Source organism: Theropithecus gelada, chromosome 2, assembly GCF_003255815.1.
Source record: "Theropithecus gelada isolate Dixy chromosome 2, Tgel_1.0, whole genome shotgun sequence".
NCBI lineage: Eukaryota > Metazoa > Chordata > Mammalia > Primates > Cercopithecidae > Theropithecus > Theropithecus gelada.
In genome coordinates, this window is record NC_037669.1 from 86903365 (window position 1) to 86973659 (window position 70295).

At 53.9% G+C, this 70295-nt stretch overlaps 1 protein-coding gene across 5 annotated transcripts; it reads right to left on the reverse strand.

Annotated features, from left to right (window-relative positions):
- Nucleotides 1-8935: 8935 nt before the first annotated feature.
- On the reverse strand, nucleotides 8936-40381 carry PRKCD (protein kinase C delta). 5 transcript variants are annotated; one of them, XM_025377099.1, is made up of 19 exons: nucleotides 40152-40381; nucleotides 36453-36564; nucleotides 23130-23263; nucleotides 21866-22065; nucleotides 20363-20423; nucleotides 20023-20185; nucleotides 19897-19928; nucleotides 18422-18507; nucleotides 18052-18181; nucleotides 16702-16802; nucleotides 15976-16072; nucleotides 15633-15733; nucleotides 15322-15495; nucleotides 14968-15059; nucleotides 14283-14345; nucleotides 12828-12966; nucleotides 12448-12636; nucleotides 11707-11835; nucleotides 8936-9553 (listed from the first exon to the last, which is right to left on the reverse strand). In XM_025377099.1, the coding sequence occupies exons 3-19, from the start codon at nucleotides 23242-23244 to the stop codon at nucleotides 9395-9397; spliced, it is 2031 nt and encodes a 676-aa protein (XP_025232884.1). In that variant the 5' UTR covers nucleotides 23245-23263; nucleotides 36453-36564; nucleotides 40152-40381; the 3' UTR covers nucleotides 8936-9394. The 5 variants fall into 5 exon arrangements, with proteins under 5 accessions (XP_025232884.1, XP_025232886.1, XP_025232885.1 ...); XM_025377101.1 differs by lacking the exon at nucleotides 40152-40381 and adding an exon at nucleotides 40006-40060; XM_025377100.1 differs by lacking the exon at nucleotides 36453-36564 and having other exon boundaries at nucleotides 40152-40367.
- Nucleotides 40382-70295: the final 29914 nt, after the last annotated feature.

Consider the following 70295-nt stretch of genomic DNA (forward strand, 5'->3'; position numbering starts at 1 on the left):
TTACAAAAGTAGAGATGGGGTTTCACCATGTTGGCAGGCTGGTCTTGAACTCCTGAGCTCAGGTGATCCACCTGCCTCTGCCTCCCAAAGTGCTGGGATTACAGGTGTGAGCCACCGTGCCCAGCAGACAGCTATTTTTATGGAAGCAGCAGTGTACAGCAGCAGCAGAGGCACTGCTCCTTGCAGGGCAGGGCTACCCCACAGGCAGTGTGCCCTGAGTAGTCACTCAGAGGTAGTTCTGCAGGCATATTTATACCCACTTTTAATTACATGCAAATTAAGGAGTGGATTATGCAGAAAGTTTTAGGAAACGAGTGGTAACTTCTAGGTCATTGGGTTGTTGCCATGGAAAAGGGTAACGGCTGGGTGTTGCCATGGCAACAGTAAACTGACATGGCACACCAGTGGTTGCATCTTACAGAAAACTGCTTGTCCCCTCCCTGTTTTAGCTAGTCCTCAATTGGGTCCATTGTCTGAGCCCCATCTCCAGAGTTCAGTCCCACCTCCTACTTCACCCACTTCCAGGAGACCTTCCCTGGTTGCCACGGCCCACCCAGGAAGAACCAGCACCTCCTCTGTATGCCCACAGCCTGGGTGGGCACCCCTAGTCACCACATCACCACGTACTGTGATTGTCTTTACACATCTGCCTCCCCACTGAGGCCATGAGTTCTGTTCCTTGATTGCATCAGCTTCCCACCACCCTGCAGAGCCCCCAGCATGCCATCACAGAGTGAATTAATGAGTCCAGCCTTCATTTCAAGGTCAAGACCACTAATGCACTAAAGCCCCCAGTACCAGATCTGCCCTTAGCAGCTGCTCAAGAAACATCAGCTCAACCTGCATATTCATGCCTCAGATGCTACCAGTAGGGGGTACATTTGGGGGTCTCCAGGTTGCTCTGCAGCTGAACCTCTGGAATAGGCTGGGGAAGATCATGAGAGTGGAGGCAGGGAGCTCAGTATGGGCTGTAAGACCAAACGGGCAGAGAAGGGGCATGTCACAGGTGTCAGCTGCTCTTTCTACTGCTGCTGTAGCTTTCCATGGAATTTTGTGACAGTGGTAATTACCGCCTTTCCTAGGGTTTGATTTTAATTTGTGCTAAGAACTGGGGTATTTGACATTCAAATTTTCTTTCTCACAATTTAAACTCACATGAGACCCACTTGCTATTCCTATCAATCTTAGACACATTTTCTGCTGTGGAGCTGGCTGCTGGCCCAAAGCTCATGGTGAGAGGAGAAGTGAAGGTCCCTGTTTCAGGGACTGGAGCCTACTGCTGATTCATGACTCAGGGCTCTGTACCCCACTCCCAAGCTAGGAAAAGTGTGTCCCCTTCCTACAGAATTCCTTACACTTATAGCATTGTTATGAAGAAATCATGTATGACGACATGCGAAATGTTCATGGAGTTAAGAATCACATTCTTACATTTCTGGGTGCTTGGTTGCAGTATGAGTTTTCCATGCATTGACCTCTTAACAATCATATAAAGCAGGTACTATTATGCACACGCTGCAGATAAGGAAACTGAGGCTAAGAGAGGCTGAACAGCCTGCTCAGGGCCGCACAACTGGGATGGGGCAGGCAGGTGTAGACCCAGATCTGACTCTGAGCCCTTGTCCTATGGTTTGGCCATCAGCACTGCCACTTCCTGGCACATGCCCGGCAGAGTATGCATATGGGTCCATTATAAACAGGGGCATTTGATATCAAGCAATTGACAAACCTGAGCTAGGGTTTAAAGACTTTTTTTTTCAAAACATACCTTTTTTCCAGACAGGGCATTCGGGAACAATTAAGGTAACAAAATCCATTTTTGATTCAATGCAAATATTTTGTGAAGCACATTATTTTTAACTTATTACTCATGCAAAGTGTGTCTAATTGGCTTAACTGTTTCTCAACTCATGATTTACAACCCAGAAAGTGGCTTGGAGAGGCCTTGCCAATGCTACTGATGGCAATGGGCTGCCTAATGGGCTGGGGCCTGCTGCCACTGCCCTTTATGAGACAGAGTCTCGCTCTGTCGCCCAGGCTGGAGTGCAATGGCACAATCTCGGCTCACTGCAATCTCCGCCTCCTGGGTTCAAGAGATTCTCCTGCCTCAGCCTCCCAAGGAGCTGGGATTACAAGCGCCTGCCACCATGCCCAGCTAATTTTGTTGTATTTTTAGTGGACATGGGGTTTCACCATATTGGCCAGGCTGGTCTAGAACTCCTGACCTCAAGTGATCCGCCTGCCTCTGCCTCCCACAGTGCGGGGATTATAGGCGTGAGCCGCCGCGTCTGGCTGCTGCCCTGCTCTTGAGCCGGGTCCCCACCCTCGGCTGGGCCAGCTGGCCTCCACCACCCACCTGCTGGAGGACATGAGCTCTAAGGCCCTGGGTTTTGGTCACCTGCCACCGTTAATACCACAGGCAGCACTAGAGGCCACTCCTAACTTTACCTACTTCTTATCCTTGTCGCTCCCCATACCAGAGCAGGGGAGGGGAAGAGAGAGAGAGAGGCAGGCTGTGCTGGGGTGGAGCGAGCGCTCAGTGGACACTCAGTATTCACTTACCTGTGCTCATTCCTCAGCCTTGACTGGTCACACACCACGTGCTGGGCTCACTGTGGGCTTGCAATGGGTGGAAAGGACACTGAGCCAGGATTCTGCCCTCTAGGGGGCGGCGTGTTGGGGAGGCAGCTGGCTGTCCTCTTTGAGGGTCTCCCTTCATCCCTGCCACTACTTTCCTGTGCAACCCTGGCCCAGCCCCTTCTCCTCTCTGGCCTCAGCTTCCCCACTGTGAATCCATGGAAATTCCCACTAGAGATCCATAATCTCCCAGGGTCCTTCCAGCTCCAAGTCAGCCTGCCTGTGCCCATCATTGGTGCCCTCTGCTGTCCCTGCCTGCCACTGGCTTACTTCTCTCTTATTGGATCCTCTGACGACAGGACCAGGGTAGGGGCCCTCGTGTTCTCTGACAGTCCCTAAGCAAGACCAGGAAAAGATGGGAGAATGTCCTGTTGTCTCTACAAGACACATGACAAGGGAACCAACTCACAGATGGAAGGAGCTCCCATTCCAGAGCTGTAGGCCACATCCTTCAACCTCTCAGAGCCTGGGTTTGCTCACCGGTAAAAGGGGAGAGTCCCAGCTGTTTCCTCACGGGGCTGTTGTGAGGGTGAACTGCAGGCAACCATGCAGGAAAAGCATCAAGCACAGTGCTTGTCCCAGGGTGTTCTGACATGGGCTCTCAGGTCACACGCCATGAGTGCCAGGCACAGTCATGCCCGTTGAGTGATGCTCGTCAAGGTCCTGGCACACAGCAGTCACCTGTTCCATGAAGGAATACACAAATTTGGGAACAGAGCACAGCACTGCCCACCCCACTCACAGCTCCTGCGTCCACCATGCCAGGTGAAATTGATAGAAAGCTAAACTCCCCTCTCCTAAGAAGAAAAAGGAAAAATACCTTCTCCAAAGCTCTGAGCTTTGTCCAGTGCCTAATGTGGGCTGAGCAGCAAATGTCAGGGCCTTCAGAGTTACGTATTTCAGGATAGGGACAGAGAAGAAATTAGGGGTCTTTGTATTAGTCTGTTCTCACACTGCTAATAAAGACGTATTGGCCAGGTGCAGTGGCTCATGCCTGTAATCCCAGCACTTTGGAAGGCCGAGGTGGGCAGATCACCTGAGGTCAGGAATTCGAGACCAGCCTGGCCAACATAGTGAAACCCCATCTCTACTAAAAATACAAAAATTAGCTGGATGTGCTGGCAGGTGCCTGTAATCCCAGCTGCTTGGGAGGCTGAGGCAGGATAATCACTTGAACCTGGGAGGCAGAGGTTGCAGTGAGCCAAGATTGCATCACTGCACTCCAGCCTGGGCGACAGAGCAAGACTCTGTTTCTAAATAAATAAATAAGGCCAGGCACAGTGGCTCATGCCTGTAATCCCAGCACTTTGGGAGGCCAAGGCAGGAGATCACCTGAGATCAGGAGTTCAAGACCAGCCTGGCCACATGGTGAAACACCATCTCTACAAAAATATAAAAATTAGCCGGGCGTGGTGGCAGATGCCTGTAATCCCAGCTACTCAGGAGGCTGAGGCAGGAGAATCACTTGAACCTGGGAGGTGGAGGTTGCAGTGAGCTGAGATTGTCCCATTGCACTCCAGCCTGGGTGAGAGTGAGACTCAGTCTCAAAACAATAAATAAAATAAAGACATACCTGAGACTGGATAATTTATACAGGAAAGAGTTTTAATTGACTCACAGTTCTGCATGGCTGGGGAGGCCGCAGGAAACTTACAGTCATGGCAGAAGGTGAGGCAAACACGTCCTTCACGTGGCAGCAGCAAGGAGAAGTGCAGAGTGAAGTGGGGCGGGGCGGGGGGGGGAAATGAGGTGGGGGAAGCCCCTTATAAAACCATCCAATCTCGTGAGAACTCACTGACTATCATGAGGACAGCCTGGAGGTAACCACCCCCATGATTCAATTACCTCCCACTGGGTCCCTCCCACGATTACCTGGGGATTATGGGAACTACAGTTCAGGATGAGATTTAGGTGAGGACACAGCAAAACCATATCAAACTTCTAAGGCCCACTTAAGAAGCCTGATTTCAGAGCTGGCATTCAAGTTCTGAAGACTTAAATCACTGAGGTTATGTGAAGGGCTGATTCAATCTGACAACTATACCCAAGGAGTGCCCCAAACCTCACACGTCTGGCCTGGTCTGAGTTGTGCTGCCTCAGACCTGGCTCTTACCTTTGGGGGCCTTTCTTTGTCCCCATTCCCTTTCTTTGCTGCCGGGTCTTACATTTTCAGCTGCATGTATCTCCCCCCCTGCCCCAACCTAAGGAGATAAAGTGCCTGGGAGGATGGTCAGGACTCAGGAAACCACAACCAGCTCCCCAGCCTCTGGCATCACACAGGGTAGTTGTCCGGGGTCACATGCTGGGCACAGTCAGGGTGCAGGAGGAAGCTGAAGACCCCATCCAGCTTGGAGGGAGGCCAAGGAAGAAGCACCTGCACAGTGAGCTCATGGGCATGGTGGCTCACGCCCGTAATCCCACCACTTTGGGAGGTCGAGATGGGAGGATTGCTTGAGCTCAGGAATTTGAGACCTGTCTGGGTAACTTGGTGAAACCCCATCTCTACCAAAAATACAAAATTAGCCAGGCAGGGTGGCACATGCCTGTGGTCCTAGCTACTCGGGAGGCTGAGGGTGGGAGGATTGCTTGAGAAGCCCACGAGGTCGAGGCTGCAGTGAGCTGTGATGGCACCACTGCACCCCAGCCTGGGTGACAGGTCAAGACCCTATCTCTAAATAAATTAATAAATAAATAATAAATGGGTGAATGTGGCTGTGACGTTGGAATGGTTGAATTTAGGGCCGTCTAGAGATTCTAAAAATACCAGGGAGCTGTCTAGCTGTAACCTCCACATCTCTGAACCTCTCCAAAATGGTCCCCCAGTATCTCTTTGTTGAAATATTTCCCCAGGGAGTAGTGACATGAAGTGGGAAAGCCAGCGCTCCCTTCCACGGAGGTCCTCCCCTGCTGGGGTCTGCGACCTCCGCGGCGCCCGCGAGCCTTCTGGCCGCCAGAGGGCGCTGTAGCCCAGCTGGGGCCGCATGCTTTCCGCACTGTCCCTTCCTGGCCACCAATCCTCCGCCCGTGGTCTTCCGCGCAGGCGGCGCGCAGGTTGCGGAGCGGGTGCTCGGGCCTCTGCGGGCCGCGGCTGGGCTGTACAGGCGGTTGACTTCGCCTTCCAGGGTGTGGCCTGTTCAGAGTAGCATTTTCTGGCTTCACCAGGGTGACTGGGCAAAATGCAGATTCCCCAACTAGCTCTGGATTTTGGAGCAGGTGGGACCGCAGGGGGCAGCTTTCAAAGTACAGATGCCCGGGCCCTCCGCAGATCACCGTAGACCAGGGCAGCCTGGCATCGGCTTCCAGTGACAGCCAGGACTGAGATCCGCTGGTTAGAACTTGACACAGGACCAGCACATGCTGAATTTGAGAGCCACTGCCTTAAAGGGACCTGGGGTCTGGACAGTCCATTCATTCATTCATTAATTCATTCACCCATCCATCCATCCATCTGTCCGTCCGTCCGTCCTTCATCTCTGCAGCCCTTCCCTGTGCCTGAGACTTTGGGTGCCTTCATGAGCTGGCCCATGGAACCACAGGGTAGAATCTGGCTGCATCTTTGATTCTCTCAGTGGCTCTTTTTGCCGATCACTTGGCCCTGCACCACTTTCCACGCCAGGAGAGTATTTAACCAGTTCCCTGGCTGCTGGGCCTTCTGCTTGCTTCCCGTTTTTCCCAATTAATCCATGCAGTGGTGGGCTTCCTGGCAAGCCTCCTGGGGCCCTTGGGTGAAGTTCCCAGGTAGCTCTGCCTGAAAGGCACCACTGGGTCATGGGTGGGTGCATTTAACTGCCCACCTAGAGTCCAGTTAGAGGGCTTGCACTCAAAGTGCAGTGTGCAGTGGACAGGTCTGCTCTCCTGAGCATGTTTCATCCCACCGGAGCATGGGGTCACAGTGGCTGCTGTTTCCTATGCACCTAGTGCATGCTGAGCTCATGCCCTGCACTTAGAGACATCGTCACAGTCCACAGCAGCCATCATAGCAATCCCCATTTTACAGTAGAGGAAGTTAGGGTGCTGGAAGGTTAAGTCATTTACTGAGGTCACACAACCAGGGACATGGACAGTTCGAACCCAGGGCTGTCTAGTAGCCAAGCCCGTGCTCCTGCCTTCAGGGCCTCCTGCACCCATGTCGCTCCGCCCAGCACTGATGGGGGACCCAGCTCTGTTTGGTCCTTGCACAGGGGGACCAGGCTGGCTGCTGCTCGAATACCTACTTGGCAGGTGGGAGGCAGAGGGCAGTCTGCCTGCTTCAGGGTCCCCAGGTCCCAGCGAAAGTGTGGTTCAGGGCCCAGCCATAAGAGGCATTTCCTGAGGCTGCTGGATCAGGCCTGGCACCCACCCAATGGCTGGGAACCGGCCTGGAATGGTGTAGCCTCCCAGGTGATTTGGCAGTGTCCTTAGCAGCTGCTTCCTGTCCTGGGCTGCTTGAGGTGGACCTCACGGGCACAGCCCCTGTCCTTTCCTGGGCTCTGCCTGGCACCACTGAGTATCAGCAACAGTCCTACAAGGGCCCGCCAGAGTCAGTTCCATGAGGCAGGGGATTAATGGTCTGGTTTTACGGATGAGGAAACTGAGGCCCATGAAGGAACTCGAGTGCATGGTATGTAGGCGGCAGAGCGGAATTCAAACCCCAGGCTTCTGATTCCAGGCACCATGTTCTTCCCACCACCCTCCACTGCCTCTGGCTGATAAACAACCTATTCCCCCGTTCCACACTGGAGAAAACTGGGCTTGAGGTGCAAGGCTCCACTTTGGTGCTTCAGGAGGATGTTGGGAAGCTCTGAGTTCAGACACCAACCACGTTTTTGTTCTAACCTCCCTCTGAATGGCTCCGTGCGGTTCCTGGGGAATGTGTGTGTTGTGGCAGAGGCAGGGAACAGGGGGCCCCCAGGCATCTCCTCTGGGCTCCTACAGCCCCAGTGTCCCAGAACAGAGCCCATGCCATGCTGCCAGTTCCTCCACCTGTGAGCCCACGGGACAAGCACTTCTGAGGTTTTCCCTGCTGTCCTGGACACCCAGGCTGGCCCAAGGCAGAGCAGGAATTCAAGAGGAAGTTTTCCTAAGATAGGAGGTGGGGAGAAGGGGACATTTGGTCTCTTTGGGGAGAGTTTGGCCCCCATCCCTGCAGCCCCCTCCCTGAGCCAGCACCAGCCCCATACCATCCCGCCCTCTCCAGTTGTGGAAACTTGTACCTAAGCCCAGAAAAATGAACTTGCTGGAAGTCAGCTGCTTGGCTGCCCAGGCCAGCCAATCTGGTGCTAGGAGTGTCTCACCCCCCTCTAGGGACAGAGGGCCAGGGCTAGACCAGAGGGTCTGAAGAGCAGGCTCTGCCTGAGACCGGTGCCCGAGACAGCAGGGCGGGAACAGAAAGAGGGAGAGGTAGTGAGGGAGGCGGAAGCAATGAAAAGCCAGGAGAGGGGGAGACATGGAGTCGGTGGGGAGGAGGGCAGAGTAGACTCACTGTCTCCAGCTGAGCACACTCAGGGGGGATGCCGGCGCCTCCTGGTCTCCTGGAGCCATTCCTCACCTGCACGACAGGCACACTGGAGCACGTCTGTCAACCTTAGCCCAGTCACTCATCATTTTTCCACCTTTCTCTCCCACCCTGCCTGTGTCTCCTTCCCCAGGTAGGCAAAAGCTGCTATGATATAGATTCTAGAACTTAGACACAGACTCCTCTGCGGCAAAGGCAGGGATAAATGGTAATGAGATGAGGAGTTACAGCTATGGTCTCCTTGCCTTGCCCCCATTTTAGAGGAAACTGAGCCTTTTTTTCCTTCTTTTTTTTTTTAAAGAGACAGGGTCTCGCTATGTTGTCCAGGTTGGTCTCAAACTCCTTGGCTCAGGCAATCCTCCCACCTTAGCCTCCCAAAGGGCTAGGATTATCGGTGTGAGCCACCACGCCCACCCAATACTGAGGCTTAAAATGATCAAGTGACGTGCCCACATCCTTTGGCTACTCTGTGATTTAAATCCAGATATGCCTGAAGCCTGAGCTGTATTTTCTTCCTCTCCTCCCTCATCTGGGGCCAGCCTCAAAGCCTCTGCTTCTGCCTTCTACGTCTCTGCCCTTCCAGAGACAGCTACAGCTGGCCCATCACCCCACAGAGACATCTGGGGCTCCCTGTAGCCACCTGGAAAAGTCTTCTGCTCTAGGCCCAGGGTCCTGGGCCAGAGGAAACCCATAAATACAAACACATTTGCATGAAGGCCCAGCAGTTAGCTTCCGGGCCAGTGCTGCCAAAAGTGGGAGTGGCCGCCACCAGCTTCCTGGGACAAATGTGTCCTGACAACCAGGTTGGTACCATTTGGTGTTTATTTAGACACACAAATAAAAGAACCTGGTGGTTCAAACAGCTTGTGCTCCTTTTTTTTTTTTTTTTTTTTGGTCGTATATATATTTTTTTGAAAAAGATCAACATGTCACCAGTCCCCCATGGTTTTTCTCTACTGAGCAATATATACAGCCTATTTTATATATATATGTCTATATATATAATATATATTTTCAATAGATAACTACATTCAAGTAATGAAACACAGGATTTACAATTTCCCTCCGAGGGCAGAGGAAAAGCAGATTCACACACAGTTCACAGAGGAAGTACCATGAGAATCTGGCCAGACAGGAGCCAAGGCCGCTCTGGGGGCAGGGGCGGGGCCAGCAGCAGAAGTCACCACAGTCCCTCTGGTGCTTATCGTGGGGAGCGGGCAGATGTGGGTGGAGGGCGGGGCTAGCCTGCTCTGTCCAGGAACCTCAGTCTTCCAGGAGGTGCTCGAATTTGGGGTTCACAAAGGAGAAGCCGGCAAACGCAGACTGGTCCATGGAGTCGATAAGGTTCTTGTCGCTGTAGGAGAGGCGCGCCTTCTCGTTCAGGAACTCCTGGTCGAAGTTGCTGTAGTCTCTGGGGGACTTCTACAAGCAGAGGGCAGGGGTGAGCGAACAGGACGTAGGGAATGGCCCTCCAGACACCCCAGGCTGGAGTCCCTGCAGGGCTGGGCCAGGCCAGAGCTGTCCTCACCCAGAACGGAAGAGGGAGCCTCCCCTAGCAGCCTAAAAGGAGCCCCACAGGAAAGAGGCTGCCATTTCCCCAAGAGGAGGAGGAAAGTGACCAGGGAGCTCTGGGCCTGGGTGAGGAGAGGTGGTAGCCTCCTGCTCAGGGGCCACCAAATCACAGCCCATGGAGGCCAAATCTCACTCACCATCTGTTTTTGTGGGGCCCACAAGCTAAGAATGGCTTTCGCATTTTTAAGTGGTTGGGAAAAAAAAACAAAAGAAAAATATTTCATGACATGAAAATTAGGTGAAATTCAAATTTCACTTTCCATAAATAAAGCTTTTGTAATACACAACCATGCCCATTTGTTGATGTACTGTCTGTGACTGCTTTGAGACCATCAAGCCTGAAAAGTCCAAAATATATACTATCAGGCTGTTGACAGGAGAAATTTGCTGATTCTCTGCTTCTAAGGATGTGATGGGATGGTCACACAGAGAGACTGCAATCTGGTGGCCCTTTGGCCAAACTGAACTGGCAAGTATAATCATTTCAGCTTGAACTGGGTTTTAATGGAATTTCAACCTGTATTTTATTTATTTATTTATTTAATTTATTTTTATTGATGTATATATTTTGAGATGGAGTCTCACTCTGTTGCCCAGGCTAGAGTGCAGTGGCATGATCTCGGTTCACTGCAACCTCCGCCTCCCGGGTTCAAGCGATTCTCCTGCCTCAGCCTCCTGAGTAGCTGGGATTACAGGCACGTGCCACCGTAACCGGCTGATTTTTTGGTATTTTTTGTAGTAGAGACGGTTTCACTATGTTGGCCAGGCTGGTCTCGAACTCCTGACCTCAGGTGATCTGCCTGCCTCAGCCTCCCAAAGTACTGGTGTGGGCCACCGCGCCCAGCCTGAACCTATATTTTAAAATTGAACAATGCAACATAAAAATCCAGATTTCCAGCTTCTTTTGAAAACTGGCAGATTAAAGCAGCCATGGGCCTACTTCCTGCCCACTCTTGGTGATGAGAGCCCCCTGGACAGCCCCTGCCCCACTGACAAGGGGTACATCACACCTGCTTTGTGTTTCTTAGTGCAGAGAAGGAAATCTATCAAAAGTGAGACTGAAAGCAGGCTGTGTGACTTTCTTGCAGCTGGCCTAGCCTGTCAGTTACATGCTCAGCCAGGACACGTCTGAGTTTGAGGTCCTTGGTGTAGGGGAAGTGCTCTGTAGCCTCAAAGCACAAATGTGGGGTGCATTACACAGGCTGCCCAGTGGGAACTGTGTGCCCTGGTGGAGGAAGGGAATCAAAGGAGACAAAGGGAGTGGGAAGGAAGAACTGTGGTCACAGAGGGGCCACACCTGCCTCTGCTCTCAGGCTGGTTCCTTGGTGGCCCTGTAGATTCTGGGCCTTTGAGTGAACCATCCCCTCTTCCACCTGGAATGCCTCCCAGCTGTCCCTTGTCTCACTTCTTCCAAGGGAGCCTCTCAGACCTCCCAGCCCTGCTAGTCTCACTTCTTCCAAGGGGGCCTCTCAGACCCACCCTCTTCTCTGCCGCCTGGACTCCTGCTGACAGACCCACTCAATAGCAACTGATCATGTGTCCTGGGGTATCTCTTAGGCTGTCATCTCGTATCACAAATTGTCATCGGTGTGCAAGTTTCTTATCTCTCCAACTAGCTGCGAACTCCTCCGGTTCTGGGACTGTGTCTCCCACTTTGTTGTGCAGCCAAGCACTGTGCTCTGCATTCAACAGGGACTCAGGACTCCCCATATGTATTGGAGAATGGATTGAATGGAGTAATAACATGAGGTTTTAACTCTATTTCCCAAAACAGGGTCCTGTGCATACAGTGGGATCCACAGTCCCCAGTGTGTGCTCACTGAGTCAGGAGGGAGAGGATAAGAATACAAGGGCAGCAGCTGTGACTGAACATGCTGTGGAGATCGGGGAAGTAGACTTGCTGGAAGAAGGGAGAGGTGGAAAGCGTGTGAGTGATGTAGGAGAGAGGGAGGGCAGGGGAGGAGGAGCCCAGCCCGAAGACAGTGCAGGGCAGGATCACGTACCACTTTGGGCCTGAAGGGTGGCTCCAACCTCCGCTTTTCCAGCAGAGTCCAGTTTATGGTCTTGAAGAAGGGGTGGATTTTGATGTTTCCGGTCACTCCCAGCCTCTTGGTCGGTTCCCTTTCAAAGAGCTGCAACCCAGCAACCCAGGTTAGCACCCAAGGGCCATGGGAAATTGGAGCTTCAGCAAATCCCCAGCAGGCCCAGGGATGCAAAGCCAGGCTTGCCCCAGCCCCGCAGTCAGCCTGGGGAACAGTGGGGCTGAGGGAGGCCACTCTGGCATGCAGTGCTCCCAGTTTCCCCAGAGATGACAGGCTCTGGGCTGGACATCCACGACTCTGCTAATGGGACTTTTTATTATTTACTATCTGCCTGGCCGACAGCTGAGCATCGTATGTTTCTATTTTCTTCCCAACAACTCTGTGAGGCAAGACTGCTCATAGCCTCATTTTGCAGATAAGGAGACAAACTCTAAGAGGTTGTGACCAGCTAGTCCCAAGCAGAGCCAGCGTTTGGCCTCGGGTCTGTCTGTCTCCTGACCCTGGGCCCTTAGTCACCATGTCAGGCTGATGCCATGCACAGGACTCGACAGGAGTTCCTGGGAACATGGTGAGAGAGCAATACCCTGTATGTTAGGACTGTGGCACCACTGAGGTTGCCATTCCAGAGACAGGAAGCTCCTCACCCAAAGCCCAGTGTCTACCAGCCCCTGCCCCTGCCCCAGCCCAGCCCAGGGCCTGCACCTTCTCCAGGATGTCCTTGGACTCCTTGGTGATCCAGCGGGGATAATGCGGTGTGTCCACACGGATGGACTCGAAGAGTTCATCCTCATCATCACCATGGAAGGGGGACTGGCCAATGAGCATCTCATACAGAAGGACCCCGAAAGACCACCAGTCCACCGAGAATGTGTACTTCAGGCCCTGCAGGATCTGAGGGGGAGCAGGTCAGCAGGAGCTGAGGTGCTGGGGCTGAGAGGGGCCCCTGGGCATGAGCCCTAGCCAGGCCGCCTCGGCCTATGGGCTTTGGCTTGGACCTCACTGCCCTTGGGAAGCCTTCCCCCGCCCACCGTGGGGAGGCAAGGTGCCTGACTGAGCGGGGGTATGGAAGGGTATCAGCTCACCTCAGGGGCGATATAGTCAGGAGTGCCGCAGAAGGTGCTGGCCCGGTTCTCCCCGAATATATTCTCTTTGCACATCCCAAAGTCGGCAATCTTGATATGGCCATCCCGGTCCAGCAGCACATTGTCCAGTTTGAGGTCCCTAAGGACAGGGGACAGGTAAGAGTCAGCAGGAGCCATTTCTTCTCCTTCCCCACCCTGCCCGCCATGTCCTAATTTTCAGCCATATTAGTCCAGGACTGTCCCAAGAGTACAAGGGAATGAGAAAGAGAAAAGGAAGCAGGAGAAAGAGATCCTAAAAACAGGTGCTTCCTGCAAGTCCCCTACTGTGTGCTAAATGCTGGGCACACACCGCCCTACTTCCTGAAACCCAAATGGGGCTCAAACAGGTGATGATGTCACTTGTCCAGGGTCCCCTAGCAGTCGGCAGCAGAAGTGATCCCCAGGTTCAGTTTTGTCTACTCCCCAAAGGTGGGGACCATGTCTATATTCAGTAATTAGTCATTTGAGTAGATACTTTATGCATATGGGAACTAGAAATGGCAAACAGTACAAAGTCTGCCTTCCACTGAGCTCAATCACCAGGCTCTCCTTAGAGCAATTCTAGGCGTGGACAAGCATATGGCAGCATGCAGCTTGCTCCCCCCTTTTTTTTTTTTTTTTTTTTTTTTTGAGATGGAGTCTGGCTGTGTCACCCAGGCTGGAATGCAGTGGTGCAATCTTGGCTCACTGCAACCTCTGCCTCCCGGGTTCAAGCAATTCTCCTGCCTCAGCCTCCTGAGTAGCTGAGATTACAGGCATCCACCACCATGCCCAGCTAATTTTTGTATTTTTTAGTAGAGACAGGGTTTCACCATGTTGGTCAGGCTGGTCTCAAACTCCTGACCTCAGGTGATCCATCCACCTCGGCCTCCCAAATTGCTGGGATTACAGGCATGAGCCATCGCACCCAGCCTCTCTCCCACGTTTTAAAGCCTGAATGCTAATATTCGATACACACTCTCCCACAGGTTGGTTTTCCACTTAACAGCGTGTCTTGGCATTATCCCATGTCAGTACACAGAGCCTGGCCGCAGCCTTTTTGGTGGGTGTACAGTTCCTACCATAGGATGGAATCATAACTTATTAGATGAGACTTTATGGAACCAGTCTCTTCTAGTGGAAGCTTAGATGACTCGATGGGTCTTCCGAGCAAGACTGATGGCTCCAAGGATGGGTGGGGCGATGGTGTCAAATATGGGCAGTGAGTTCCTAGTTCCTGGAGCTAAGCCGGCCTCAAATCGGGGCCACAGGAATGCTCGCACCAGGGTGGGAGGTTTAGGCAAATCCCCAGCTAAAGATTGATTTCCAGCAGAGAAGGAACTGGAGTTGGGGGAATCCTGCTTGCAGCATTTCAGAAGATATGATGGGGCTGGAGCCTCCCCTCCCAAGAGCCCCCTGCTGCCCTAACCCCTGCACCTGTAAATGATGCCCTTGCTGTGTAGAAACTGCAGTCCACAGATTATCTCAGCTGCATAAAACCTGGGCAAGAGAGAGAGACAAAGTGTTCCAGGATCTCTGCCGAGCAGCCTCTGCTTCTCCTCGGGCCCTCATCCCCACTTCCAGGGGCAAGAAATGCTGCAAATAACTCCATGGACAACCTAAGCATGATCAAGTACATCAAGTACATCTTGTATCAGGTAAGTGGGGGCTGGCAGCCCAGGCAGAAAGTTCTGAAGGGAAAGCTCTCAGTGAGCCAGTTATATGCATGTACACATGTGTTTGCATGCATGCACACACACACGGTTAGTTTGGGGTGGGGGGGCATGTGAATGGGGAAAAGCAGGTCTGGGGGCCATGCACCAGGGTCCGGTGTCCTGAGTCGTGTAAGACCACCATTTGCAAGGCTGCCCTGGCTGTGGCCCGCAGAGAGGCCAGGACCCAGAGTATTTGCACTGAGCCCCTAGCCGCAGCTCACTTGCCAACCATGGCTTCCTGTGTGGTGTGGACCCAGGCTACCCCCACATCTCCCCAGCTGCTGCTCTAGCCCAGGCTGGCTTTTCTAGGGAGAGGGAAGAAGGCATGGAGGGCAGACTGGCAGTGGGTTCTGAGCCAGTGGCCCTTCCTCCACGCTGGGCCCTTCCCCACCATGGCCCTCACATACGTGGCACGGTAGAGTTCAAAGCGGCCTTTGTCCTGGATGTGGTACATCAGGTCCCCCCCGTTGAGGAACTCCATCACAAAGAACAGGTGGTCCTGGGGTGGGGAGGGTGGTGAGCAGGGGTGAGGAACAGGCAGGAGGCTCCCTCACTCAGGGCCACTGGGGCCAAGCCCCAACAGGAAACAGCAGGGACAGGCCCTGGCTGAGGGGGACAACTCTGCCCTGGGAGGCATGAGGGGGAAAGCATGGCCCTGCTTTAAGTGGCCTGAGGGGGAGACACAGCCCTGACTTAGAGGGGCTGAGGGGCTGTGGGACATGGCTGTGGCATGGGGCGGTGACGGCAGGAGGCCCAGGCACCTTGGTCTGGAAGGTGCAGATGAGGTGGGTGAGAAAGGGATTTTCTGCGGCGAGCGTCAGCACCCGCTTCTCAACCATGGTGCATTCCACGTCGTCGTCGATCAGGACTACATCCTTCTTGAGGGCCTTGACGGCAAAGTACTCTCCTCTGCCCTTCAGCTCTCCAAGCAGCACCTGATGGGGAGGCACAGGTGCTGAGCAGGGGAGGACGGGACAGGGGCCACAGCCCAATTCAGACTCCCGCCTCAGCCACCTAAGTGGGAAGCAGCCAGGGTGAGGTGGGAAGCAGGTGCCCGGCTCACAGCCCTCACCTTCCCGAAGCTGCCTTTGCCCAGGACCTTGTGGAAGATGAAGTTGTTGATGTTGCACTTGCTGCTGCCCTCCCAGATCTTGCCGTAGGTCCCACTGTTGTCTGCCCGAGAGACGGCACCTCCTCAGATCGGGGTCTCAGTCTACACAACTCCCCTCCCCAGGGCCCGGGGTAGGCTGGGGGAAGGGGCCTCAGGGGGGAAGGGGCCTCACAGAGGAAGGGGCTCACTCCCCAGGGCCGGGGGTTCCTCCCATGTCTCACTTGACAACGGAAGGAAGGACAGTCCCCTTTCTTTGGCCTCAGGGGGAATACAAACTGTACAGGGCCACTGGACCCAGCTTCACCTTGCGAGTCCTCCCCAGTGACTCCGGTCTTCTTCTCGAAACCCTGGTATATCCCAACAGGCTCTGAGGAGGCCGAGTCTGATCTCCGGGAGGCTCTCTGGGGAGGGAGCAGAGGTGGGGGGCCAGATGGTCAGACCATTATCAGAACTCCCAGCCCAGAAGGAAGACCCCCAGGTATAACTCCACCCTCAATACCAAGAGGAGACAACAGGGGCACAGCCCAGGCCCCCTACTCGGGCTGCGTGTACACACGCACACTCTTCCCGGAGCCCAGAGAAGCCTCAGTGGTCTGAAAGGCTCTGATTACGAACAGAAGTTTTGTAAACGGAACCCTACCTTCCCAACCACTCACTCAATAGATTTTATTGGACTATTGAGCTTCATTTCTGATTGATTCTAAAATTTTACCTTTAGGTTTTGTGGCATCTCTCAAGCCCCACCCAGGTACAAACGTCCACACCCAAAGTCTTAGTTCAAAGTGTTCCAACACCCAATCCTGTGGTCCCCAGGTTCACTCTCAAGGAAAGAACTGCTTGAATAATGAATTTCTCATGAAAAAAAGCCCCCCTTCCTCTGCTGCCTAAATTCTTGAGTTGGATCTTCCCGAAGTAGAGTCCTGGGTCTAAATATACCCTGGCTGTCTGTGGCTCCCCAGCAGTGGCTGTGAGCCTTGACTGTCCCTGACCCCACTGCCCTGTGTCCAGGGTCCCCATAGCACCTGCCCACCTGGGTGACTTGGTTCAAGGCCTCGGCCAAGAGCTTCTGGTTGATGCCGCAGAGGTTGGCCACCTTCTCCCGGCATTTATGATGCACATTCATGCCGCAGTCTGGGTTGAGGGAGAAGTGGGACTGTCAGTCCTGGAGCTCAGCCAAGGGCAGGGGGCAGTGTAGGAGAGGGGCAGGAGAGCATGAGAAAGGAGGGCTTTAGCGGGGTCTGCTGGGTTCCAGTTTTTAGGAAAACATTGATCTGAAGCCATCATATATATTTCAATCTCTTTTTTTTTTTTTGAGATGGAGTTTCCCTCTTGTTGCCCAGGCTGGAGTGCAATGGCGTGATCTCGGCTCACCACAACCTCTGCCTCCTGGGTTCAAGTGATTCTCCTGCCTCAGCCTCCTGAGTAGCTGGGATTATAGGCATGCACCACCATACCCAGCTAATTTTGTATTTTTAGTAGAGATGGGGTTTCTCCATGTTGGCCAGGCTGGTCTCGAACTCCCAACCTCAAGTGATCCACCCACCTTGGCCTCCCAAAGTGCTGGGATTACAGGTGTGAGCCACCACGCCTGGCCAAGCACCTCAATCTTTCATGTTTTTTTTTTTTTGAGATGGAGTCTCCCTCTGTCACCCAGGCTGGAGTGCAGTGGCGTGATCTCGGCTCACTGCAAGCTCTGCCTCCCCGGATTCGTGGCATTCTCCTGCCTCAGCCTTCTGAGTAGCTGGGACTACAGGCACCTGCCACCATACCTGGCCAATTTTTTTGTATTTTTTTGTATTTTTTTTTAGTAGAGACAGGGTTTCACCATGTTAGCCAGGATGGTCTCAATCTCCTGACCTCAAGATCCGCCCACCTCGGCCTCCCAAAGTGCTGGGAATACAGGCGTGAGCCACCGTGCCCGGCCAATCTTTCATGATTTAAAGAAAAAGGAAAAACCAGAAGACATGGGACCTAATTCAAAACCCTTCAAAGAACATCTGGGTCAACTTAAGCCGCTTTCCCTCCAGGGTCTTCTGTCTCATCTCTAAGTGAAGCAGAGGGCAGTGGAGGCGTGTCTGGGCGCCTGCCGGTGTGCACCACGCCTGGCTTCAGCATCCTCTGCTCACTGGCCCCTAACAGGGACTCTCTAGGTCCTGCTTTTCCCCTCCAAATGGCTCAGAGAGGTGGAGCCACACACCTGTGGTTACACAGCAGGCAAGTGGCAGAGCCAGTCAGGCCAGTGGGGAGGGTCCACCAAGGCCTCACCCTCATCAGGTCCCTGAATGAGGTGCCCGTCTCTAGGTGAGGGGGTGAGGGCAGTGTGAGGTGGCTGGAATTCACAGCAGCACCAGCTGCAGCCCAGGGGCGGGGTGGCACGCACCTTCACACTTTAATCCCTGCTTCACCAGTCCCCAGAGCAGGCTGCCACAGTGGTCACAGAAGGTGGGGCTCATGTAGTTGTGAACCTTGAAGCGGTGCGGCATGTCGATGTTGAAGCGTTCTTTCTGGAACTGGGGGTGGGGGTATCACAGGCTGAGGGTCAAGTGCCAGCTCCAGCCCCTTCTTCAGCCCCCAGCTCTCCCCCAACCCTGGGCACAACATCCCAAGAGAGCTCCACTGGGAGAGGCAAGGAAAGACTAAGAAAAATGGGGAGGGAGGGTAAGCTATCCCCGGAGGGCAGGGAGAGGGCGTAAATCCCTCCCATGTGGCTAAGCCCCCCGATCCCAGCCCTGCCCCAGCCCCAGGCTCACTATGGTGTCCCGGCTGTTGGCCGCAGTGCCAGTGCATCTGCCGATGATCTTGTCGATGCATTTCTTGTGGATGGCAGCGTTACATTCTTGAAGAGGCACAGGCCCAGAAGGGGGAAGGGAGGGCACCGGGAGGGGCAGAGTCTATGAGCTGGTGCCTGCCGGTCAGTCCAGCCCTCTACACAAAGCCACCGTTCTCCTGACCACCCACACCCTCACCCCGCAGAGGCCCAGCGCTTGAGTCTTCCTCCCGCCAGCCCTCGAAGGAGGGGCCTGGAGAGGACGGGGTGGAGAGGACAGGCCAATCTGCAGGGGCTTAGAAATGAAGGAGTCCTAGTGGGCAGGGAGGTGGGCAGAAGTTAGGGGGCACGGGGCATCGCAATATGAGAAGTGGGGGCAGTTCTTTCCCTCTTCCAAGCCCTGGGGTAGCAAACAGCTCCTAAACGCCCTCTCTCACACATGCACATGGACATGCCTCAAAACAGACACCTGTACATACACACAAAGCACATGTAATAATGATAACAAACTTCTTACACAGAACGACTGCCAGCGGAAGGCACTTAAAATACAGCCTTACATATCTTACTCCATTTGATCTTCACAATGACCCTATTATACATTACAGTTATATCTAATTTATAGATGAGGGCCAGGCACAATAGCTCACGCCTGTAACCCCAGCACTTTGGGAGGCTGAGGTGGGTACGTCACTTGAGGTCAGGAGTTCGAGACCAGCCTGGCCAACATGACAAAACCCCCATTTCTACTAAAAATACAAAAACTAGCCAGGCATGGTGGTGCACGCCTGTAATCCCAGCTACTCGGGAGGCTGAGGCAAGAGAATTGCTTGAACCTGGGAGAGGGAGGTTACAGTGAGCTGAGATCACGCAACTGCACTCCAGCTTGGGCAACAGAATGAGACTCAGTCTCAAAAAAAAAAAAATTATAGATCAGGAAACTGAGGCACAGAGAGATTAAGTAACTTTGCCTAACACTCTATAGCTAGGAAGTGGTAGAGCTAGGATTCAAACCCAGGCAGTCTGGCTCCAGCCTGCGGCGCCTCGTGCATGCACCCTCAGGGAGAGAGTGTGCTCACACCTGTGTACTCAGAGACACTCACATCTACACAGAAGCACATGCAGCCACTGTGTGCTAGTATCACTGCCTCTCCAGGGAAAAGAGGCCTGGCGCATGGCCTGGGCTGGTTTCTGCGTGAATACTCTACTGTGCCCAATTGCCATCCACCAACTCCCGGTCACTGAATACGCAGCTGGGAAGAGAGGCGCAGAACTGGTTTTCCAGAGCAGCAGCAAGCCAGCCCCAGCACTCACTGAACTCAGCTGCTGTGTCTACACAGGGAAAATTCACGTGCATACACTCTCTGAGCGCACACAGGCACCGGCACACACACAGGCACTGGCACACGTGAGCACACACAGGTACATACGTACAAACTGGCCTGTGGAGACACTTACGCCTGCATTTGTAGCCTTGCTTGTTGAGGCCCCTGAAAGGCAACACCCAGGCAAAGTGAGTGAGTGGGGACTGGGATCGGCCCCCACTACCCTGCACCACCACCAGTGGGCATGGCCAGTTCTCACCAGACAAAGTCTTTGCACACAGAACAGAAGGTGGGTTGCCCAAAGAAGGTGGCGATAAACTCATGGTTCTTGATGTAGTGGATTTTGGCCTGTTTGATGGCTCCGCGGCGGTTCATCGTTGGGAACTTGGCCTCGTCCTCACTGCGCATAGACTGTTTGCAATCTGGGGACCATGGAATGGGGAAGTCAGCCCTGGTATCTGGGAGGGGTGGCACCCCTGCACTCCCTCCCAGGGTGGCCCTGGACAGTCTGCCAAAGGGAGCCGCTTCCCTACGCCTCAGTGCTGGCTCTGCCTCTGAACCAGGCAAAGGAGCCCCCTCCATCCCCAGAGAGTTCTTACCCACGTCCTCCAGGAAATACTGAACAGACATCAACACCTTGGCCTGAGGCTGCAGGTCCAGCTGTTGGGGGCCAGAGGCCAGGGGAGAACAAGGTTAGTGAGGGTGGCCTGGGCCAGGCCAAACTCAGAACCCGCCCCCATGGCTGGTCCCTCAAGGCCAAGGCAGCCCCCCAAGGCTTAGCCAGACACTTGTCTGCCCAGTGTGGGCAGGGCCCTGCCTGAGCCCCACCCCTGAGCCCCACCCCCACACTGTACCCAGGGGGATTATTACATTTAGGGAAGTGAAAGGGTCCAGCCCACACCCAGCCCAGACACATAGCTGGGGAACAGAGCGGGAAGGGAAATTCCCCACCCCTACCCACGGCGGCCCCCTTAGCAAGGATCTTAGAATGGAGGCCCCCACCCATGTGCACATGTGGAGAGAGACAGACACACTCATCCTCGTGCACACACGCTGCCCCTCCATCTGTGCCAAGGGCTCCTCATGCAGACTGGACAGTCTTGAGGGTGGGACCTGAGCCTCTATCCCCTCACCTCCCCCAAGACCCAGACCTGGTGACTGATATCCTCCCTTGGGGGAGTGGAGACAGCACAGCCAGAGGCCCCTCTGTGTCTCTGCCTGACTGGCCAAGGGTCAGTACAGCCCTGTGTCAACCTCTCTCCCATCCCAGCCCCCTCACCCCTCGCAGGAGGCTGATCTGAGTCTCCAGTGGTCACAGGGCCTTTCCTGGTGGAGACATCTTGGTTACATCCCACATGTAACCCCAGGGGACTTCTGCCAGAGCTGGCATCCTGTGGCCACCCAGAACACACAGCTGCACATGGCCAGGTGGCCACTTGCTTGTGCTGAGTCTCCATTTCAGCAGGTAAGTAGATGAGACCGTAAGCCTCCCCTTCTTCCACCTCCTTGCTGTTAAAGGTCACTATGTTGTCCCCTCAATGGCTGCCAAGGTCTAGAATATATGCGAAGATTCCAAAAAGAACTGGAATAATGGGTGCCTCTGGGAAGGAGGCCTGGTGGCCTGGTTTTGGGGCAGGGACACACCTTTTCGTGCAGTTAAAAATGTTTTACTATGTGCATATCCTGCCTTTCCAAAATTAAAAAGGAAAAAGTAGTCACAATAAGGAAGTTGGCTGTCTTTAGCACCTGCTATGTGTCAGGTTCTGCAATAAGCCCTGTACATCCAGCTGCTCCTTTCATTTGAACAACTGACCCTGAGGTAGGCACATTTAGTAGCACCCTCCCTTAACAGATGTGGAAGCAGAAGCTCAGAGAGGCTGGGAATCTGGTGAATTGCAGAGCCAGGATTCACACCCAGGCCACATTGGCCACAGGGCTGGACTGGTGGCCAGCACAGGGCCTGGTGCCCTTCAGCTGTGCTAACTGAGCCCACACACTGATGCAGGCGTGCGCATGCGAGCGCGAGTGTGCGCGCGCGCACACACACACACACACACACACACACACACACACACACACGGCGCGGCTCGTGCGCCCCTCACCCAGAACTCAGCCTTGCCATTGTTCTTCTTGCAGCGCTCGGCCAGCACCGACACACCCACGGTCACCTCAGACACTGGCTCCTCAGCTGCCCGCATTAGCACAATCTGGATGACACGGCCCTCGTAGATGTGGGCATCGAATGTCGACTTCCACTCAGGATACATGGTCGGTTTCTTCTGCACCAGTGTTTTCCCACGCTCTGCAACAAGGCCAGGCAGGGAAGGTTGGGTCAGGGCCCCTCTGTCCCTCCCTCCTGGATCTCCACGGCCTTCCCCTGGCAGAATCTGCCCGACTCTCCTGCCCTGAGGGCCTGCTGTGGTCCCCCAGTGTCCTCTAGAGCACAGAACTGTCTCGGGCACCGTGCTAGGTCCTCCCTCCAGGCCTTTGTTCCTGCTGGTCCCTCTTCCTGTGTCCCTCTTGCTCCAGCTCCATTTAAATGTCGCCTGCCCTTATGCATTCACTCAGGGAACATGGGCTGACAGCTCTTGCATGCCAGCCATAATATTCGAGGCGTGGAACACAGCTGAAAGAAAAGCTACATCCCGGGCCTGTCCTCCTGGATCCCCAGGCCCGGGTGGCGAATGCATCAACTCCTTCCTCAAGTAACTGTTAAGTCATAGCTGTGATGAGACTAAAGAGGGTAAGGCTGGTAGTGCTAGACTTGCCTATGGTCAAGTGGCCACAGGGTTAAGCCTAAGGGTCAGGGAAGATTTCCTAGAGGAAGGGACAGTTCAGCTGAGACCTGAGGGACAACTAGGGGTTCACCAGGCCAGGGCAAAAGCAAGAGGGAATGGTGTGAGGTATGTGCTTCCTCCAGGAAGTCCTCCCTGACCTCAGGTTCAGAGGGTGCCTTCTCTGGGCTTCCCTATTGCAGGACTCACTGCTTTGTGACATGCCTGGTTTCCCCACCTGACTATGAACCCCATGAGGGCAACGCCAGGTCAGTCCTGGAGCATGACAGTATCCTCAGTGTCCAGCACAGGCCCTGGCACAGACGGACATGTAAAAATTGTTGGGTAAACCAACCAGTGGAGGAGGAGCCAGAAACTCCAAGCCTTCCAAGGAGGGCTCAATTTGGCCAGTGTTTGCGGCCCTATAGAGACTCAGCGGCCTCTGCCTTCATAGCTGAACGGGGCAGGGAGCCAAGGATGAGGAAGAGCAGAATCCTTCAGAGGTTGTAGGGAACAAGGCCAGGCCCCCTCCAGTCCCTCCAGCTGGGCCCAGATTCCCAGCCCCTCTCCAGGGTCCAGCCTCCAGGCCTACCTGTGCTAAGCGCCTCCTTCATCTTCACGGCACAGAAGGGCTGGTTCGCCTCGTCCTCAGCCTGCAGGGAGCCCAGCTCGTAGGAGTTGAAGGCGATGCGCAGGAATGGCGCCATGGCAGGGCCTGCAGTGGGCCTGTGCACACAGAGGGATGAGGCCAGGCGGCCGGGCAGGACTACTGGGAACAGTCACGGGCAGGACTACTGGGAACAGTCACAGGCAGCACTCAGGGACCCACTCTCCCAGGGCTCTCCCACGATTGGATTTGGCCCACATGGTGCATATACACACTAGTCTCAGTTGCCAGTGTTAAAAACTGAGAGGTTTGCCGGGTGCAGTGACTCACGCCTGTAATCCCAGCACTTTGGGAGGCCAAGGTAGGCAGATGGCCTGAGGTCAGGAGTTCGAGACCAGCCTGACCAACATAGTGAAAAGCCGCCTCTACTGAAAATTAGCTGGGTGTGGTGGTGCATACCCGTAATCCCAGCTATCTGGGAGGCTGAGGCAGGAGAATCACTTGAACCCGGGAGGCCGAGGTTGCAGTGAGCCGAGATCGCACTACTACACTCCAGTCTGGGTGACAAGAGCCAAACTCTATCTCAAAAAAAAAAAAAAAAAAGAAAAGAAAAAAATTGAGAGGTTTATGTAAGTCTGGATTTGTGGCGTCTCTGGTAAAACTGGAAAATGTGACGTTGGGCCCACTGGGCAACAGCCAGCTAGCCATGGGATGGCTGCCCTCCATCAATCTACCCCAGGCCAAGGGCACTCTGTTCACTCCTCCTCAAAACCTACCTGGGCCTTGGTGGCATTTGCATCTGTTACCCCAAGATATTCATTTGGGGAGTCACTCAGTGCATCCCTAAGTACCCTATTGCTGGGCACCTACTCCATGCCAGGCACCTGGTATGTGCCATTGTTATCTGGTAAGGGGACAGGACAGTGCCACCTCTTTTTCCCATCCTGCCCCATGCAGCCCTTTGTGATTTTCTAAGTTTGGGGTTTTTTCTTCATAACCACCCAGGCAGACAAGCAGGGCCAAGATAAACACCCCCACTTTTCAAATGGGAAACTGAAATTCTAAAGCAGAATCAGAACCAAAAGCTGACATTCCACTAACTTGGCACCCACTTTGTTCAGGGATCAGGGCAATCAGAGGCTCTGCCTACATCAGTGTGCCTGACCCTTCTAACTTGATCCCTTGGGGTCAAGTGCCTCTCGCCTGCCTGGAAAGTTGCCTGCACCTTCAAACTAATTATTTCCCCAAATATAAAACAGGTGGGCATGGTGGCTCACTCCCATAATCTCGGTACTTCAGGAGGCCAAGGTAAGAGGATCACTTGAGGCCAAGAGTTCAAGGCAGCCATGATCGTACCAGTGCACTCCAGCATGGGCAGCAGAGTGGGACCTTATCTCTTAAAAAAAAACCCAACTGCCCAGGCGCGGTGGCTCATGCCTGTAATCTCAGCACTTTGGGAGGCCAAGGCGGGCAGGTCACCTGAGTTCAGGAGTTTGAGACCAGCCTGGCCAACATGGTGAAACCCCGTCTCTACTAAAAATACAAAACCTAGCCTGGCGTGGTGGCGCATGCCTGTAATCCCAGCTATTTGGGAGGCTGAGGACAGGAGAATGGCTTGAACCTAGGAGGCAGAGGTTGCAGTGAGCTGAGACTACGCCATTGCACTCCAGCCTGGGCAACGGAGGGAGACTCTGCCTCAGGAAAAAAAAAAAAAAAAACCCAAACTGTATTTTAATGTTCAATGTAACACTGAATGTGCCTTGCAGATTCACACACAGCAGCTCCCACACTCCTGGGTTTCTCACCATTCTCTAAGTTAATGTTCACTATAGTAAGTGACCCCAAGGGGCTCCTCAGGTTGCCACTTGTGAAGGACACTCAGGTGTGTAAGCACCTATGTGCACACTGGCTTCTGCCCAGGCCCCACGAGGCTGCTCCATAGCCTTGGTTGAGGGAGCGCTCACTCGATTTTGTGCACACACACGTGTATTCACTCCATCCTGAACATAAGCCAGCACACAGGGGCTCACTCAGACACACACGTGTGCATGCACACACAACAGGTGCCCAGCCCCAGATGACTTCCTCCAGCTCCTGCACAAGGTGGCCAGAGCAGCAGCCAGATCTGCTGGGAGCTCTTAGCTCAGATGAGCTCACAGCAAATGCTGACCTCACCCTGCAGCCCAGCCCAGTGAGTCCAGGCAGCCCTCTGAGGCCAGCAGCTGCCAGAGCAGACAGCAGGACCCAGGCAGGCAGACCCCACCACATCCCCTGCTCGGCCTTGGCTCCTACTCAGTGGATGTGAGAGTAGGTGTGCAAGCTCATGCATGTGCCCAAGTCCCAAAGCCTTCAGCTTGACACCAGCAGGTGGCCTGTGTGCCAGGCCAGCTGCCCATGACCTTTTGGTGGGCCACAGAGAGAGGGCCAGCTGGGGGCTGCTGCTGACTGCTCCCCAGGCTGCAGCATGCATGAATTGGTGCGTGTGAGGTTGCACGGGTCTACTGGTGCATGCGATTATATGCAGCCATTGGAGTGGGTGGCACATGGTGGGCTCTCAGTTAATATTGGAGTGAAAAGCAAGCTACGTGGGCCTGGCCTCACACATATGCAGGAGTCTGGTTGAGCATCCCAAACCCGTAAGCAAGACGGACATCTTGCCCCTCCTGCTGCCTGGCTTGGCCCTGAGGGTCCAAGAGATCCAGCACCCAGGTGAGTACTCCCTGGGTCTGGAATGATTGGCAGGTCTGTGTCCACACATCCAGGGCCTGATCCAGCAGATGCAGCTCTGCTGTTAGGAAAACCTGGAGACCCAGCTGGAGCAGTAAGCAACTTCTGAGTGCCTCGGAGGATGATGAGGGTTGAGGGGACAGGGGCGCAGAGATAAAGGAGGAGCAAGTGTGTTGCAGGTGGCCTGGACTCCTAGGGGAGAGAGGCTCAGGGCAGTTAATGTGGCAAAATCATGGCCAGACTGCCTGGGTGCTGCACCCTGACACCAACGCTGCCTTGGCTGTGGACTCTGTGCAGGTCACTTGGCCTTCCCAAGCCTCAGCCTTCCCATTTCCTGATGAGGAATAGTCTCTTGGCCCAGGGTTGTGGTGAGAATGAAAACTCATGTAGGATCATGGGTACAATCAACCCAACGGGCCTTGGGGAGGGAGGTCCTCTTACCACTGTCACCCCCTCTCACTGCAGCATCCATCCCTCACTGTGCACCTCCCTTCACAGTTTACAAAGCGCACTCGCATCCCCCACCGCATCCATTCCGCCTGCCCAGCAGCCCGGGAAGACAGCCTTGGTTACAGATCCCACTGCTCAGAAAGGGAAACCAGGTCTCCATGAACATCTAACTCACTCAGGAGCACCAGATGCTCCAACATCGGCCAGCCAGGTCCTCCTCCCAGCCACCAACCCTTGGGGCCCAGCCCTGACAGCCCATAGGCTCCATGGCTTCCCCTGCCCCCAGCCTGCCCAGCAGGAGGTATGCATGGGGACCACCCCAGGACTGTATGGAGGGTGGAGGAGACAGTGGGTCAGAGAAGCCCCACGAGGGTGAGGCAGAGCCCAGGACCCTCCCACCCGAGGATGGCCCTCCAGCTCTCTCAGGCCACACTCAGAGCAGCTGCTGCTCACAGTTAGAAGCCACTGGAGGGAAAACCACAACCACAGCAGGCCCCAGCCTAAACCTGCACCGCCAGGCTGCAGCGCCATGAGAACTGGGGAGCCATGGTCTTCATGGGCTGCCCCAAGGCTAACCAGCAGTAACCATAGGGTCAGACCCAACCTCCTAGGACTAAAACCAGGGCACGGGCTCTGGCCAGGTTCTGCCACCTCCTCTGCCCCTATTTGTACTACCCAGAGCCCCACATCTTCTTCCATCACTGTGTGACCCTGAGAGAGGTCCTGGGCCTCTCTGGGCCACAAGTCCCTGCTCTGCACAGCAGAGTCAGAGTCTGCCCCCTACCTCTCAGAGTGTATGGCAGGGAGGAGGGGGTGAAGCAGCAGCACAAAAGCAAGGTGTGCTGACTATTTATAGCCCCCATGCAAATAGGACCCAGTCCACGGAGGCCCCAGAGGAAGACTGCTGGCTCAGCCAGACTCATGGCCGCTCTGCAGGGCCAGGGGATGCCTGGGGCTGGACCCACACAGTCTCCACGGGGACAAGCTCCTTGGAGCCAGCCAGGCCTTTCCCAGCTGCCTAAGGGCTCCTAGTCTCTATTCTGCTTCTCCAGCCTACAGCAGAGGCGGTTTTATGAAGCAGAGAGCACCAGACTAAGGGTCAGTGTCTAGGTATGAATCTCGGCTCCTCCACATACAAGAAAGACAGTCCTTTTCTGAGGCCGACAATGTCGCAGATTACCTCTGTAATTACATTAGCTCACTTTATCCCTATGCGGATCCAGAAGGGATTTTACTGATGGGCATTTTACTGATGAAGAAACCAAAGCTCAGAGAAGCTATGTAACTTTCCAAGGTTACACAGCCAGTAAGTGGTGGAAGGATAAATCCAGGCCTGCCTGATGTTGCAGCCCAGGTCCTTTCCAGTAAGCCACGTTGGGAAGAAGAGACCAAGAGAGACAAGAGGGTAGAGGTGGAGAGAGGAGGGTAGAGGTGGAGATGGATAAATGTGCCAGGAAGAGCACACACAAACACACACGAAGACCAAAAAAACCAGGGAGGTAAGGGCTCCAAGAGACAGGTACCCCATGCTTGACCAGTGGTCTTCCCCGCTGACCTCGCCGCTTGGACCAGCCTCCATTTCCAAAACCTGGGGAAGGGCCAGGCACGGTGGCTCACGCCTGTAATTTCAACACTTTGGGAGGCTGAGGCGGGCAGATCACCTGAGGTCAGGAGTTTGAGACAAGCCTGGCCAAGAAGTGAAAACCCGTCTCTACTAAAATACAAAAATTAGCCAGGTGTGGTGGCAGGCACCTGTAATCCCCCCTACTTTGGTGGCTGAGGCAGAAGAATTGCTTGAACCCGGGAGGGAGAGGTTGCAGTGAGCCGAGATCATGCCACTGCACTCCAGCCTGGGTAAGAGTGACACTCCATCTCAAAAAAAATTAAAAACAAATAAAACAAAAACAAAACCTAGGGAAGGCTTGGTCACACTGGATCCCAGCCCCAGTGAATGTGAGCCCCAAATCAGCAGCCCAGAGGTAAGGAAAGGCAGTAGCTAGGCCAGGCCAGAGAAGGCAGGTCACCTCTTCTGGGACAAATGGAAACCTGTTCCCAGCCAGTACCCAGCAGCGGGCAAAGCCGGCCTCGAGGTGATCAGAGCGACCTTGGGTTTGGAGCTCCCAGGCACAGAACTCCGGGTTATCTCCAGCAGACAAGTATGTGTGCTGCACATCCACATGTGTGCTGGTGTATACCAGCAAAGGAGGCTGGGGTGAGGGACATGGCCTGAGGAGCGCCAGCAGGAACAGGAATGCATTTGCTAACTTGTTGGATAATGGTTTTGTCAAAGGTGAAAAACCCTAACAAGCCAATCTCTCTACAAGAGACAGGTCTTCAGAGACTGGCATGCCCATCTCCTCATTGTACAGAGGAGGAGACTGAGGCCAAGGTAGTGCAGTGAGGGTCCCCTGGCTCCCAGATCCGGCCTGGCCCCTCCACCCCATCCCTTCCCTGGTGTTCGATTCTGCCTCACAGGCCACAGCGTTATGCCCGTCGGTCAGAGGGGTAAGCTGGGCTGGAGGAAAGAGGCTTGATCAGGCTGCTGGGGGGAGGTGTGTGAGAGCAGAGGGAGGCTGCCTCAGAAATGTCTAAGGGAGACACAAGGTGGCACGTTGAGGTCAGTCAAAGCAAGGGTAATGAAAGACCAGTTGCAGCCCCTTGTGGGTATAGGGGGGTCTGGTTCCCTTGAACAGACTACCGGGGAGCAGGGGATGTCCCCCATGCCACCTACTGCAGCCCTGTCCCACACACACCTGACACCTGTCACGGAAGCCACAACTGCATGGCAGGTGGCACAAAGTGGGGGCCCTCCTAAGGATGCACACTCTGCCTGGGGGAGTCCACAGTGCAGCCTGCCACAGCCTTGCGGATGAATAAACGAGGGCGGAGGAGACCAAGGCCCAGGCAGGGGCAGGAAGGACAGTAAGAGGAAGTGTGATCAGCAGGAGGGTGCAGGACTGGTCCTGGCAGTCATGGCAGGGCAAGGGGGCCAGGCATGGTGGAGCTGCCAGGTTGGGTAGGCAGGTGGGTGGTAGCTGGGCTGGGCGGCTGGCTGTTTAGATGGCCTTCCCATCGGAAACAAGGCAAGGAGGCCATGCGGGTTTCACAACCCAGGAAGTGGGCTCAGCAAGAGGAACAGGAGGTGGGAGGGGAAGGGCTAGCAAGACCCTTTAGGGTTCCTCCACCAGGGCCCATCCCCCAGCCTCCACATGTGCTGAGATAAGAACCAGATCTATGGACTCAGGTCACAGCCAAGTCCCAGAGCAAGGGATGCTCCCCATACTTGCTCCTCCCAGGACAGGTACCTCATCGCCCAGCCAGGGCTCCTCCTGGGCCCTCCCTCACCCCACAGAGACCAACCACTGCCTATAGCCTCTCCTCCCCTTACCCAGCTCCCTCCTTGCTGTCACCACCTCTGGTCCCTCCCCTACCCATTCTTCCCACAGCTGGGAACCTCCTAGGCTCTCACTGCCCCTGGAGAAAACCCAGACCTCTCCAGGCCTTCCAGGCTCCCCACTCCCTGGCCCTGTCCTGCTCTCTACCTCAATCCCTGCTCTGGCTACTCTGTGAACATGTGTCTCATTTCCAGCCCCGATGTTTTTGCAGATGTTGTTCCCTCAGCTGGAACGGCCTTCTGAATTCTCGCAGATCCTTCCAGGCAGCTCAGAAGGCTGGCCCTGGGGGACTCTTCCCACCTCTCAGGAAGCTAGCTGCTTTCCCACTGGTAACCTCTGCCACACCAGGCCCATAGACCTACAGCCTGGTGGGAGCCAGTCACATAAATATGTGATTACAAAGAAGGGTAAGACCTCTGTAGGATGCGCAGCACAGGCAGTGAGTAGTAGGGAGTGATGGGGGCTGGAGTAGAATGGAGGCTGCAGGGACCTGTTGGCTGGGGGCCTTTGATCTGAGAGGTCAGCAGGAGCATAATGACCTGCCCTGCCAGAGGGTCTGGAAGGGTCAGAGGGGCAGGACTTGGGAGCCTGGCTGTCATCGGCTCATATCCACCCCTGCCAGCTTGTGTGGGGTAGGGCCTCCTTGGAAGGAAGCCACCAGGCACAGGCCTGAAGTCACCAGCCAGCCCTGGGATATGAGGAGTCCTGGGCTCAGTCAGAGGGGCGTGCCCCAAGTACCCCTGAGAGAGGAATAAAGGCCCCTTCATGGCAACAGCCAGAGAGCCAGATCCTGTGAGGACAAGGGACCTCTGTGAGGAGCCAGGGTGGGGGACGCAGCTGGGTCTCTCCGTGAATAACCACACATGTGTGCACACACAGGCATACCCGCCAACCCAAATAGCACACAGGGAGCCCCGCTCAACATCAGACACACACACGCACACAGCTGGAGCCACAGGTACGTACACACACTGCTATGATGACTCAGGGGCACACACACACACAGAAACACACCCCCTCACCGGCTCTCACATCTCAACAGACACCCAGGCCCACACAGACCACACCCGACCACACAGGCTCCACATGCATGTGGGGTGCCACAAGCTGTAATGTACACACTGGCACAGAGATGCTCCAGGCAGACACAGAAACAAACATACAGGCCTGGAAGGACCCCACATCCCTGACTAGTCTGGCACCATGAAAGTCCAAATTTAGCTTTTTCCACCGCAGCCCCCAGGCACAATGGCTGGGGAATGGAGGAGGGGCAGAAGGGCAGCTGGTGTCAGGCTAGGCTGGGCCTTTCCACCCAGGGAGGCGAAGAAAGTCCCTCTTGGTCCAAAGCAAAGTCTAAAGTGTGTAAGAGAAGGAGTGGGTTGGTCAGGCGCATCACTGGGCAGGCCTCTGCCCGCCCGCCCACCTGCCTGCAGGGACCTGAGGCTGTGGTGGAGGTTGACGGTCACAGGTGGCAGTCACAGGCCTGGCGCACAGAGGGAGGGGAGGGCTTGAACCTGTGCTGGTAGGGCAGTAAGCTGGACACCCCAGGCACAAGTTCCATGAGCTCCAGGCTCACTGTGCAGAAACCGAAAGAGGTTGAGCAATTCAACCAAAGCCACAAAGCCAATGGGGCAGACCCAGGGGGAAGTGGGGAGAGAGCCTCCAACTCTAGTCCTAGAACTGTCCATCTGGCCTCCAATGGGGTGAGGGTACGTGTTTGGAGGTAGGAACAGCTCCTCCATCAGCCCCCAATACAAGAGCCTTACTCCTTAGCCCTTCTTTCTCCCACAGAGTTTCCATGATTTTCTAGATTGTTTACCATTGGAAACAATCGTTTTGTGTTTGGGAGAAGCCAAGATGGCCACCTAAGCCTTCTGCCAGCCATCCCCAGGATCTGGGCAGGGTCCACATGATGCTTTCCTACTTGGGGGATCTTAAGAAAGCTGGGAGAGAGGCAGGACCATCCTGCATGGTGGGCCATCCCATAGCAGGCAGCTGACAGAGGAACCGGCAAGCTTGGACCTAGACAGGTCTAGCTTAGATCTGCTGCCTAGGTGCTCCTTGATCTTGGCCCAAGTGCTCTGGTGTCTTCCAGACTTCCTTGGATCGGTGGGAAAAGAGGCTCTGTTAAGCCCTCCAGCCACAGAGTACCCTGTTCCGGCCTGAGGCTCTAGGCAGAACCGGGCTGAGGCAGGCAGCATGAATCCACTTCCAGAGGCTGGCCAGCTACTGCCCTTCCCGGGACTCCAGCCTCCCTACCTCAACAATGGAGACCTCTAAGCTTTCTCCATCCCTGACACTGGAGGACCCTGAGATCCTCCTCCCACCCCAACAACCCCAGCCCACAACCTACACCACGGCAGACATCTGATCCAGCCTCAGGCCTTGGCGACTGCCTGCTGTGCTCTGCCTGTTTACCCAACACGGCCATAGACATGATCCAAAGCTTCCGGAGCTGTTGTGAAAACAGCGGCTCAGCCACCACAAGCCTGTCCTCCTGGGTGCCTTGGCAGGGACTTTTGAGGGACAACCATCCCAGTCCTGTTCCTGGGGCCTCTCAAACGCTCCCCAACCCCTTAGAAGGCCTGTTGAGCCCTCTCCGCCCCAATCCTGACTTTAGGCTCCCTGTCTCTACTTTGGGCCCAGACCCTCCTGAACTTCAGGCTTGTGGCCCCACCTGCCTCCCTGGCTTCACCACAGGAATGACTCCAGAAGAGCTCAAGCCTGCCCACACCAGTACCCCACCATTCCCCTCCCAGCACTCCTGAACTAGGAGTGCACGAGCTCATGCAGTGGCTCAGGCCAGACAGCTCCTCCTGCTCCCCACACAATAAGGCCATCCCGTCTGCCGCTGCAGCCTGTCCTCAAGTCTCAAATCCTCTCTTCTCCCACCACCACCATCCCCAGACTCTGCACCTGCCTTCTGACTGCTCTCTATCCTCTACCCCGGCACCCACGGTCCCGCTGCTCCAGTCACCAGACGGGGCTTTTCAGACGGATTTTGTCACCCCCTGCCCAAGCCCCCAGTGCCTCCCATTGCCCCTCTGACAAGCCCAGACTCCTCCCCTCAGCCTGCTCCGTGCAGCCTGGTCCCCGCCACGCCCGCTTCCCAACCCCTCGCTGTTACCTCCCTGACCTCTCAGGTGGCTGCCTTTCCCTCACTCCTGTGCCCCAGCCACGCTGACCCCTTTCAGTTCCCGGAGCAGCCAGTTCCTTCCCGCTTAGAAGCCTCTGGGCTTGCTGTTCCGTCTTCCTGCTCCACCCCACCCCCACACAGTGGCTCTTTCCCATCATTCATGTCTCACAGGACACTCCCTGATCTGCCCATTTCACAGATGAGGAAAGTGGGGAGCAGTCCAGTCCCTGGCTCAAGGGTGCACAGCCAGGAAATATTGAGCAAGGATTCAATCAGGGTCTGTCTGATGCCTGCATAAGTCCTGCTCCTAAGCCTTCAGGATACCCTTACCCACACTCCTCGCCCAGGCCCATTCATCTTTCGCTCTCCAGCCCTCAGGCTCCTGATGCTTGCATCACTGTCCTTACCACTCCTCAACATTTCTCACCCCTAGCCTCTGGGTCCCACACAGTGAAGGCCAATGCTCAGCCCAACCCTGACTGTGCTGACCTTCTTCGTGTCCCTGGGACAGGCTGGGCCCTGCCCCCAGCTGCTGTGTATGTAGGGGGTTTTCTAGCTCCCCCTACTCTTCTAGCCTCCATCATAACCAGATGCCCACTCCCTGCCCCAGCCCAAAGGCTGACTCCAGGGGTCTGAAGGGTAAGCAGGCTGGCAAGAGGGCTTACGTCCATCCCCTCATTCCCAGCCAATTCTCTCAGCCTAATGTCCTGCAGGAGGCCAGAGCTGGAGAGCGCCAAGGGGAGCCCTGAGGGGGCAGCAGGCAGCTGCAGACTGCCTTTCCCCTCCCTGCATCCATTTGTCATGAGATCTATTTTCTCCTTTTGAAAGGGAGTGAGGGGGAGAAGAGCAGGCAAGGGCTGGGCTGCTGAGTGGGCGGAGCTGCTCCACCGGGAGCTCCTCTCCTCAGAAGACATGGAACCTATTGAACCAGTAGGGTGCTGCCACTGGAGGCAGAATTGAGAGGGATGAGGGAGTCAGAGACCTGGCTCCTCGGCCAGGCTCCATAGCACCTGGCCATGTAACACTGGGCCAGTGCCCAGCCCCTCAGATCATAGTACCCCCTCATCAGTCCCACTTGCTATTTTTTGAATAGTTCCCATGAACTGGGCACTAAATGCTTTACATAACTACAGTTTCTACTCATTCAACTCTGACAATGTGCTAAGCACGATGCTAGCTACTTTGCATATGTTATCTGTCATTTCTGCTCAACCTCATCAAGATGGATGCTATCATTATCTCATCTGTCGGGGGAAACTGAGGCACTAAGAGGCAAAGCCACTTGCCCAGGCTCACTCATAGAGCTGCTGGGAGCTGCCTAGTCACTGAGATGCAGCCCAGCCATCACCACTCTCAAGGGGGCCATGACTACCAGAGCTGATGCTCTTGAGCCTCGGCTTACAGGGTCAGAGCAAGAAAGGTGCGGGGACGAGAAAGTTGTGGAGACTGCAGGGGACTTCATGACCTGGCCCCTGCCCTTCTCCTAGAGCCCCCGAAAAAAGCCTGGGCAGCCCTGGCAGTGAAAAGCCTGGTCAGTCAGCCTAACCCGGTGGCCAGATGCTGCTCCCCTGGGCAGGCAAGGCAGGGGCGGAGCAAGGCGTAGAGCTGCGGACGGAGGGCTGGTCAGTCCCACTCCAAAACCACTTCCTGGGCAGCCCAGAGGAAGTGAGCCTCCGGAAACGCCTCGGACAGACAGGCCTCTCCCCTAGGCCCAGCCTTTGGGAAGTGAACAGACCGCCCCTGCCAACCTCTTAGTCCCTAGAGCCCAGCAACTCCACTCCCTCTAGCCATGGACGCTGTGGGGGACACAGGCGTTGTGATAGGACCCCCACCCACTGTGGGCACACTGGCCTCATGGCCAGAAAGCCTACTTCCTCTGCCGTGGCACTAGGCACACGGTGCTGGCATAGCTGACACGCCTCATCCCTGCACTCGTATCTCCCATCTCCCATGCCAAGCCCTGGTCGTCCTGGAGCCTGGGGCCAGGTGGGAGGGTGGCTGCTGAATGCATGGGCAGGGCCCACCTACCAGGGTGGCCCAGCCCCCCTTAACCCCCTGAGATCACAGCCACACCTGGAACTTCCCCCTCAGGTGCCAGATGCAGGCGACCTTGCTGGGCTGTGACTCTGACCAGGGCCCCCCTTCCTGACCCCAGAATGGGCACAGTGTGGTATGTGTGGGAAGGCATTTGAGTGCATGGATGCCAGTGGTAACTGGGAGATCATCTGTGTGTGCGTGACTGTGCCATGGGTGGCTACATGTGAGCACCTGTGTACCTGCATGCCCACATGGGTAGTGCACGCACTCATGAGTCTGTGGGTGTGCATGGCCACTGCAGCCTGGCTTGCCATATCCCTGTGTGAGCACGCATATGTCTGTGCAGCAGGCGGGTGATGTCTGAGGATTTACCGTGGGCTGTCTCCAAGACTAATCAAACTCCTTAGAAAACAAGGCTGAGTGACAGAAAGGGCTGGCTCTTCAGAACTCCGGTGGCAGAGGCCCCTACACAGCCAAAGGCACTTCACTTCCTCCACACCAGGTTTAGGGATAGGTCCAATACACAGAAGGCCCAGTGAAGACGACTCCTGTTCTGCTCCAACTCCTACCCCAGGAGTGAGGGCCCTGACCTCCTTTCTGCCCCCTAACCCAGAGTCAGGCCCAGGAAGCCCAGCCCTTATGGCTCTACTCACAGACCTATAAGTGTGTAACAGCCAGTGGGGTTGGCTGCGGGGGTCTGCTCAGGGAGCGCTCCTGGAGGAAAGACGGTCTTTGCTATCCCCCCACCGTCATTCCCAGGCTCAAGCTTCATTAGCACCCATACCCACCACCAGAACCCTGCTCACTGGGGCCCAGTCACCCAGTCACCAGCCTGGAGTGAGTATGCAGTCACCCACAGCAGTGTTTTCATGGTAATGGGGCTGAAGGAGGCAAGGCTTGCCCCAAAACGAGGAATTTCCAGCTTTCTGAGGCTCTTCAGAGAGACTGCAGCCTTCCCAGCATTGTTCCAGACTCTGCCTAGCTCCCCTTGAATTTGGAAGCTGACGAGAGGGACTGAGCCCTGCTCGGGCTCTAGAGAAGTGGGGAAAATGGAGGGGCCTGGGGTGTGGAAGACAGCTCAGCTGTACCTGGAGCTGGAGACCCCATTCCATCCCCCCGCAGCGTCCAACCCACTGTGGGGCCCACGGGGAATTTCAGTGTCCTTGTGTGACGATGAGGACAGTCGGAGGCAGATACAGGGCCAAGGAAAAGCTGATACATCCACCCTCAATCCTTGGCCCACGAGCCACTCTCTCTCTAACTGACCAAAAAAGTGTTACTACTTCTTGCCCCAAACTCATGGTAGGCCCCAGGCCTCTGAGCTCCAAGGCGAGAGCATTCGGGGCCAGAGCCAGGTTCCAGGCGGGAAGTTCCTCATGAGCAGAGAGCCCCTCCATAGACAGGGCAAACAGCTGCGGCCCCTGGGCACATAGGGCCCACAACCAGATCAAGGACTCTGCATGCATGCCCAACCCCATCCAGTCCCACAGCAAAGGACAGGGAGGACAGAGAGGAAGACCACGCCTGCGCACCGTCCATCTGCCTAAGAGAACTCAGTCCTACCTGGGGCTCCCAGCTCCCGCTTGTCCTTAGTCCTGGCTCCCGCTGCTGCTGCAACGCACCAACCACCAGGAGAAACAGGCCTGCACCCTTGCCTGGCCAGTTCCCTGCAGACCTGCAGGAACAGGAGGAAACAGCTGAACCGGGAGGCACCGCCAAACAGGCTCTCCCCATCCGCCAGTCCCAGCATGGCTGACAGGCCCAGTTCAGTCTCTCCTGGCCCTAAAACCTTGGGTCTCTCTGGATGTGGCTTTCCCTTCCTTGAAATGTCGTGTTGGGTCCAACTTTTCCTGGACACCACTATGTGTCCATTCCATGTTAGGGGCTGGAACACTGTGTCCCTGCCCTCAGCACATTTACAGCCTGGTGAGGAAGCCAATAACACAGCAAAAACCTGTTCCTGACTCTCCTGTCTGCGGGAGGTTGCCCTGCAGGCTTAGGAGTCCTAGGGTGCAATGAAGTACCACACCACTTTATGGCCTGGGGCAATTCCTCTGAGCCTCAGTTTTTTTAATGGAGAAACTACTAGCCCCCTCTCCCCAGGTGGTTCTGAGGTTCCAATGATGTGGCGTGCCAGCTCCTGTGCTGGACTCACATTGAGAATGCCAAATGACTGATTTTTTTTTTTTTTTTTTTTAATGTGGCAGGGTCTCGCTCTATCGCCCAGGCTGGAGTGCAGTGGCACAATCTTGGCTCACTGCAACCTCCACCTCCTGGTCTCAAGTGATTCTTGTGCCTCAGTCTCCTGAGCAGCTGAGATTACAGGCGCGCACCACCGCGCCCAGATAATTTTTGTATTTTCAGTAGAGACAAAATGTTGTCCAGGCTGGTCTCAAACTCCTGACCAAGTAATCCACCGCCTCGGCTTCCCAAAATGCTGGGATTACAGGTGTGAGCCACTGTGCCCAGCCTGAAGAGTGACATTTTTTAATCTCTTGTTTTGTGCATTATAGTTCAGGTGATTCTCACATTACTATTGTGCCCATTACACAGCTGAAAAAACTGAGGCCTGGAGATATCCTGGAAGGAAGAAATGGCAAAGGTAGCAAGGAACTCTGTGTCTCCTGGCTGAAAGGCCTAAGCATTTTTTCTGACGGCCAGCTCAAGCCTCTAAGAAAGATTCTGCTCCCCAGATGTGAGCCCCTCCCCCAGCTGGAGACCCCCATCACCATTCCCTGGGGATAGAGGCATCCTTGGCTTTATCTTTTCGTCTGTACTTTAAATTATTTCTAATTTTAATCTAAACTGTGCCAGCTAAATGGTGTCAGCGCCCTGCAGTCACAGCTCTGAATCACTCCCCACCCCTCTCTCCCACATTGCTGCTACTGACACTAAGGGCTGGTGAGGGAGGGGCTGTCATGCAGGCTGAACAGGGCTGGGTACTAGGGGCTCTGTCTGGGCATCCTCCCTCCCTCAAGCTGCTTGGTCAAGGAGATGGGAAGGGGCAACAGACAGGCAGGAAATTGGGTTGGATACTGTCTGGGCTTTCTTTAACCCCAGCTCCCAGGAGAATGGGAACCATATAGCCGGGGGTGGTGACAACATAAGACTTCGCATGTGCTGTGTTCTCACTATGGGCCAAGACTGTGTTAAAGGACCTTTAACATAGGACCTTTTGTCCACACAACTTTCTCCATTCTGCAGATAAAGACACTCAGCCTTGAGAGGCCTAGCTTGGGTCTCTTGCTCTTAACAGGCACAAGCAAGTATTGGAGCCCAAATCATTCTTGGATCCAGAGCCCGAGGTCTTGGTCACAACACTGCTAACCCCAAGACTTGCCCTCTAGCCCTCTCCATGTGCACACCCACATCCTCATGGTCTCCCACACACTCACACACCCACACTGGGCTCTCACCTTCCCTCCCAGCACTGTCACCACACACCTTGTCACACCCCCTCCTGCCGCTAACACCCACGCCCAGGCACTCTCCGTTCCCCACAATCACAGTCACTCCCCAAGCATAGACTGTGTCCCACCAGTCACACACTCCTACCATGACCACACACTGCCAGGCTTACCCCAGTACTGTCCCATCACATAGCCCTCACACCACCCCTCAGCCAGGTACAGCTGCCCAGACACCTCCACACCTCTCTGTCTCACACACACACACAACTGCACACATCACACATGCGCCGTACAGCCTCCCTCTGCTGGCCTGCCCACCACGCCCCAGCTCACTCCACAGTAGGAACGAGGAAACCCCAGGGATCAGTCCCCTCCCTTAGTGACCAGGTGAGCCTGGTCACAGAAGCTCAGTGGCAGAGGGAGAGCCACACATGAGTACACGCACATACACACACTCATACAGATACACTCACACATGAGCCTGGTGGGCAGGCACCCAACACCAGGGGCTTCCACAATTAACAGATCTAAGGTACTCGTGGCCAGTTGGTCACCATGATATACCCAGTATGCAACACTGAAATCTCCAGACACACAGGGACACACACACTGGCAGACAAGGACACACACACACACACAAGTCTGGTGACAACAAAAACACCAAGAATGGTACACACAGTTGCAAAAGACACACACAGAGCCTCAGGACACAAACAGACATACACACATACACACAAGCAAGCCACACATGCGAAAAAGGACACACATGCACAGGCAAGTCCCACAGTGACAGCACAGAAGCTGACACAGACACACGACATACCCACACACCCAGATACCAGTGACTTAGCACAAGGAGATAGCGTCCATGCATACAGGGTAGGCATCAGAGAACGGGACCCCCCCACACACTCACAGCAAATCCTTCTGACCAGGTTTAAGTGGGGGCTCAGTGGGGCTCTCCTGTGCCCCAAGAGTGAGGGAATTGGGGAAGTGGGAGCAGTTCCGATGGTGCTCTCCTTCTGCCTCTCCACCACCAGCCAGGAGGACTCCTCCCTCCCTCCTCTCACCTGGCAGAGCCCCCACAACGCGAGTGGCATCTGGGTAGGGGGCGGGTGCAGACCACACCGGGCAGGGGCCACCCTGGGAAGGGGTCTCAGAGGGGCGGAGGGGTGGGGCAGTAAGGGGGATGGTGGAGACTGGAGCCACGCCCAGCCCAGAGACGGATGAAGGGACCGAGAAAGACTCTTGAGACCGAAAGAAGAGACAGCGAGGAGGAGGCGCCGCGCGAGTCGGGCCTCCAGGGACCCAGGGGCGGGAGGCGAGGCCCGGCGGGCGGCCTGGCCTGGGCTCCGCGGTAGAGCGGATAGGCGGCTGGACCGGCAGGGGGCGGCAAGCGTGGGCCGGGGGCGCGGCTCCGGGAGAACGGGATCGAGGGGGCGGCCGGCGGGGGTAAGGGTGGGGGTGGGGCGATGGAGCACGCGGAGGGCGAGGGGCAGACGGATCAGGTCTCGGAGAGGCGCGCAAGGGGAGAACACAGAGTGGGTGGCGACAGACGGACGGTCACAGGGCCCGGGAGACAGTCGGGAAGGACGGACGGGCCTCTCGGAGGAGCGGGAGACACACGGGCGGGCGGACAGAAAGACCTCAGCCCCCACTATCTGGCGGAGGGACGGACAGACAGACGGACGGGGGGACGGAGTCACCGGCATGTCTTGGCGCGGCGGGACTTTCGCTGACCGCGGCTCAGTTTCTCAGTTTCGGAAACGGGAACCGGGCCGGGGAGGGGAAAGAAGGGCGTCGCGCCCTCGGGGTAGCCCCGATCCCGCGCCGGGTCCCGGCCCTAACTCACCTCCCGGCGCAGGGGCAGGCGCCAAGGGTCGCGGCGGCGGTGGCGGGCGGGCGGCTCCTTGGCGCGCGCGGACGGCGGTCGGCGCGGCGCTGACTGGGACGAGTCCAGCGGCCAGTGAGGTGTGGCCCGGGCCTCGGCACGACGGGCGGGCGCCGGGGGTCGCTCGGGGGATCTGGGCTGCAGCAGCCTCGGGCTCCGGCGCCGCGGCACACGGAAGTGCGAGGGGGCGGGGCGGCGCGACCTCACCCAGGTGCCGCCGGCCCCGCCCCCGCCAGGCCCCGCCCCCGCCAGGCCCCGCCCCACCAGCTGCAACCAGGGACTGTGTCCCTCTGCCTCTTTCTGCGCGGGACACTGAGTCTCCCGGCCCCTCTGCCCTCTGTGGCCCGCTTCGCATCCTCCCGCCATTACGCGCAGCCAGCCCTCAGAAGGGGCCCATTTTACAGAGGAGGCCGCTGAGGCCCGATAGGGAGGCGTCCCCCGCCCGCTGGGGCCTGGGAGGCTCCGGCGGGGGTTCCCCCGCTCCCCACACCCACGCCCGGGACTCCCCACTGGCCAGCTGGCCCGCCTCCCCTGGCCCCACTCCTGCTCTTCCTGTTGGCTGGAACTCGGACGCGGCCGGGCTCGGTGCCCGCCGCCAAGCCCGATGTCCCGGCTCTGCCCCAAAGTCTGAGCTGGTTACACTCCAGGGCCGGAGGTTCTCGCTGGTCGGCCGCTGCACTGCTCCTCAGGCGGTTCTGGGACCTGCCCCTACCCCGATTGGCAGTCTTCTGCTCTCCTGCCCCCATCTTCGAGACCTCTCTATTGCTCCTGGCAGGCGCCTGAGCCTCCTTTCCAGACGTGGAACTTGGTTGTCAGCCATAACCCATTCATTCATTCATTCATACACTCATCCATCTATTCATTGAGTGTCCCCTAGGCTCAAAGTCTAGGGACCAGTTGGGGTTCTAGGGTGTCCATTCCCCTGTCCCCAGAGCTCAGAAAGCCAAGACATTATCCTTATACTGATCCAAAGAAATGTCACTTCCCAGGAGACAAAAAAGAGGGTTCCAGGTCCTGGGGAACCACCTAGAAGGGATAGGGAAAGTCTAAACACAAGGGATGGAAGTGGGGGACAATCCCAGAGGTGGCCTGAGCTGAGAAAGGGGCTTGTGACAGAGACAGGTTATTGGACTTTGGTCTTCTCACGGAGCAATGAGAAGGTGGTGAAAGCTGTTACAACCAGTCAGGACGACAGGTTCTAGAGGGCTCCTGCGGGATGATGGGGCAGAGGGACTGCAGGGCAGAGGAGAGGCTGGATAGGGGACAGAAGGGCTGCCATGTTGTCAGCCACCTGGGTTGAGATTGGGGAAGATGGATGGGGAGAAAAGGTCAGACCAGGTGGGTTCCAGGACTATCCTTTGGGAAAGACATTTTTCTCTTCACACCCAGGCCTTGAGCATGCTGTTCTCTGGGCCTGAATGCCATTTCCCACCCCACCCCCAAACCTCTACCTGCCGTGGTTGTGTCCATTCAAATGCCCCTCCTCCCTGATGCCCAGTTGTAATGCACAGCACTTCCCTGAGCGAAGGACCATATTCATTAGCATGTTCTGTGTCCTGATACCATCCCACCCCACCCATCATGCCCCATGGCTTCCCTGGGGTTGGACTGGAGGAAAGGGTGCACAAGGTGAGCCTCAAGTGACCTTTGCCCACTTGGGATCAGGTTTCCTTCTGGCTCCTCCTTCAGGTCCACAGTAAGCCAACCCAGCCTCTCCTTCTACATAAACAATAGGCCCACCCTGTGCCAGGAACTGCAGCCAGAGGGAGGACTGACCCTTGTGGAGCTCCAGGTCCAGCCACCAGACCTTTGTGGCCTCCAGGTCCAGGCACCAGACCTTTGTTCCCACTCCCTGTGGTTCACCTTGGAAGAAGGAAATGAATAATCATGGCTATCGCTGATAGGGGCTACCCAGCACCAGGCTCTGTGCTGGGTGCTGGATGTGTGCAGTCTGAACAGTTAAGAGGTGAGGGCTACTGTTAGTGCCAGTTTTGGTGATGAGCAAACAGGCTCAGGGAAAGGAGAAGCGACTTGCCCCAGAGTACACAGCTAGTCAGTGGCAGAGGCGGATTCAGACTGAGGTCTCTCTGCCTCCAAAGCCCATAGTTTACATCAGGGATCTCAATTCCAACACCACTGACCTTTGGGACAGATGATTCTTTGCTGTGGGGGCTGCCCTGTGCACTGTAAGGATGTTTAGCAGCATTCCTGGCCTCTGCCTACTGGATGCCAGTAGTACCTCCCTGCTTTAACTTGTGACAGACAAAAATGTCTCCAAACATTGCCAAATGTCCACTGCAGGGCAAAATCACCCCTTGTTGAGAATCACTGCTTTGACATATACTGGTGTTACAGGAACAAGATTTACATTAGACAACAGGAAGCACTTTCCTGATCCTCAGGATATGCAGACTTGTGAGCTCAGGGGCTGCAAGCACACACTGGCTTCAGCCAATCTTTCTCCTCTGGAGAAAGGGGAAGTGTGATGTACTCAGAGGGGGGCAGAGGGGCTAAGGCTGTGCTGGCTATGCTGTGGCAAGGGCAGAGAAGGGATGAAGGTGGGCTTCCCTCCAGGCCTTAGGTCCAAGGGCCCCAGGGAGAACAGGTTTGCATGAGGTCCAGAGAGTCCAGGCCACGCTTGACTAGAACCAACCTGCATCTTGGAGCTGCTTCTGGGTGCCACACTGGTGGGCCAGGGCAGGGTCCAGATGAGCTGGTATCTGTGTCCCCATAATCTGCCTGGCATCAACAAGAAGGGCCTGCTGAAGCCTGAGAGCAAACCTTGGCTGTGTCACATGCTAACTGTATGGCCCTGAGTAGGTGACCATGCCTCTCCCAGCTTCAGAGTTCTCACCTATGAAAAGAGCTGATGACAGACTCATGTCAGGGGTTGAATGAGATGATAAGGGTTAAATGAGATGATATATACAGAGCCTCAGCCAGGCTAGACACATTGCCCAGGGTTACAGCCTGTGACCTGGCATGGTCATGTGCCAAGTCATAGGCCGTCAGCCTTGAAAGAGCCTTCAACGGCCTCTCATGACATGGGACGTAAATCCCTGAGCAGGGCTAGACTCATAGCAGCTGCCTAGAGGTGATACTTTTCCTCTTCCTCCAGGTTTGCAGCCAAGGAGATGGGCTAGGGGTGGCGCCAGGCAGCTTCCAGACTCCCACCCACGGCATCCACCCAGGGCTGTTCCCTCTGTGGACCTCCTGGAGGATTTATCCAAAGGAGAAGCAGCTTGACCCCTGTCACTTCTGCCTCCTCCGAAGGCCATGAACCCTGGGAGGCCTCCAGACTCCTCCACTCCTGAAGTCCAAGACTCAGCCAAGCGACCTGGAAAAGGCCTCCCTCTGTCCCTGAGGCCCACACAGCTGAAGGCAAATGGGGTCCCTCACTTGATCCCTGCCAAGAGTTGGTCCTTGTCCTGGCCTCTCTGCCTTTTGCACCTTCTCTCTGTTTCTGTCTCTCTGTGTCACCATCCTTGTCCCTGCAGCTTTGGTTGCCACGGCAATCCCCATCACACCCAGAGCACTGGCCTGGCCAAGACAGAGTGGGTTTGTGTTTCTGGAGCAGGAGACACAGTCAACAGTGATAGTGCACCTGGGCAAGAGCCTGGGAGGTGCCCACTGGGGACAGTGTAGTAGGAAGGACACTTGGGACATGCCCATGCCTCAGGCCACCAAGACTGTCATCAACAGGAGTGTCAGCCTCAGGCACTAGGTTAAGGACAAGCAAGGATAGGCTGAGGGAACAGTGGCCTTGTGGGTAGTACTGCATAGCAGGGAAGTGCCAGGCCAGGGGCTGGTTCACATCCTGGCTGTGCCCCGCACTGCAGCTTAAATGTGCCTTAGCTTCCTCATCTGTGAAGTGGAGTTTGGTAAGATCGACCTCCTGAGGCTGAGGGGATGGAAGAGTTCAAGTTCATCCCATGTTGGTGTTACCTGCCAGGCAGAGAGTTAGTGAGGCTGGGCTAATTGCCTCCATGTTCCTTCCTCAACACATTTGTGTTTGGGTGAAACCTGAGACATACTTGGGGGTAGACAAGGGGAAGGTGCGTCCTGGGAGTGCAGCACACAGGGCTTTCCTGTGGCTCTCCCGGGTTGTGTACCCTGGACTGTCCCTTCTCTGCACTGAAAATGGCATAGCTCCTGCCAGCCTGAGTCCCCTTTCCTGGCTCCTCTGCCCCGCCCCCAAACGTGTGTGTAGGTCGGGAGAAGGGGCACTGGTGTTGGGATAGTCATCAGTAAGAGCTATTCCCTCGCACGGAGGCCAGGGGACCTCCCAGCTCTCCTCCACCGCCCCTACCCACTCAGCTCTGATTTACAGGGTCCCTACTGGGAGGCTCTTGGGGCTTAATCACTCACGGTGGGGAGGTAGGGCAGGGAGGGCTATGAGCCTCACCCGCCTTTCCTTTCGCTCCCTGGCCTGAGGGTGCCTCAGCTCCCTGTCCCCACCCCTCAACCCCCCATCCTCCACATCCTCAGAGGACAGCTCACCAAACCCAGCTTGGCCCATGGCAAACAGTGTGGGGGGTGGCCCTGGGCTGAAAGGCAGCCGCTCGAGGTGGGCAGGCTGGGAAGGACTGACTGCAGGCACAGCAGGGTCCCCCAAGCCATGCACACACCTCCATACTCAGAGCACAGTTGTGCACACGCTGGTCGGCGCGACTCCCGTGCACCAGCACAGAGAGGCCCCCGGGGCCCCACCCTCCCCGTGCCCGCCCCGCCCCAGGGAAGCCTTTCGGAGCCCGGGGCAGAGACGCCCGCCCAGCCGGGTGACGCAAGCCCCACTATAAAACACCCGGCTCTATTCCCGGGTCCGGCAGCCACCTGGCTCCAGCCGTCGGGTGGCGCCTTTGCCTCCTCGCCCCCTCTGTTCTCCTCCCAGGAAAGTCAGGAAGACCCGAGCTCGCCCAGTCCTTGGATGGCGCAACTGAGGTCCTAAGTGTGAGGGTTGTCCGGGGCACTACAGCTGGCCTCCTAGTGGGAAACTCTGAGAAGACCTTGAGGACTGGGGGCTGGATATGGGATGAGAGGTGAAGAGGGAGAGTCACTGAAACCTAGAAAAGTAGCCACACACGTTGGCCGTTCTGATTTAAAAAAAAAAAAAAAAAAAGTAATACATGTCTATTACAGCAAGGAAGACAGAGACAAGTTTACGGAGGAAAGTAGGAATCTCCCGTAATCGCACAGGTCATTTCATCTCCCCAGACAGACCTGCCCTCCGCACTGTCATTGCATTGCTACAAATTGTCTATTGAGGACACAATCGGGGCAGGCTTTGTGAAGGGGGTTGCTGTGAGGCCTTCTGAGACTGAGCAGAGCAGCCTGGGGCTCAGGACTCCGTAATCCTTGCCCTGGGACAGGGATTGGGGGAATCCTAGGCCCCTGACCCAGACTTCACCCAGGGTTTGCCAACAACTCTTGGCAGGACTATGAGCAGGGACAGTGGGCAGTGCCAGAGATAAGTGGTTGGGCCAGTTGGACTGGCAGAGCCTGAGCAGCCAGCACCCTCCATCCCAGGTCCTCCAGTGATATGAGAGGCCTTGGGTACGAGGGCACTTCTGCCAACTCCCTCCACTCCCCCAGCCACTGCCCATTGAGGCCTCCCTACCAAGCCTCTGCTCAGGTTGTGCTTTGTCCTGGAATGCCTTTCCATTGAGCTCTAGCCATTTGACGAGGTCCCGTGCAAATGGTCCTCCTGCAAACTGTCCTCCTCCAGGGAGGCTCCCAGATCCCTGCCCCTAACCAGAGGCATCCTCTGCTTCCTGTAAACCCCCCAACTCCACACTGTCTAGTGCAGAGGCTTCAGAGTGGAAAGAACTAGCATGCAGCCCCCATGCTGACTGGCTGTGTGACCTGGAGCAAGTGCCAGCCCTCTCTCAGCCTCAGTTTCTTCATCTGTAAAATCTCCAGCCCTTGGGGCTGCTCTGAAGATAAATTAAAATGTTGGAAGCAGAGTGCCCATTTCTGTGCCCAGCACTAGAAATAGGCAGCTGGACTGTTCATGTCCGTCTCCCCCAGACCATGAGCTCCCCTGGCAGAGACATGCCTCCTCCCCCAATGCCCAGCAGCCTGCAGTGGGCAGAGGAAGAAATTGGCAAGGGAGGAGCCTCCCCAGGGAGATGAGTCTCACCCTCAGGCTCTGCCCACCCCACCACCTTCACACGCCTGGGCCCTGCCTCTGCCTGCAGGCTTCTGCGGGCACAGGCTGTGACCATCTTGGCCACGGTGGCTAGGCAGGCGGCCAGGCCACTGGGCAGGCCTGGGCAGCAGTAATGGTGAGGCTTTGGGGCCAGAAACACAGCCAGTTCCCAGGGCAGCCCCTCAGGGCCCATGGGTACTGGGCAGGCATCCCAGGGCAGTAGGGAGCAGGGAGAAGGCTGGGATTTCTGAGTAAGCGGTGGAATTTGGGTCAAGAGCTGGGGTACTGAATCTAAGCCCTCAGGTGGGCCCCATGTGGGGCCTCTTACACCTTCACTCTAGGCCAGTGGAGTGGGGACTCCTGCCAGCTTCTGACATTTATTAATAGTTGTGCCAGGGTGGGCACTGGAACTGAGGCCTCAGCTTCAGGTACAAGGCCCAGGATCATAGGGGTCTCCAGGTGTGGAGGAGGTCTGGGACCCTGCCGGGGGGCCTTGTGAAAATGATGAACTAGAATTTCAACTTACCCTCGTGTTTTACAACCTGGATATCTGGGAAGTTCATGCTGATGTCTGTCCTAGCACCCTCATGTTGCTAGAGCAGACCTGCTGGTCTGTCTGCTGGAGTGGAAGGGTGGGTCCCTGGTGTGTGGGCTGCTCCAACCTTAGGGTACCTCCCTGGAGGGAGAGCTGGAGGATTGCATGGGAGACTTGGGGGAAGTGTCAGTGGGTTTGAGTGCTGGGCTGTAGGGTCTGTGGCAGGAGTGCTCTGTGGAATCTGACTTTGGATTCAGGTGTGTGCTCCTAGGTGCCAGCTGATGTGTATGTGTGTCAGTGGTAGGGGATACTTCGAGGGAAGGGGGGTAATGGAAATGCCAAGTCTTCCCTCCTGTTCCTCAAGTGCCCTCCTCCCACCCCACCCACACCAAGCCACTGGAATCCAGAGGAGAAGGCCCCAAGGAAGCTTCCACCACTCCCCAGACTCCGGAGAAGGCAGGCAGCAGCGGAACCACAGCCTCCGTGGGTGTGCTCTGTGGGTGTGCACGGCATAGCCGTGGTGCAAAGGAAGAAAAAATGAACTTTTTTTCCCCGGGCCGAAGCCTTTCTCCAAGAGAGAGGGTGAGAGAGGAAAGGACTCCCAGGCCCTGGGCAAGATCCCAGTGGGCCTGCACTGGGGAGCCTTCTACCCTGGCCCCACTATCAACCTTCTGCACACACGATGTTCTGCACCCCAGCCAGGCCCCAGTTCACCGCAGAATCTTGCACAGATCTCTCTCACATTGGTGCCTCACACTCCCCATCCTGACTTCTGAATTCATTTGTTTGTCTCCAGGCCATCACCTTGGTCTGGGTACCAGTGTCTCTTGTCTGGCCATTTGTGATGGTCTCCTCTGTTCAGAACACCACCTCCCCACCTCCAGCAATTCTTTTCCTTCACAGCAGCCATACAATCCTCCTAAAGCATCAAGGACTACTCACTCCCTAGCCCTGAGGCTGACCATGGATCTCTCGGAATAAAGGTCAAAGTTCTCCTGTGGCCACTGGCCCGGTGTGACTTAGCCTCTGCCTCCCGTCCCGCTGCCAGCCTCAGAGCTCCAGGAATAGGAACGTCTTCCAGTTCCTACCAGACAACATCCTTCAACTTCTGACCCCTGGGCCTTTGCCCATGCCCTTCCCTCTGCTTAGCACACCATGCCTAGCTAACTCCTCTCAGTCTTCTGGTAGATTCTTGCTTAGTTACCACCTCCTCCAGGAAGCCTCCCTGGCTAACCTCTTAAGCCAGGTTAGGTAGTGCTCAGACATGAGGGCAATGTGTGCCTTTCATCCCACAACACAATCTAAGACCTCCTTCCTCCCTCTGCCTCCCCACCAATCCATGTGTGGTTGCCAAGCCACAGTCTGATGCTCCATTTCATCTCCCAGTTTACTGAGGAAGACAGAATAGGGTGACCAGGAGGAAGTGAGGGCGGGGGATGACCAGGGGGCATCAGGATGCCTACCACCCTGTCCTTCACATGGCAGCTGGTACCACTGACTGTCCCCCAAATCTGCCTCCCCTGGATTGCCTCGACCCCACACCCCCACTGTTCCAGGTCCCCTGGCTATCCCCAGCTCTGAGGGAACCCTAGAAGCTGAGGGGCAGGCCAACTTCCCAGGTCTTGTCTGATGGGGGGCCCAGGTGGGTGTAGGGTGAAGCTTCTGGGAGAAGGCTAAGCGCTAAAGTGCCTACCAGACTAGGGTAGGCCTGGGCAAACATTAGTGAGCGGGTTTGTGTCCAGGCAGTGAGCTGTGGCAGCACTGAGGCTTCCACGGGCCCTCGGTGGACACACACAATGCCAGTGAGCCTGAGAAGATGCTGGACCCCCAGGTAGAGGCCTGCTCAGCCATGCCTCTGACCAGCTGCAGGATCCCGGCAGGGCCTTGCCCCTCTTGGTCTCTGTGGCTCCAGCTACCCAGAAAAGGTGATGGGATAGTAGAAACTAACTTACCCCTGCTACCAGGGAGAGGCTGAGTGATTAAAAACCACCTATCAGGACAACCTGCAGAGTAAAAGCAACCCCAGTTTACAGGGGAGGAAACCAAGGCTCAGAGAGGCGAGCCCAAGGCCAGGTGGCAGGGCCACGCCCCGCATCTGTGCAAGGCTGGATGAAGGTCAGGATGAAAACCTGGTGGCTTCAGAGGCAGGCGTGCCCAAGCTGCAGGCTTCTCCTCCTGGTTCAGCCCACTCTAACTGTGTGACCTCAGGCAGGTGGCTCAGTTTCTCTGAAACACGATGGGAGGATGATGAAAGACCCAGCGGTCAGTGGTCATGTGGACTGACTGATGGAGCAAGGGAGAGGAGGAAGAAGATGCCTGGCTTCCTTGCCAGTTGAGCACAGGGCCTGATGGGAGGAGGGACAGGAGTGGGCAGCCACCTCATTGCTGTCTAAGTGCCTACACCTGGGGCAAAGCAGGGATTCCCATCCATCCCAGAGACAAGGAAACTGAGGCTCAGGGGAAGCCCAGCCTAAGGCCACACAGGTTGTTGCAGGGCGCTGAGGCAGGAGTCCAAGACCTGGTGTGTTCACATGTCCTGCGGAGGGTCTCAGCCCCTTCCCTAGCCGAAGATGGATGCTGCTGTGGGGCCAGTTCTGCTGCCTGGTAGTCAGTTCTGACGGGGACATGGCCAGGACAACGTCTCAGGAAACTAGAGCAGGGGTGGACATTCTGCAAGACCTGCTTGCGGGGGACCAGATAGTGGCCTGGATTTCGGCCCATGGCCCACCAGAGGAAGGTAGGGAGGCCCACAAATACCGTTTTCCTCTGCCACAGAGGTTCGGGGCTGGAGCCTCCCTGCTGTCACATGCCTGCGTGCCTCAGCCTCCCGAGTAGCTGAGATTATAGGCATGTGCCACCACGCCTGGCTTATGTTTTGTATTTCGTAGAGATGGGGTTTCACCATGTTGGCCAGGCTAGTCTCGGACTCCTGACCTCAAGTGCTCTGCCCACCTTTGCCCTCCAGGGTCCCCTCTTCCTCTCCTCATGCCTGAGGGGCAGCCCAAGCCCCTGAGCCTGAGTCTGCTGAGGGAGTCAGAATGCATGAGTGAAAGGGCCTGTTCTTACCGGAGGTGTTGAAAGTGGTGGCCGGGCCGGGCGCGGTGGCTCAAGCCTGTAATCCCAGCACTTTGGGAGGCCGAGATGGGCGGATCACGAGGTCGGGAGATCGAGACCATCCTGGCTAACACGGTGAAACCCCGTCTCTACTAAAAAAATACAAAAAACTAGCCGGGCGACGTGGCGGGCGCCTGTAGTCCCAGCTACTCGGGAGGCTGAGGCAGGAGAATGGCGTAAACCCGGGAGGCGGAGCTTGCAGTGAGCTGAGATCCGGCCACTGCACTCCAGCCTGGGCAGCAGAGCGAGACTCCGTCTCAAAAAAAAAAAAAAAAAAGAAGGTGGTGGCCAATCAGGAGTGTCCTGGGGCTACTGGGGGCTGGTGTTCTGGCAGGGAGCTCAGTCACTCAGCTATGTGACCCTGGGCACATCACCTTCCTTCTCTGGCTTCCACTCGCCGCTAACAGAGGCTCGTAGAGAGTAGACAAGAGGAGGGCCTAGCACCGTGCCTGGATCAGAGCGAGTGCTCAGTGGATTATTGCCAGCTTTGTTGTTATGATTTAATTTGATATCCTCAGGGTGTATTTTAGGGTAGGACAGGAAAGCTTGCATGGCCTCAAGCCCTCTGTATAAAATCTAAGGCATGGCTACACGGTGGCTCACGCCTGCATTCCCAGCATTTTGGGAGGAAAAGGCGGGCAGATCACTTGAGGTCAGGAGTCCGAGACTAGCCTGGCCAACATGGTGAAACCCCATCTCTATGAAATACAAAAAATTAGCCAGGTGTGGTGGCACATGCCTGTAATCTCAGCTACTCGGGAGGCTGAGGCATGAGAATTGCTAGAGCCCGGGAGGCAGAGGCTGCGGTGAGCCAATATCATGTCACTGCACTCCAGCCAGGGTGACAGAGCGAGACTCCGTCTCAAAAAAAAAAAAAAAAATGTTCTGTGTGAGGGCCAACAAAGCAGGGAAGGCTTCACCAAAAAGGTGCCCTTGGTGCTGGGCCAGGAAGAGCAAGAAAGAATTCCTTAGTGGGCAGTGGTGGGAAGGCAGAGAAGGCACTCCAGGCAGAAGGAACAGCCTGAGCAAAGACTTGAAGGTAATGAGCCTGCTGCATCCGAGGCTGACTCTAGGGAAGGCTGAGGGGCTGCAGGGTGGGATTCACAGGGCACTGGTTACTGCTGGCAGGCGCCCCAGGGGCCAGTTGAAGATTCACACTCACAGTGGCCTTGGGTGCCATACAAAAGCCTGGGCTTGTGGTGAAGATCATGGGAAATGAAGCTTGGAAAGAGGACTTTCCAGGCAGAAACTGGAGGGGAGAAGATCTGGAGGAAGGTCACTCAAGGCAGAGGACACAGTAAGAGCAAAGGCTAGAGGCAGGTGTGAGTGCACCAGGCACCTTTAAACGAGTGGAAAAATGAAGCCATGACCTATATGATTCATATGAATGCTTTCTGGGTCTCCAGAGCCAATCAGGCAGGAACCAGAGTGCTGGTCACGCCCAAGCCCGATGCAGGGGTGGAAACTCAGAGCCCAAGACTCCCACCAGCCCACATGCCCAGCTTCCCTGTCCCAAGGAAGTACCCAAGGCCAACTGCAGTCTGCTCCAGAAGCACAAAATGTGCCCACATGAAAGGGCATTCCTGGGTACGAGTGCAAGGAGACTTTCCAATAAATCTTTGCCCTTCTGACCTTTGCTCTGCAAACTTGGCTGGCTCAGCCCTTAGATGATGGGCTGCTGGGACTCTGGCCAGCAGACTCAGGGGTGAGTATAGGGTGCTCCTGGGCCACTTTGAACCCTTCCTTTCCTTCACTGTCAATTCTAGAACCTGAGTCTACAGGTCTCTGGGTTTCCAGGAGCCATCCTTTTTGGCAGTTGAGCCTTAGATCCTGGATGTTTTTGTTCCTTCCCTAGCTGCAAGGTCACCCCTTGAGTGCCATGTCCTCTCCTCCTGATCACTCCCCACTGCCACCACATATATGACTCCCACCCTGTGAGGGCCGGTTACACAGCAGGTACTCAGTGAAGACCAGCTTTCCTGTGTTGACATTGCTGTGCCCAGAGACAGCACTCAGCAACCTTAGTGACTGCATGTTTCTTGGCTTCTTCAGCCCCCGGCCTCCGTATGGCAAGGGCTGAAAGTTAAACTGCATGGGGTTGGCCTGGACTTCTGGGGCTCCCTGCACCCAGGAGCACTAGCAGACCCTGCCCTTGAAGTCTCTATGGAATCCAGAGATATTTGATCTCTGCCATGGGGGTCTGAAGCAGCAGGCAGGAATGTGCCCAAGAGAAGAGGGAGCAGCGGGGCATGATTAAGCACCGTGGGGCAGGCCTGCCATGCTAATGGTCGTGGGGTCCGTAAGTACTCAGGCACACATAGGGTTGCTTCTCCTACCTGGAGCCTGACTTCCTTCTCTGCCTGCTTCAAGATGAGGGAGTTTTGGGTGGGAAGCTACCATCACTTTCTTTATCATCACCCTGGTCGCTGTTGGGTGAATGTGCAAGGACACACATGTGCATGCATTCTTATGCTTAAGAGGCATGGCATGGGGGCAGGAGGGTAGGAGGTGCCAGGTACAAGCAGGCAAGAGTGTGTGACCTCCAGAGATGGCTCAGGCTCAGGATCCACCCCCGAGACACCCTCATTCCACACCACCCCAGAGGAAGTTTTGCCAACCTCTTTCCACGTAAGACCAAGGCCTTCCGTCCTGAGGGGAGGAGGGGAGGGGGACAGAGCAGAGGAGGACAAGGAAAATAGTCCGCCGTGCCTTCCCTGCCTGGATCCTCCTGCATGCTCTACTCTGTGTCCCAGAGGGCCTGCGTTGCTTCTCATTGACTCTCCCAGCTACCCAGGCTCCCTGGCGCAGCCCCTGCCTCCAGGGACTGGGCAAAAGGGAGTCTGTGGGCCAGGCACAGTGGCTCACGCCTGTAATCCCAACACTTAGGGAGGCTGAGGTGGATGGATCACTTGAGGTCAGGAGTTTGAGACCAGCCTGGCCAACATGGTAAAATGCTGCCTCCATTAAAAATACAAAAAATTAGCTGGGCATGGTGGCACGTGCCTGTAATCCCAGCTACTCGGGAGGCTGAGGCATGAGAAATGCTTGAACCTGGGAGGTGGAGGTTGTAGTGAGCCCCAAGATCATGCCACTGCACTTCAGGCTGCTGAGACTCCGTCTCAAAAACAAAACAAAACAAAACAAAACAAAAGTTGGGGTGTCTGTGGAGGCTATGGGATCTTTTATTTATTTATTACTTTTTTATTATACTTTAAGTTCTAGGGTACATGTGCACATGCAGGTTTGTTACATATGTATACATGTGCCATGTTGGTGTGCTAGACCCATTAACTCATCATTTACATTAGGTATATCTCCTAATGCTATCCCTCCCCCTCCCCCTACCCCACAACAGGCTGGGGTGTGTGATGTTCCCCTTCCTGTGTCCAAGTGTGCTCATTGTTCAATTCCCACCTATGAGTGAGAACATGCGGTGTCTGGTTTTCTGCTCTTGCGATAGTTCACTGAGAATGATGGTTTCCAGCTTCATCCATGTCCCTACAAAGGACATGAACTCGTCCTTTTTTATGGCTGCATAGTATTCCATGGTGTATATGTGCCACATTTTCTTAATCCATTGTGTCATTGATGGACATTTGGGTTGGTTCCAAGTCTTTGCTATTGTGAATAGTGCTGCAATAAACATATGTGTGCATGTGTCTTTACAGCAGCATGATTTATAATCCTTTGGGTATATTCCCAGTAATGGGATGGCTGGGTCAAATGGTATTTCTAGTTCTAGATCCTTGAGGAATAGCCACACTGTCTTCCACAATGGTTGAACTAGTTTACAGTCCCACCAACAGTGTAAAAGTGTTCCTATTTCTCCACATCCTCTCCAGCACCTGTTGTTTCCCAACCTTTTTAATGATTGCCATTCTAACTGGTGTGAGATGGTATCTCATTGTGGTTTTGATTTGCATTTCTCTGATGGCAAGTGATGATGAGCATTTTTTCATGTGCCTGTTGGCTGCATAAATGTCTTCTTTTGAGAAGTGTCTGTTCATATCCTTCGCCCACTTTTTGATGGGGTTGTTTTTTTCTTGTAAATTTGTTTGAGCTCTTTGTAGGTTCTGGATATTAGCCCTTTGTCAGATGAGTAGATTCCAAAAATTTTCTCCCATTCTGTAGGTTGCCTGTTCACTCTGATGGTAGTTTCTTTTGCTGTGCAGAAGCTCATTAGTTTAACTAGATCCCATTTGTCAATTTTGGCTTTTGTTGCAATTGGTTTTGGTGTTTTAGACATGAAGTCCTTGCCCATGCCTTTGTCCTGAATGGTATTGCCTAGGTTTTCTTTTTTTTTTTTTTGAGGCGGAGTCTCACTCTGTGGCCCAGGCTGGAGTGCAGTGGCCGGATCTCAGCTCACTGCAAGCTCCGCCTCCCGGGTTTACACCATTCTCCTGCCTCAGCCTCCCGAGTAGCTGGGACTACAGGTGCCCGCCACCTCGCCTGGCTAGTTTTTTGTATTTTTTTTAGTAGAGACGGGGTTTCACCATGTTAGCCAGGATGGTCTCGATCTCCTGACCTCGTGATCCACCCGTCTCAGCCTCCCAAAGTGCTGGGATTACAGGCTTGAGCCACTGCACCAGGCCACCTAGGTTTTCTTCTAGGGTTTTTATGGTTTTAGGTCTAACACTTAAGTCTCTAATCCATCTTGAATTAATTTTTGTATAAGCTGTAAGGAAGGGATCCAGTTTCAGCTTTCTACATATGGCTAGCTGGTTTTCCAAGTACCATTTATTAAATAGGAAATCCTTTCCCCATTTCTTGTTTTTGTCAGGTTTGTCAAAGATCAGATGGTTGTAGATGTGTGGTATTATTTCTGAGGGCTCTGTTCTGTTTCATTGGTCTATATCTCTGGTTTGGTACCAGTACCATGCTGTTTTGGTTATTGTAGCCTTGTAGTATAGTCTGAAGTCAGGTAGCATGATGCCTCCAGCTTTGTTCTTTTGGCTTAGTATTGGCTTGGCAATGAGGGTTTTTGGTTCCATATGAACTTTAAAGTAGTTTTTTTCCAATTCTGTGAAGAAAGTCATTAGTAGCTTAATGGGGATGGCATTGAATCTATAAATTACCTTGGGCAGTATGGCCATTTTCACAATATTAATTCTTCCTTTCCATGAGCATGGAATGTTCTTCCATTTGTTTGTGTCCTCTTTTATTTCCTTGAGCAGTAGTTTGTAGTTCTCCTTGAAGAGGTCCTTCACATCCCTTGTAAGTTGGATTCCTAGGCATTTTATTCTATTTGAAGCAATTGTGAATGGGAGTTCACTCACGATTTGGCTCTCTGTATGTTATTGGTGTATAAGAATGTTTGTGATTTTTATACATTGATTTTGTATCCTGAGACTTTGCTGAAGTTTTTTATCAGTTTAAGGAGATTTTGGGCTGAGACGATGGGGTTTTCTAAATATACAGTCATGTCGTCTGCAAACAGGGACAATTTGACTTCCTCTTTTCCTAATAGAATACCCTTTATTTCTTTCTCCTGACTGATTACCCTGGCCAGAACTTCCAACACTATGTTGAGTAGGAGTGGTAAGAGAGGGCATCCCTGTCTTGTGCCAGTTTTCAAAGGAAATGCTTCCAGTTTTTGCCCATTCAGTATGATATTGGCTGTGGGTTTGTCATAAATAGCTCTTATGATTTTGAGATACGTTCCATCAATACCGAATTTATTGAGAGTTTTTAGCATGAAGAGCTGTTGAATTTTGTCAAAGGCCTTTTCTGCCTCTATTAATATAATCATGCAGTTTTTGTCTTTGGTTCTGTTTATATGCTGGATTACGTTTATTGATTTGTGTATGTGGAACCAGCCTTGCATCCCAGGGATGAAGCCCACTTGATCATGGTGGATAAGCTTTTTGATGTGCTGCTAGATTCGGTTTGCCAGTATTTTATTGAGGATTTTTGCATCAATGTTCATCAGGGATATTGGTCTGAAATTCTCTTTTTTCGTTGTGTCTCTGCCAGGCTTTGGTATCAGGATGATGTTGGCCTCATAAAATGAATTAGGGAGGATTCCCTCTTTTTCTATTGATTGGAATAGTTTCAGAAGGAATGGTACCAACTCCTCCTTGTACCTCAGGTAGAATTTGGCTGTGAATCCGTCTGGTCCCGGACTTTTTTTGGTTGGTAGGCTATTAATTATTGCCTCAATTTCAGAACCTGTTATTGATCTATTCAGGGATTCAACTTCTTCTTGGTTTAGTCTTGGGAGAGTGTATGTGTCCAGGAATTTATCCATTTCTTCTAGGTTTTCTAGTTTATTTGTGTAGAGGTGTTTATAGTATTCTGATGGTAGTTTGTATTTCTGTGGCGTCAGTGGTGATATCCCCTTTTATCATTTTTTATTGCATGGTTTGTATTTCTGTGGGGTCGGTGGTGATATCCCCTTTTATCATTTTTTATTGTGTCTATTTGATTCTTCTCTCTTTTCTTCTTTATTGGTCTGGCTCTAGTGGTCTATCAATTTTGTTGATCTTTTCAAAAAACCAGCTCCTGGATTCATTGATTTTTTTGAAGGGTTTTTTGTGTCTCTATCTCCTTCAGTTCTGCTCTGATCTTAATTATTTCTCACCTTCTGCTAGCTTTTGAATGTGTTTGCTCTTGCTTCTCTAGTTTGTTTTCTTTTGTTTTTGTTTTTGTTTTTGTTTTTTTTGAGACGGAGTCTTGCTCTGTCGCCCAGGCTAGAGTGCAGTGGTCAGATCTCAGCTGACTGCAAGCTCCGCCTCCCAGGTTTACGCCATTCTCCTGCCTCAGCCTCCCAAGTAGCTGGGACTACAGGCACTCGCCACCTCGCCCAGCTACTTTTTTTGTATTTTTTAGTAGAGACGGCGTTTCACCGTGTTAGCCAGGATGGTCTCGATCTCCTGACCTCATGATCCTCCCATCTCAGCCTCCCAAAGTGCTGGGATTACAGGCTTGAGCCACCGCGCCCAGTCACTTCTCTAGTTCTTTTAATTGTGATGTTAGGGTGTCAATTTTAGATCTTTCCTGCTTTCTCTTGTGGGCATTTAGTGCTATAAATTTCCCTCTACATACTGCTTTAAATGTGTCCCAGAGATTCTGGTATATTGTATCTTTGTTCTCATTGGTTTCAAAGGAGATCTTTTCTTTTTTTTTTTTGAGATGGAGTCTCACTCTGTCGCCCAGGCTGGAGTGCAGTGGTGTGATCTCGGCTGACTGCACCTCTGCCTCCTGGGTTCAAGCAATTCTCCTGCCTCAGCCTCCTGAGTAGCTGGAACCACAGGCATATGCCACCACACCCGGCTGATTTTTGTATTTTTAAATGGAGATGGAGTTTCACCACGTTGGCCAGTCTGGTCACAAACTCCTGACCTCAGGTGACCCACCCACCTTGGCCTCCCAAAGTGCTGGGATTACAGGCGTGAGCCACCGTGCCTAGCGGAGACCATGGGATCTTGAACTCTAGACCCTGCACTCAGAGGTCAGCCTCCTTGGAAGGGCCTCCTCCCTGAAGAACTCAATTTTTGGCCCTGTCTGACAGCAGCTGGTGCTAGGCTGCCCAAAGGCACTGTCTGGGCATCAAAATAAAACCTGAAAATTGCTACCCCACCCAGTACTGCAGAGCGCTGCCAAAAGGTAATTATAGGTGGCCTGGGGTGGCCAGCTCTGCCTATAGCCCCAAGCTCAGCAGGCCCAGGGCCACAGGCTGCAGGGAGCCCTGCCCCTCTTGTTCTGCACCAGGCGTAGTGCAGAGTGTTCCAAGTCCCAGCTCCAGGGCCCTCCATCAGCCTACAGGCCTCCGGATCTTGGTTGTGCTCCCCGGGGGGTCTGGGTGGATTCCAGACTCTGCAGAGGGTGTGAAGAGAGCTAGGTCTCCGCTTCACATCATAACAAGAATAGTAATTCCAGCCCCCACATATCAAGCACTCACTATCTACCAGGCCCTGAACTAACACTTGATGTTCCTTAATTCACAAGCCTCCCACAAAGCCCCTATGATGTGGGTATCATCATTAGTCCCATTTTACAGGAGAGGATACTGAGGCCCGGGGAATCTAAGTGACATGCCCATGGTCACCCACAGTACCCTGGATTCTGGGCCAGACTTCACAACCACTAGGCCAGCTTGTCCCTATAGCCACAGAGGCAAGAGTGAGACAGTGGGTAGCCGGCCTGGGTGGAGTTAGACAAGTGACTGGCATGGAGGCGTCAGCAGCTGGCAGGGGAAGGACAGAATTTCCCTTCTGAAAGCTCATTCGCCAACTGTGAAGGCTGTGCAGTCAGCCTGCATGGCCTCACGGGTGGGTGTCTGGGGGGAGACGAGAGACTGGGGAAGGCAAGGGTAGGCACACAATCTGGCTGCCTCACAGCTGGCACTCTTGGCCATGCCATCTCCCCTGCAGCCTGCACAGATCTTCCCGGCCTAGAGGGAACCTGTGTGTCCCTGCCTGCTCTTCCCCACCTACAGCATGGGAAGTGGTGTGAGGGCAGGGGTTCCACCCAGGACCCCTTTGTGCCCGTCGCACTGTCCTGGGCCCAGTGGGGGTGTGTGAGTCTACTGCGCCCCATCTCCTGCCACACAAGACTCACTGCCTGGACCCTAGCCAAGTTTGCTGTCTGGAATTTGCAGAGACTCACAGTCTCTGCTGACTCGTGAGGGCTGAGCTGCGACTTCCCTTGTCCCTGGGCTAAGGTCTCAGCCCATACTGCTAGGAAGTTCTTATGGGCGTCTAACTGACTTCTCATTTGCTGTGTGTCATTTTCTCTTCTCCCTGGTTCCCTTTCTGGTTCTTGCAGAGACAATAGTAAATAGGCCATGTGTTCATATTTCTCATCTACGCAGAAAATGGTAACTCCAAATGACTTCTGCACTGACCTTGTTAGTCAACAATGAATCCACAAAGCTTTATTAAATCCCTACTCTGCTGAGAGTTGAGGAAAGGTAGAAGGAGGGGGTGGCAAATTCCTAGGTGAGCTACTGTGCCCACTTCTGTGCTTGAGGCAGATATTGCTAAGTGATTACAGCACTTCTTGCTGAGCCTGGAGGGATATAGCTCAGAATCCTTGTCAACACAGCTCCGGGGAGCCATTGGCGACCAGCTAGAATTGATATATCAGTTGAAATCCATTGGCCCTCCCTCTGCAGCCCACCTCCTGCCAAGGATTGAGGCCAGGGTCAGGCCAGGGCTTCTTGTGCAAAGCTGTCCTTGTCCTGTCCCCCCCTTGCACTGCCCATGCCCTGATTTCTTTGTCCTAGTTCTCAATGCCTGACACAAGATGGGGAGAAGGCAGACAGTATCATCTGTCTTCTGTCTCAGGTTCCTGCAAGGCTGCGATAGCCTGGTTAGGGACGCGGGCTCACAGCGGCGCAGTGCCTTTGAATGGAAGGCGTCTGGGCTGCTGCATCAGAGCACCTTCCACGCCCGCCTCCATCCAGGACCTGAGACCCTCCACAGACAAACATCTTCTCAGAACTGCTCTGGGATGCAGGGATCACAGGTCCCCTTGCCCAGCCTTCTGCTCCCAAGGTGCTCACTGTGCATTCCTTCCCAGGTCAAGGACTGAAGTCTGACTTCTCCCTTGCCCTTTCCAGCCATTCAAACACCAGGATTAGCACCGACTGGGCACCAGAGCCGATGGGAGGGGTCAAGAGCTTCCCTGAGCAAAAACAGAGGGTCCCTGACTCAAGGAACTTGGGGTCCTCAGAGGAAAGAGTCAAGTTCCCAGATGGGTTATTGAAGTGTTAGACTTTGGGCCAGACAGACTGAGGTCAATCCCAGTACTGCCACTGGGGCCTGTTTTCTTGTCTGTAAAATAAGGATAATAGAAATAATATACATAATAATGCCTATACCACAGACTTATTTAAGGATTAAGCAAGATAATTCATTCTGTCCTTCAACATTATTTGTTGAGCACCTGCTCTACACCAACCTCTGCCCTCAGCTCTGGCGATATGATTGCTCTCTTGGAGCTGACGGTCAGAGGGAGGGCAGACTAGTCACCAGGAATCATAATAGGAGCCAAGAAATGATCACAAAGAGTGAGCAGAGCCCATATGGGGAAGCCTAGGGACTGAGAGCCAGAGGAAACCTTGACCCCACTCAGGAAATCAAAGAAAGCTTCCAGGAGGACGTGACTCCTGAAGGAGGAGGGAGAAAGTTGTTCCAGGCCTGAGCAAAGGCTAATCAGTGAAGATGTGCACGTGAAAATGCCCAGCACTGGGCCATAGCATTTGTTTTAAAAACACAAGGTAAGAGAGAGGCCCAGACTGTCCTGGGTGCTGGATGTGGGACAGATGAACTGGGTGGGGCGTGTCTAGGGAGCTGCATTATTTACTGTCCCAGCTATAAAATATTTACACGGGCATCCTGATGATTTATGGTGTTTGCTTTCCTACCTCCGGGCTCCTGGCAGGTAAATTATGTGCCCTGCAGCTCACCCCAGGGAGGGGTCCTGGGGTGCTGGCACCATGGTCCTAACTGGACCAGGAGGAGGGCTCTGGTCCAGCAGCAGGTCAGATCGTTCACTCTCCTAGAGAGATGTGAGCCCCATGGGCCTGAGGTCCCCGGCCCAGTCAGCCCAGGGCAGAGCCAGAAACTGGAGAGGTGGCAGGGAGACACTGACAGATGTCAGGCTAAGGGAGAGGCCCACCAGGGCACAGGAAGAGCAGCCAGTGCACATGCCACCATGCCCCTGGCTGTGTGGCCTGCAACAAGATGCTGGATCTCTTGCATCCTGTTTTCTCCCTGGTAAAATGGGGTTAATAATAATACAATTTTGAAGACTAGATTGAGATCACACAGAAAAAGGCCTGAGCTGAGCTCAGTCACAGGAAGCTTGAAATTCCTGCATGTTTAATTAAACATCTGCAAAATGTAATATTAGGACAACCTGTCAACTGTAGCACACCTTAACTCATACAAAGTGATTCAAAAGTTATAATGTGGGAAGTGGGTGCATTTTAACCTACTTGGGTTGAGAGCTGAGAGTATGCAGAAGCTTTGGGAGGGTCTGACCTCTGCTTCTATGGAGGGAGTCCAGTTGTCTCTTATGGTCTACACCTCTTTTGGAGTCTTTCTATAAACTTTCCTAGAAACTGGTCCATTCTTCTTTTCTGGAGAAGAAGAAAGGAGGAGTTCTGGACAGATGAGGCAGGGCTCGAGGGGACTCCTGCCCAAGGCTAGGAGGTGCCTCCTAGTCCTCTGAGGGGAAAGGGCTCCTTATCCCCACGCAGAAGGTGGAGCCTGGACATCTGGAGTCACTCCTGGCCTCACAGGGTTGGCAGGTTTGGGCCCATGGCTGATGGGCTCACAGCTATGGAGAGAAGTGGGCACATGGCAGGGTGTGGTGGCTTACACCTATAATTCCAGCACTTTGGGAGGCTGAGGTGGGCAGATCATTTCAGGTCAGGAGTTTGCAAGCATCCTGGTCAACATGGCAAAACCCTGTCTCTGCTAAAAATACAAATATTAGCCGGGTGTGGTGGCACACACCTGTAATCCCAGCTACTAGGGAGGCTGAGGTGGGAGAATCACTTGAACCCAGGAGGTGGAGGTTGCAGTGAGCTGAGATCGCACCACTGCACTCCAGCCTAATGATAGAGCGAGACTCAGTAAAAAAAAAAAAAAAAAAAAAGAGAGTGAGAGAGAGAGAGAAGCGGGAACAGGACTACACTACACTCTGGGACAGCAGAATGGAGAAGGCATCAGTAGTCAGGGATGGTGAGGGCAGAATATTCCTTGGAGGAGCGTGGATGAGCATTCAGCCTACACACTTGGGTCTTCTTCCAGAGCCCTCTTGGACCAGGCTGGTCAACTCCTCCACGGAGCAGATAGGCACACTGAGGCCAGACAGAGGAGGGATCAGAAGGCCTCATGAGATCAGAGTTGTGACAGAACCCAGGGAAATTATGTCCTTGCCCTAAGAATCCTAGATCTGTAGAGTTTCAGAGAACAAGGGTCCTCAAAGACCATCTGGTCCAATCCCCTGCCACAGTACACAGAAGGGGAGTGTGCCCATCCTGGGCCTGTTTGCCTCAAATCCTTCTTCACCCTTCCCCTGCTCTGATCTTCGCCTAAGGCAGAAAGGCCTAGCCTCTTCAGGCTGTATTCCATGCTGTGTGGCCTACTTTGGCCTGCAGGGGAAAATGGAAGGAGGCAGGAAGAGAGACACCTGAGGCAGTATTTCCAGCTGTGGCTGCATCTCCTCTGTGGCCTCAGACTCCCCTAGACAGACCCCATGATGTTCCAGCTTCTTCCACATGACCTAAGTATCAGTCAGTAATACTTTAGTAACAATCAGTTGATGAGCTTCCTTAAGCTCACTGCATTCTCAGACAGAACTCCACAAAAGAGATAGCAGCTGGCAAAAAGGTTAGCACAGAGCCAGGGTGAGGGAGGCAGATCTCCAAAAGAACAGAGGGCCGACTTCACTTCTCTGGACTTCAAGGTCCAAAAGGAAAAGAGAAGCCATTCTAGGTATTTCAAATAGAGGGAATTGAAGGTAGGGAATCCATTATACAAGTGATGAAAGACTGAAGAAGCTATCAAGGGAATGGAAAGGCAGTCCAGAGGGCAGCACCAGTAGGAAGCTACCACCACTCCCAGGCTAGAGGGACAAAGGGAGGAGGCAGTCGTTTGCATGAGCCACCCAGAGACCAGCAGCCTGCTGGATTTTCCCCACCATGTTTCTCAACCGAAATGTTTGTGGCAGAAACTTCCCCATTGAGAACATACTTCCCTCCCTGACTGCAGGCCCGGGGACACAGCTGGCTAGAAAACCCATTGCTTCCCCTGCCCAGCTTGTCTGCAAGCTGGAGAGGTTGGGGCCTGTGCTGCTGCCCCTCTGCCTCTACAGTGTCCAGAGGGAGAGCCAGTGCCTGCTGAGCCCAATCACCAGGGGATTGGGAAGAGAGCTGAGGACAGAGGTCCTCCAAGCAATGCCCCAGAAACCCAGGAAGTTGAAATCTCCATCCCATTGTCCAGACTCCAAATAGCGCCAACCCCTCAGAGACTTGAGGCCAATTTCCAACAAACTGATGAACACTTACTGAGCATCTGCTGTGTGCCAGACACCAATATGTTAAGTTGGTTTTACCTGACTTGGAACCTATGAGGCAGGCATTGTTGTATAATCCCATTGTATAGATGGGGAAACAGGCTCTGCAAGGTCAAGTCACTTGCCCAGGGTCCCTACTCCAAAATGAGGCTGTGCTATTTTAGATGTATTCTCTCACTGCCCTGAAGTGCAGACATGGACAACCTTCTGCATTTACCGTCTCCATATTTGAGGTTATAAGTGTTCGAGAGTGACCTCAAATGTCGGGGATTTTGTCATTTGCAGCATTGCTGAGGCATGAATTTGAGCTCTGCGTAGGTCAAGGCTGGTGGCAGGAAGCAGCGACTGATGTGGGGGCTTAAGCGAGGTGAAGCAGGCTGAGCTCTTGGCCAGCACCCCCAGAGGAAGGCATGGGGGACTCTCAGGCTGTGGCGTCAGATTACCTGATCCCCTCCTATGGTTGCATGACCTTCAGCCAGTTCCTTTACCTTCTCTCCTGTAAGATGAGACACATAGAGCCTGACCTTGGAGGGGTCTCTTGAAGAATGAGATCATGCTTGTAAAGGTCCCGATGCTCCTGGGGAGCAGTAGGTGCTGTTAGGACACTGATGTTGATCACAGCCTTTGCAAAGGGAGGCATATTCAGGGTTTGTGGCAGGTCATGAAGCTGAGTCAGTAGGAGCTCCAAGGGCAGGCAGGGTGATCTGCGAGGGCCAGCGTAGCCAGAAGCGCCCATATCAGTGAGACATGAAGTCAGGTAGGCAGGAGGGGCTGGGTATGTGCTCAGAGGTGCCTGTCTTTGGAGTCACAAAATCCCTGAGGGTCTGCCCCTTCCTGGTGGTATGGCCTCGTGCAAGTTACTTCAGCAGGACCTCACTTTCCTCATCTGTAAAATGAGGGTGATATCTGCTCATTTCCTAAGGTATATTGAGGAGATCAAAAACAATAATGCTTCTGAAGCCCCAGCCCATGTCTGAGACAAGCTACAGGCTTCATTAACATCAGCGGTTACAATTATTTAACATCAGCGGTGTCTGTGATTTTCATGAGGATGGGACCGGATCTCCAGAGCATGACTTGAAGGTGACACTTTCCCACATCCCCAGCAGCCTCAGGACCCACTTGCTTCCCAGCTTTGGCCTTCTCTGAAGGAGGATTCCCATAGCACCCACAGGGAAGAGTCTTTTCTCCACCACTTCTCATCAGAATTGGAAAATGGAGGAGGCCTCCTGACCTGGGGCTCTTCTGACTAATGCATCAGCTCCCACAAGGCTGATTAGGAAATGGGTCAGGATACCTGGTTGTGAGGTGCTGGCTCCACCCACCTGGCTTCCACCACAGTGTCACTCTGCAGAGGCCCTCCCTGACCCCCAGCTGAAGCAGGCCTTGACATCACATCACCCTACCTTCCTGTCTTCAGGGTACTTATCGGGATCTAGAATTCTCGGCCCACCTCCCTGCACTGGGAGGAAAGCTCCTTGAGGCAGGATTTGTACCCTGGAGCCCAGAACTTCATAGGGACCGGTAGACATTTGCTGAATAAATGAATGAATGACAGTCCGGGAGGCAGAGGTGGTGGGAGGCACAAGCACACTAGACAGAAGGCCTGAGTTCCAAGCCTAGCTCTGCCCTCAACAGCTATGTGACCCTGGGCCTCAGTCTCCCCACCTTAACATGAGGTCTTTGGGGAGATGAGCTTCAAGACCCCTTTGAGTTCCAACATTCTGTGCCTCTGAGAGGTCCCTGACAAGCTGCAACTCTAGGAAGCCTTCTGGCCACTGGGTAGCAGGAAGTTGCCATGACAAATGCAAGCAAGTCTATTTTGAAATATTTTCTGATTGGCTGTGCCTGAGCCATGAGTGAGTAAGCCTAGAGAATTCTCCCTTCTCCCTTCCTTTGGGGCCACCTACCCTAGCACGTGACTCAGGGCACACATACACACAGTACCACTCACAGGAACACATGCACACGCATGCTCAGTTCATGCACACACATTCATACTCTCTCTCTCTCTCTCTCTCACACACACACACACACACACACACACAGAGTTATACCTGCATGCATGCCCTCCACACACAGTTGCCCATATATAGTCACACAAGCACACCACACAACACAGGTGAACACACACACATATGTACTCCTATACATCCTATTTCACACACATTCTCACACATGCACACACACACATTCATGAACACAGGCATACGATCACACACATTTGTACTCATACACGCTCACACACTCATTTGCACACGGCCATATATGCACTAACTTGCATTACTCACACTCACACAATGCTTACACAATCCCTCACGCTGGCACATGCTCATACACTTTCACCTCACAAATCCACTAACACAGTCTCTCACATATATGCTCACATGCTCAACCAGCATACATACCCTCCTACAGGTACACACCCTCACACACATGCACACATACCCACTCACTCACACTCATCTACATACTTACATTTGCTGTCCCACCTGCACACTCATGTAGTCATGCAAACTCATTTGATCACACACACATGCACACATGCACACTCACCCCCTTCTGTTGCACAAGCTCAACCCCCACCCATGGGCAGATTGCCCCTCCAGGCTATCCAGGCCTGGCCTCCTCTGATGGCTGCTCCCTGCTTTCTTTTCCCTCTTGGTTCTATTTATTTTTCTTAGCCATGATGAGCATATTTGGAGAAGGATCTATTTTCATCTTATCTGGAAACATATTTCCTCTCGGTTATGAGCTCGGCAGATCAGTGAGAAGACTCCTGGCTAATGTGGTGTGGGCTGGGAGGGCTGAGGCCCAGCCAGGACGGAGGCCAGAAAGCCGCAGAGGCGGCAGGGCTTCCCAAGATGGTCTAGTAGCCTGAGCCAGGGCCACTGCCTCTGAAGTCCTTTTTGGGTAACTCTGGAGTTCAGGGCAGCTGCTCCCCATAAACGTGACTGTGTCTCAGGGAGTCTGACCTCCCTCTTTACTTCTTCCATCTGACCTGGGGGTGCCCCTGGCTCCTTATTGCTGCTCTTTTCTATAAAAGAGTACAGCCTTTATGGATCATCTTGTCCCTCTCAGTTTTTACATGACAAAAAAAAATGCGTTCTATTCAGTGAACATTTCCTTGGCACGCAAGATATCATTGCAGCCTCATAACTACCTTAAGAGGTTGTGCTATTCATTTCACAAATAAGAAAAGTAAGGCTCAAAGAGGTCAAGGGACATGCATAAGGCACACAGCAGTGGCGACAGAACAGGGTCCTTCTGTCTTCCTGTTGCTCAGGCCACAGCAGCCCCACTGTCTCTAGCACTCACCCTGCAGAGTTGCCTGCTGGTGACCGGGGACTAAGAGGCTGGCTTTGGCTGGGTGGTGGGTTTAAACTGGGACTCCCAAGGGTGCATACCCAGGGGGTGCCTGCTGTGTTGGTGGCCTGGGTGGCTGCCATGTGTGTTTAGCTTCTAGCTGCCAGGTATTGATCTCACTGGCGTTGGGTATGTCAGGGCAGGCCTCTGGGAGGGTGGATTGCACAGATAGAGACTGAAACCTAAAGCCTTTGTCCAGGCCATACCTCCTTCCCTTTAGGGCCAGTGTCCCTTCCTTTACACACATGCTGCCATGTGACAACCCTGGGAGGCAGAGCAGGGGTGGGTAGGCCTTCATGCCCCAGGCAGAGTCCCTGGCTTTGTGTGCCCCTTCCTGTCCCCCTGTATGTTGGCACACAGGAGGTACTCAGTAAATGTTAGCTAAAACCAAAAGAATAAAAAAGTGGGCTAAGGATTTAAACAGGCATGTCTCCATAAAAGATATAGAAATGTCCAATAAGCTCATGAAAAGATGTTCAACATCACTAGCCATTAGGGAAATGCAAATCAAAACCACAATGAGATACCATTCCATACCCAGTAAGAGGGCAATAACCAAAAAGATGGACAATAATAAATATTGGTGAGGACATGGAGAAATTGGAGCCCTTAAACACTGCTAGTGGGAATGTAAAGTGGTACAGCCACCGTGGAAAACAGCCTGTTTAACATACAGTTACCACAAGACTCAGCAATCCCACTCCTAGAGAATTAAAAACACATGTCCACACAAAACCCTGTATACAAATGTTCACAGCAGCATTATTCATAATAGTCAACCCAAATGTCCATCAACTGATGAATGGAAAAACAAAATATAGGATATCCATACAGTGGAATATTATACAGCCTTAAGAAAGGAATGAAGTACTTATACATGCTTCTTCATAGATAACCTTCAAAAGCATGCTAAGGGAAAGAATCCAGATGGAGACAACTCCATTCTGTATGATGCCTTTTATATAAAATGTCCAGAATAGGCAAATCCAAACAGACACAAAGTAGATTAGTGGTTGCCAGAAGTTGGAAAGAAGAGAGTTTGGGGAGTGACTACTAATGAGTATGGGGTTTCTTTTGGGGGTGATGAAAAATGTGCTGGAATTAGATAGTAGTAATAGTTGTACAACTCTGTAAATATACTAAAACTCACTAAATTGTCCTTTTATTTTATTTTATTTTATTTTATTTTATTTTATTTTTTGAGATGGAGTCTCACTCTGTCGCCCAGGCTGGAGTGCAGTGGCCGGATCTCAGCTCACTGCAAGCTCCGCCTCCCGGGTTTACGCCAGTCTCCTGCCTCAGCCTCCCGAGTAGCTGGGACTATAGGTGCCCGCCACCTCGCCCGGCTAGTTTTTTGTATTTTTTAGTAGAGACGGGGTTTCACCGTGTTGGCCAGGATGGTCTCGATCTCCTGACCTCATGATCCGCCCGTCTCGGCCTCCCAAAGTGCTGGGATTACAGGCTTGAGCCACCGCGCCCGGCCCTAAATTGTCCATTTTTATTTTTTATTTTTTATTTATTTATTTATTTTTTTTATTTTTTTTTTTTGAGATGGAGTCTCGCTCTGTAGCCCAGGCTGGAGTGCAGTGGCCGGATCTCAGCTCACTGCAAGCTCCGCCTCCCGGGTTCCCGCCATTCTCCGGCCTCAGCCTCCCGAGTAGCTGGGACTACAGGCGCCCGCCACCTCGCCCGGCTAGTTTTTTATATTTCTTAGTAGAGACGGGGTTTCACCGTGTTAGCCAGGATGGTCTCGATCTCCTGACCTCGTGATCCACCCGTCTCGGCCTCCCAAAGTGCTGGGATTACAGGCTTGAGCCACCGCGCCCGGCCAAATTGTCCATTTTTAAAACGTGAACGAAAGAAAGAAGGAAGAAAAGGGGGGAGGAGAGAGAGAGAGAGAGAGAGAGAAAGAGAGAGAGAGAAAGAAAGAAAGAGAAAGAAAGAAAGAAAGAAAGAAAGAAAGAAAGAAAGAAAGAAAGAGAAAGAAAGAAAGAGAAAGAAAGAAAGAAAGAAAGAAAGAAAGAAAGAAAGAAAGAAAGAAAGAAAGAAAGAAAGAAAGGAAGGAAGGAAGGAAGGAAGGAAGGAAGGAAGGAAGGAAGGAAGGAAGGAAGGAAGGAGAAGAGAGAGAAGAGAAGAGAAAAGAAAAGAAGAAAAAGAAGGAAGGAGGAGGGAGGGAAGAAATAAGGGCGAAAGGAAGGGAGGATTGAAGGTCAGAAGAATCTCGGTGGGGATGGAGATGGAGGTCCAGAAATATTAACTGCTTTTCCAATGTCACGCGGAGAAATGATGTCAGCCCTGATGATGCAAATACTATAAAAATGACACTAACAGATCCTGTTTGTTAAGCACACTCATTCCATGTGCCTGATGGTGCGGATGCCTCCACATGCATTATCTCATTCGTTTCTCACCACAACCCATGTGGTGAGTGTTATTATTATCCTTATTTTTACAGATGAGGAAGTGGAAGCTCAGAGAGGTGAAGTGACTTGCCCAAGAGGCATTTCAGCTTAGATTAGTCCATCTCCAGATGGTAGGGAAAATGGTTCTGAGTGACCCGGTGGTGGTGGTTCTTGTTTTGAGACAAGGTCTGGCTCTGTCGCCCAGGCTGGAATGCAGTGGCGCCATCTCGGCTCACTGTAATCTCTGCCTCCTGGGTTGAAGCCATCCCCCTACCCCAGCCCCCTAAGTAGCTGGGACTACAGGTGCACACCAACACGCCCGGCTAATTTTTGTATTTTTTGTAGAGACGGGGTTTCCCCATGTTGCCCAGGCTGGTCTCAAACTCGTGAGCTCAAGCAATCCGCCACCTCGGCCTCCCAGTGTTGGGATTACAGGCATGAGCCACTGCACCAGCCGTTATTTTGTTTGTTTGTTTGTTTTGTTTTTTACATGGCAAACCATCCTCAATACAAGAGGAAAGGCAGGAATGCAAGCTGGTGGTGCTGCTGCATCTGACAGGTGCTCAGGGCTCAGGAAGGGCATCCTGGTTCCCAGCAATGAGCAGGTCTCCAGGCTGGGACCACAGCCCTCTTCAGGAGCAGGTGCTTATGAGTAGCTTTTGAGAAACTGGCCCAGGAGAATCTGGGACAAATCTCCAAGCTGGGCTGTTGTTCGAAGGGGCAGGAAACATAACAGGTGCTAATGCTGGGGGCCTCAGCTGGCTCTGGCCCAAATTCTTTGGGTGTTTGGATAAATAAGGGCTACCTCGTTTCACCTCTGTGTGACCTTTCTATGTGTGTAGGTCTGGGTCCCAAGATCCAGGCCCCAGGGACTGTCCGTTCCCACTCAGTGCATGAGAACCCCTGATCCAGGCCAGCCCTGCATGTGCCAGGGGCACTTCCTCACCAGGAGCTTTTTCAATTGCTAAGGAGCAGCTTGTAGAAAATGGTAAAGAGGGCCTCTGAGGGCCAACAGCATATTACTGTAATCCCATTTCATAAGATCAACGAGATTAATTGGAGTGATGCATGGAAGGTGGAGGCCTGACTCAGGGGAAAAGACTACAATATCAACCATGATTACAGTTATGGGGCCCACAGACTCAGAATCAGAGAGCTTGAAGGCTGACCCTAGACAAGCACACATATTTGTGTACTTGCAGCCATGCATACCTTCATACTCACCCCCAACACTACATGCACTGCACGTGACCTTGCATTCCCGCTTTCACATCCACGCTTCCAGGTAAACTTACAAGCATGCCCATTCATATGCAGGTAGACATGCACCCACACATGGACATTGTCTATCTGAATGCAGACTGGCAAATGGGCCTGTACACACATGCAAATGCACCCTCACTTTCCCCCATGCGCGTGAACATGTGCACCTGAATTTGTGTTCATTCACATCCTCACATCCACACCCATGAGCCTGCTCTTCTCAGGACCACCAGCTCAGCATCGGCCAC

Bases quoted from the DNA above. Each gene is read 5' to 3' on its own strand.
- PRKCD (XM_025377099.1), bottom strand. From the start codon at position 23,244: ATGGCGCCATTCCTGCGCATCGCCTTCAACTCCTACGAGCTGGGCTCC. The intron at 18,508-19,896 runs GTAAGTGTCTCC...TGCCTCTTCAAG, and splicing joins GCAAGGCTACAAATGCAGGC to AATGTAACGCTGCCATCCAC. The intron at 16,803-18,051 runs GTGCGTGCCACC...CCCTCAACCCAG, and splicing joins GCAGGGATTAAAGTGTGAAG to ACTGCGGCATGAATGTGCAT.